A 72,089-nucleotide genomic window follows, 5' to 3' on the forward strand; every position below is an offset into this window, starting at 1 on the left:
GCAAAGGAAGCAGCAAAGCATGACTCCTGAGGTAGCATCACACAGCTATTTCAGGGACACCATGGAAGGAGGATCTGGGTGAGCTTTAGAAGGGAAGGATGGAGATCATGGGTGGAAAACTGATCAACAGCCTTACATGCCTTGCTAAAGAGTTTGAACCTTACCCTATAGATAGAAACTGGAATTGCACTGAAGGTTTTTAGAAAGAATTTGATTTATGATATTCTGAAGCTTTCCAGGATCAAGGAAAGAATAAAGACTTATCTACGTTGCTAAACAAGCTATCACTTTAAGATACTTCTTTTTAGAAGCAAATCAATTATTCCTCTTATAAAAAGAAATGCATAGTTAATTCTCCTTCCTCCTGTAAGTATTTCTTAATTATTACTTCTTTAACATAAACTGACATGTAAATGTCCCTTTCTTTAAATTATGACAGGTAGCACTCCCAAAGTCACTCCCACTTCAACTCTCTTCCTAAACATCCTTATCAGCAATCGAAATTGTACCAAAAGAAAATGTAGAACTTTATAATTTTCTACCCACCTTGCCCTTCACTTTAAAGATCTAGAAACCGAGGCCGAAAGGGGAAAACAATTTCCCCAAGTCACACAGCTTTGTCTAGAATTTAAGATTCCCTAAAACGGAGAATTTTATTGCATGTAAATTATGCTTAAATAAGCTTGACTTCCAAAAAACAAAACAAAACAAAACACTATGTAGGCTAAGTACTTTAATTTGTTTAACATTTTGACATTTTCATTTTGTTATTTCCTCTTTTTACACGTACCATTCTCACAAAAACCCAGGCAAACAGGGAAAGAAGATAATTTTCATGTAAGGATAACTGAAGCTCAGATGGATTAAAACTCTTGCCTTATGTAACACAGTCAACCCAAAACCCTGGTCTCTTAAATCTAGCTGAGGGCACTTTCAAGCGCATCTTCTGTCCCCTACCCACTCGCCATCCTTCCTATACAAGCTGGCAAAATATAGCAAAAAGTTCCATTTCTAAACACTGACAAACCACACAAACTCAACTAAACAGACCAGATACATCTACTTAAGTATCCTCTAATTATTTTTTTTTCATTTATAAAAATGAGGATAACAATATCCCCCCATGGGGATTTGTATGATGAGGGACAAATGAGATGATGTACACGCTAGTCCCAGCCAATGACTGTCACACAGCAGACCCTCAAGAAACATTAGCCCCATTCTGCACGTGCTATATCTTGGTATTAGTCTACACCCATGCTCCTCAATTGGGCTATCCCTATGGGTAAGAGATGGTATACCAGATGATATACAAGTACCTTTTTGGACAATGACCCTTCTGGGAGCTTCAATTTCACTCACATTTTGGAGGGAAACTAAATAATTTAAATGATCAGTAATTTCACCTTTGTTAAAAAAAATCTCAGACAAGCGAGGAAATAAAAAATAAAGCTGATCTACATTTTTAGGGTTTCAAAGAAATTCTGTTCTTATAGTCTGCTTTGGGCAGTGCCTGTACTTGTTCTATCATGCTGTGATTGGCATTTTGGTAGAAAGTTGTGAGAATCAAGCAAGAGAAAAATTTTAAAATACACTATATGTAACCACTTTGGAAAACTCTTTAGCAGTACCTACCAAATCTGAGAATAGGCCTATCCTAGGACCCAGCAATTCCATTCCTAGGTATATGCCTAGTAGAAATGTATTCATATGGGCACCAAAAAACATGCAATCAAATGTTTACAGCAATACTCTGCCATATCTCCAAACTCGAAACCAGTCAGAATGCCTGCAAGAGTAGAACTAATAAGTTGTGGTTATTCACAAGGAATGCATAGAAATGAGAGTCAATGATCTAAAACTCTATGCAACCCAGGGATGAATCTTACAAACATAACATTAAATAACAGTGGATAGAAACAAGAGTACACACAGTATGACTCAACTTATATAAAGATCAAAAACAAGCAAAAGTAATCTATACTAATGGAATTCAGGATAATGATTACTGCTGAGGAGGGGAAGTAATCGGAAGAGGGCACAGGGTGTTGTTGGGTATGATAATGTTCTGTTTCTTGATCTGTTGCTGATGATACGGGTTATTTAGTTTGGGAAAATTCCTTGAACTGCACACTTAAAATAAGTGCACTTTTCCACATGCACATTATAGTTTAATAAAAGATTTTTTTTAATTACAGGGAAATACAAAGGATCTATCATAAAATTTCACAGATTATTTTCCCATTATGTTTAGAGATTGTGGCTGAAGATATTCCTAGTTTTTATGGAGATGGATAAACAATCTTATTGTACTGGGAACTTCTAATATTAAAAATATAGATTTTTATTCCAGATTGGATTCTACAGTTCTACACTAAAAGTATAAATGTATTCAAAATGACTGAAATATTTGTAGAAACACTAAAACTTTTAATGCTAATTTAATAGTATTTTGGTGTTTGTTTAAAAAAGAGGAACTACATTATATGCTTACTTCAGTGATAAATAATTTTACAAAAACAGATGTATTTAATAAATCTATAAAGGTGTATTTCAAGAACTCTACTTTGTGTCTATTTGCTTATATGCCATCTTTTCCCCTCACACTAGAAAGTACTTAAAGGTAGGAGTTGCGTATCATTTATTTTGCTATTTCTAACACCTAGCATAGTTTATGGTACACAGTAGGTGCCTGATGCATGTTTCTAAATCAAACAATAACATGGTAATAGATGAGTTAAGATGCAGGGAAGATAAATATTTATTGTTCACTTTCCTTTTGTTATGTTAATCACACTCCCGGCCATCTTCCCTAATTGACATGCCATGAGGATACTCAAGCAGCCCTATAGAGAAGACCTCATGGTAAGAACTGAGGCCTTTTGCCAACAGCCAACACCAGCTGGACAGCTATGTGAGGGAGCCATAATGGAGGTGTATATCTACCACCCCCGTCAATATTTCAGGTGACTGCATCCTGGCCGACATCCTGGCTGAAACCACATGAGAAATCCTAAGTGGTTCTCGCTGAATTCTGAATTCCTGACCAACAAAAAAGTGAGATAGTAACCATTTTTGTTCTAAGACACTGTTTAAGGTAATTTGTTACACATCAGTAGACCATCAATACATCAATTTTTGTTGATTATGAATAAAGTGCCTATAAAAATTAGTCTTTTTGTGGACATATGTTTTCATCTCTCTCAGGCAAATATCTAAGAGTGAGATCTCTGGGTGGTATGGTTTATGTATGTGGCTGTACAATATTGCATTTCCACCAGCAGCATGAAAGATCCAGTGGCCCTGCGGCTTTTCAGCTCTTGGTATTCTCAGTTGCTGTTGTTTGGGTTTTTGTTTGTTTGTTAGTTTTAGCTGTTCTGATGAGTGTGTAGTGTGGGTGTATCTCATCATAGTTTAACATCCACTTCCCTAAGGACTAATGATGGTGAGCATCTTTTCCTGTGCTTATTTTCAGCCATTTTTCTTCTTTGGTTCAGCATCAGTACAAGTTTTTTGGCAATTTTTTAATGGATAGTTTTCTAATTATTGAGTTTTGAGATTTCTTGTTATAGGCCGAACACAATTCTTATCAGAAATATATTTACAAATATTTTCTCCCAGCCTCTAGGTGGTCTTTGTATTTCATTAAATGTCTTTTGAAGACAAGTTTTTAATTTTGATGCAGCAAAATTTATCATTTTTTCTTTTATGATTCATTCTTTTTGTGTCCTAAGAAAACTTTGTTGAAGCCAAGGAATTTCTCCCGTGTTTTCTTCCAGAAATTTTAGAGTTCTAGGTTTTAGTTTTAGGTCTATGATCATTTCCATATGAATTCTAAAATCAGATTGTAAATTCCAACAATAAGAAAATCTTAATAATATTCTTTCTTCTGGTCCATGAACATGGTATATCTCTTCATTGATTTAGTTCTTCTTAAGTTTATCTTAGTAATGTTTTATAGTATACAATATACAAGGCTCGTATATCTGTTAAAGTATTTCACATTTTTGATGGCATTATAAAAGTTTTTTCTTTCAACTTCCACTTATTTTAGTATTTAGAAATAGATTATTTTTATATATTGATGCTATATTCTGAGATATGCTAAACTCACTTATCATTTCAAGTTTCTTTTTTTCTTGCCTTATTACAATGCCTAGATCCACTAGTGCAATTGAAGTTGTGAGGGTAGTTATCATTGACTAGTTACCAAAGTTAGCAAACTACTAAATATAATGCTGCCTATAGGTTTTTCAAAAATGTCTATTATCAGGTTGAAGAAGTTCTACACACATAAATTTGACAACTTAAATGTCTTGAACCAATTCCTTGAAAATCATAAACTGTATAATCTCACCAAGGTGAAATACACAACCTGAAGAGTACTAAAACTATTAAAGAAATTAAACTCATAATTAAAAACCTTCCAAAAAAAGAAATCTCCAGATTATGATCACTTCAACACAGAATTTCACCAAACATTAAAGAGGAATTATGACAAACCGTAAACCATCTCTTTCTAAAAATAAAAGACAAAGGAACACTTTCCAGCTCATTTTATGACATGAGTATTTCTCTGGTACCAAAGATAAACACAGGCAGTATAAAAAGAAAAAAAAAAAGAAAACTACAGAACAATATCCCTCATGAACATAGACACAAAACCTCTCAAAAATATTACACAACCAACTAAAATCTAGCAATAAATTGAGTTTTCTTCTGGGAATGCAAGGTTAGTGATATATTCAAAAATCAATTCATATAGTTAGTATATTAACAACATAAAGAAATTAAACCATACAATCATATCAAATGATGCAGAAAAAGCATTTTATAAAATTTATATCCATTCATGATAACAACCCTCAGCAGACTAGAAGTAAAAGGGAAATTTCTCAACCTGATAAAAGGCATCTGCAAAAAACTACATATAATATTTGTTAAACTTTTAAAAATGAATTCATAACTCATATCACAACCAAAATAAATTCCAAATGAATCAGAGATTAAATGAAAAACAAATATCTAAACAAGTATTAGAACAAAGCATAGGCAAATACTTTATGATGCTAAATCCAGAAGCAATGAGATAAGATTGATAAATGTGACATTCTTTTAAAATAGAAATAGACAGTAACACAATAATAGTAGGGGACTTTAATACTCCACTTACACCAACGGATAGATCATCCAAACAGAAGATCAATAAGGAAACATTGGCCTTAAACGACACACTACAACAGATGGACCTAGTAGATACATACAGAGCATTCCATCCAAAAACTGAAGAATACACGTTCTTTTCAAAGGCACATGGAACATTCTCCAGGATTGATCACATATTAGGCCAAAAAACAAGTCTCCATAAATTTAAGAAGATGGAAATAATACCAAGCATCTTGTCTGACCACAACGGTATGAAACTAGAAATCAACTATAGGAAGAAAATCAGAAAAGCCACAAATACGTGGAGATTAAACAAAATGCTACTGAACAACGACTGGGTTAACGAAGAACTCAAAGAAGAAATCAAAAAATACCAAGAGACAAATGAAAATGAAAATACGACATGCCAGAATTTATGGGATACAGCAAAAGCAGTTCTAAGAGGGAAGATTAGCGATACAGGCCTATCTCAACAAACAAGAAAAATCTCAAATAAACAATCTAACAATGCACCTGAAGGAACTGGAAAAAGAAGAACAAACCAAGCCCAAAATCAGTAGAAGAAGGGAAATAATAAAAATCAGAGCAGAAATAAATGAAATAGAGACCAAAAAAACAATAGAAAAAATTAATAAAACCAAGAGCTGGTTCTTCGAAAAGATCAACAAAATTGACAATCCTTTAGCTAGACTCACCAAGAAAAAAAGAGAGAAGGCACAAATAAGTAAAATCAGAAATGAAAGAGGAGAGGTTACAACAGACACCTCAGAAATACAAAAGATTGTAAGAGAATACTATGAAAAGCTATATGCCAACCAATTCGACAATCTGGAAGAAATGGATAAATTCTTAGAATCATACAACCTTCCAAAACTGGATCAAGCAGATGTAGAGAATTTGAATAGACCAATCACCAGTAAGGAGATCGAAACAGTAATCACAAACCTCTCCAAAAATAAAAGTCCAGGACCAGACGGCTTCCCTGGTGAATTCTACCAAACATTCAAAGAAGACTTAATACCTATCCTTCTCAAACTCTTCCAAAAAATTGAGGAGGGTGGGAAGCTCCCTAACTCATTCTACCAAGCTGACATTACCCTGATACCAAAACCAGACAAGGACAACACAAGAAAAGAAAATTACAGGCCAATATCACTGATGAACATCGATGCAAAAAATCCTCAATAAAATACTAGCAAATCGCATACAACAATACGTTAAAAAGATTATACACCATGATCAAGTGGGATTTATTCCAGGTATGCAGGGATGGTTTAACATTCGCAAATCAATCAACGTAATATACCACATTAATAAAATGAAGAATAAAAATCACATGATCGTCTCAATAGATGCAGAGAAAGCATTTGACAAGATACAGCATCCATTTATGATAAAAACTCTGAATAAAATGGGTATAGAAGGAAAGTATCTCAACATAATAAAGACCATATATGAGAAACCCACAGCTAATATCATCCTCAATGGTGAAAAACTGAAAGCCATCCCTCTAAGAACAGGAACCAGACAAGGATGCCCACTGTCACCACTCCTATTTAACATAGTACTGGAAGTCCTAGCCAGAGCAATCAGGCAAGAAAAGAAATAAAGGGATCCAAATTGGAAAGGAAGAAGTGAAACTGTCACTATTTGCAGAGGACATGATTTTATATATAGAAAACCCCAAAGAATCCACCAGAAAACTTTTAGAAGTAATAAACGAATATGGTAAAGTTGCAGGATACAGAATCAACATACAAAAATCAGTTGCATTTCTGTACACTAACAACGAAGTAGCAGAAAGAGAAATTAAGAATACCATCCCATTTACAATTGCAACAAAAAGAATAATATACCTAGGAATAAACTTAACCAAAGAGGTGAAAGATCTGTACACTGAAAACTATAAAACTTTTCTGAAAGTAATTGAAGAAGACACAAAGAAATGGAAAGATATTCCGTGCTCTTGGATTGGAAGAATTAACATAGTTAAGATGTCCATACTTCCTAAAGCCATCTATAGATTCAATGCAATCCCTATCAAAGTTCCAACAACATTTTTCACAGAAATAGAACAAAGAATCCTAAAATTTATATGGAACAACAAAAGACCCCGAATAGCTAAAGGAATCCTGAGAAAAAAGAACAAAGCTGGAGGTATCACACTCCCTGATTTCAAAATATACTACAAAGCTGTAGTAACCAAAACAGCATGGTACTGGCACAAACACAGACACACAGATCAATGGAATAGAATCGAAAGCCCAGAAATAAACCCACACATCTATGGACAGCTAATCTTTGACAAAGGAGCCAAGAACATACAATGGGGAAAAGAAAGTCTCTTCAACAAATGGTGTTGGGAAAACTGGATAGCCACATGCAAAAAAATGAAAGTAGACGCTTACCTTACACCATACACAAAAATTAACTCCAAATGGATTAAAGACTTGAATGTAAGACCTGAAACTGTGAAACTTCTAGAAGAAAACATAGGCAGTACGCTCTTCGACATCAGTCTTAGCAACATCTTCTCAAACACCACGTCTGACCGGGCAAGAGAAACAATAGAAAAAATAAACAAATGGGACTACATCAAACTAAAAAGCTTCTGCACAGCAAAGGAAACCATCAACAAAACGAAAAGACAACCTAACAATTGGGAGAAGATATTTGCAAACCATACTTCTGATAAGGGGTTAATCTCCAAAATATATAAAGAACTCATGCATCTTACCAACAAAAAAACTACCAACCCAATTAAAAAATGGGCAAAGGACCTGAACAGACATTTCTCCAAAGAAGATATACAGATGGCCAACAGACACATGAAAATATGTTCAAAATCATTAACTATCAGGGAAATGCAAATCAAAACTACAATGAGATATCACCTCACGCCCGTCAGAATGGCTATAATTAACAAGACAGGAAACAGCATGTGTTGGAGAGGATGTGGAGAGAAGGGAACTCTCATACACTGCTGGTGGGAGTGCAAACTGGTGCAGCCACTATGGAAAACAGTATGGAGATTCCTCAAAAAATCAAGGATAGAACTACCATATGATCCAGCCATCCCACTGCTGGGTATTTATCCAAAGAACTTGAAAACACCAATTTGTAAAGGTACATGCACCCATGTGTTCATTGCAGCATTATTCACAATAGCCCAGACTTGGAAGCAACCTAAGTGCCCATCAAGGGACAAATGGATAAAGAAGCTGTGGTATATATACACAACGGAATACTACTCAGCCACAAGAAACGATGAAATCCAGCCATTTGTGACATCATGGATGGACATTGAGGGTATAATGCAAAGTGAAATAAGTCAGAGGGAGAAGGTCAAATACCACATGATTTCCTTCATTAAGTAGTAGATAATAACAACAATAAACAAACGCATAGGGACAGAGATTGGATTGGTGGTTCCCAGAGGGGAAGGGGGGAGGGAGGAGGGTGAAAGGGATAATTCGGTACATGTGTGTGGTGATGGGTTGTAATTAGTATTTTGGTGGTGAACATGATGTAATCTATGCAGAAATAGAAGTACAATGATGTACACCTGAAATTTTTACAATGTTATAAACCAATGTTACTGCAATAAACAAAAAATTAAAAAAAAAAAAGTCATTGCAAGACACATTATAAGCAAAGTCAAAAATAAATATTTAGGAGACAATATTTGCAATTTATATCTAAGAAAAATGTTCTTAAAATTCAGAAGAAATTGAGCAAATAAACATGACTAGCCACCTCTCAGAAAAAATATATTAATGACCCATAAACGTATGAAATATGCAGTGCTTCACTCATAATAAGAGAAATGAGAATGAAAGTGACATTGCAATGTCATTCCCTGCCTATTATAGTGGGAAAAATTCAAATAATTGACAATCCACTATGTTGGCAAAGCATATAGAGTTCTCTCATACATTGGAGGAGAATTTGGCAATACCCAATAAATCACATTTGCATTTGAACCAGCAAACCAACTTCCAGAATCCTTCTAGGAATCCTTCTAGGAATTTACCTAAAAGATATATGCCCCTCTTAATATACAATGCTTCAAGTGCACAAATTTAATTATTGATAGCAAAATATTGGAAACAGCAAACTGCCCAACCATAGAAGACTGAATAGTTTATGGTACATCTATATGAAACAGTACTATGCAGCCAGAAAAAGGATGAAAAACCCATCCCTATAAACTGATATGGAGTGGTTACTCAGATAAATTACTAAGTGAACAAAAGCAACGACATTTAAAATACCTTAACCAAAAAGTAAGCGAACAACTGAATAAAGCAAGAATTGTAAAATCTTGATTATTTTAGAATCTTTACTTCCATACTATTCTTGCTTCATTGAATATTTTTGACATTTTTCATGCTAAAATATCTAAAACCTAGGAAGTTAAAAAATCATATACAACAGTTTTATCCACTCTGGAAGTTTCCTTCTATTTATGTAACATTAGATCTATAGTTTCAAGCAAAGGAATCATAACTGTTTAGCTACCCACTTTTCCTTCCTTAAGGTTTCAAATGGGAAATAAACTATTGGAAGATGCATACTTTGATACTGAATCAGTGTTTAGTTATTCTCGGTCTAGGTGACAGAGACTCATTCAATTGAAAAAGCAGGTTTTACTATCTTTGCTCTCAGGGGAATCTCTAGAGACCACTAGGCATTAGTCCAGCTAGAGTACAGGACTGAGCGCATCCACCTAAGGAATGGCAGCCTCTGCTGACCCTGACAATGGGCTCTCTATTGGGCTGCTGTTGCTCAAGCATCAAAAGACATTCTGCTCTGCAGTTTTCCTTAGAAAAAAATTCAATGACCTCGCTTCTTTGGTAAAAGGTCTGATTTTAAAAGCCTGAATAGATAATGGGACTTACTGAATTTTATTCTCTTGATGGAAAAGAAAATATAAAGGCTCAGCACCAAACATTAGGGAAAATAATCTGTCAAGAAAAAAAACAACAGACGCCCACCCTCAAGTTAAGCAAAAGCTATGACTTTGGTTTATTTTTGTAAACATAAAGTGCGATACTTAGAATTTAGACATCGAGAAAAGTGGAAAAATATCTTGAAACTTACTACTTAAAGGGGCAAAGTCCTCTGAATTTTTGAAAACTTAGTTTACTTTTCTTTTAGTCCCATGCCCCAAGAAGGGGATATTCACATGTCTTCCTTGCATTAAAATCATGGACACAGCTGCTCTCAACTTGCTGCTGCCAGATTTCCTTCATTTTCCCTCAGTCTCTAAATATACTCTTTAGCATTAAAGAGTATCTTTCACTAGTCTTGCTTCATCCTACAAAAGCTGTGATTCTACTGGATTGAAGAGACTGTGGTGGGAGGTAATACCACAACTTCTTTTTAGTTTACCAGAAACAACTATCACCATACCTTTTATGCCTTTGCTTGCATTTCTTAGGTGGAGAGTGTCACAAACTGAAGTCTGTCCAACATAAGCCTGTCCTCCCCCCTTGTCTTCATCAGGGCCTCCCTTATTTATGTGCCCCCATCACACCCTGCACTTCTATTTAGTTGGCTGTTTGTGAATCTCTTGAGGACAGGTAATCCACCTTATTTTTTCATTATCTACACTACCTACAAGATACTTAATACATATTTTAAATGAATGACTAGAAATGGATACCTTAAATAAATGGCTGATAGAAAAACATTCTCCCACATCTATAGGGCTTGGTGTTTCTCTAACTGCTCCTGCCCTCGGATAGCTTTAGAGCACATCACACCTGGGACCCATTCCTGATTCTGCTCTGCTCCCCTTTTGCCATTCAGGGCAGGCCTGTGTCAGCAGGACTCATGCAAAAAGGTGGAAACAGAAGCAGACACATTTGCTCCTGAAATCTCCCCTTTAGCTTTGCCCGCAGCCCAGCCAGTCTTGTGTGATTGGCAGATTCCTTTAGTTGCATTCCTCAGCTCCTATTCTTTTCCACCTCACACAGAAAAGAAAGTTGTTTACTTTGAAATGGAGTTGAATATTATTGCCTGTGGGTGAAACTGTGAAGCAAACCAAACTTGAGGCAACATTCAAACCGTAATAAACATCCTAAAGAGCTATAAACTCTGTAAAAGAGCAATTTGGGGGCTAAGTCTAATCATGATAGTTAACATTTATTGAGCACTTAATGTGTGCCAGATATTTTGCAGTTTACACTTACCATCTAGTAATTTTTTAAGATAAGCATTATTACCTTTTACAGATGAGGAAGCAGTCACATAGATAGCATTCAAAATAGGTTTATCTGACCTTAAAATACATTCCCTTAAACATTTACAGCTGGAAGCCGAAAAGGTAGTCGTGGAAAAGAGACACTGGTTGCCCAAATACAGTAGAATTGTAGCATCCTTTTGATCCTAAGACACTCACAGGATGAACTGACTGGAGGATATGGATTTGCAGTTAAATGTTTCTACACCCATGGAATTGTTCGAAAGTTGAGGGGAGAGGAGCTATAGGCCCTGGAACCCAATACAGCGATGGTGTCTCTTGCAAAACCAACCCATGCAAGCAGCTGAAGGAAGCCCAATGCTGTTCTCTGTGGTATGTAGTTACTTCCTAGATTTATTACCAATTACACTGGCCATTTATTTCCACAAAATAATACCCTTTTGTGTTATCACAGTCATGATTATTTTATTAATTGTTAAGATTAACACTAAGTCCAAAAATTCTTTCACTTCTTTAATTTTACATACTTGAATAACTAGATACAAAACTAGAAATGTTCCGGTATCTTCCAGTAATTTGATTTTTTAGACCCAGTGCCATATGATAATTTTAACATATAATGGTCTATTCTTTAAAGTAAATCTTAAGTCCTAAAAAGAAAAACAAAACAACAACAAAACTGAAAGATATACACTATCTGTCTTTTTATATTTTTAACTGATTTAGATTAATATGAATGTCAGGCTTATGGACATCTATAATGCTTTTTCCACTATAATGCTCCAATTCTAGGTCAATTTTAAGAACTCTAAGCCTCTCATCCTCCTCCTAAGCTCTTCATTACTTTATGAGTCAATATCTTTTCTTTAAATTTTTCCTCCCTCTCCTCCCATTTGGCATCTTTCCTGACCATTCTTTAAGTTCTTTTAAAACCTCCTTTATATCAGCATAGAAAATCACATTTCCTCTCCTACATCTTTCAATATGTTGTCCTAAGTGTTATAAGAAAATGAAACACAAGCCCTGTCTTTACATTATCATGATTTACATTTGTTAATTAAGTGATATATCCCAGGGGCAGTGGGAATGGGGTTTTTGGGGAGGGTAGGGGGAAACATTTTGATCTGAAAGTACCAAGTGGAAATAAACATAATGATGGCAGTAAAACTACATTGCTGACTTGGGAGGAATTACAAGAGCCATTAAGTTCATGGAACGGTGTCTGGCACATAATGTCATCAATAAATATTTCATATTCATCACACACAGAGCAATGACAGAGCATTCAGTGGAGTTATTATAAATATTCAACAAGAGATATTTTTCTTCATTTTTGACTAATAATTAGCAAAATCTTTTCTTATAGGCCCCAAATTGATCCAAGAGAAATACAAATATGTATTCATTAATTTGTTTTGCAATCAGATAAGAGGATGAAAGGACATTAGATTGAGGTAAGCATGCAACCTACCCACATACATCCTAACTATGGATGTAAAAATTAATTACCATTGACCGCTAGTTTATCTGAGTATGTAAAATTAGAGTAAAATAAAATAAAAAGAGTTAAGTAAATTAGAAGTAATGAACATATAAAAAGGTATTAATTTATTATTTTATTCATGTGATACACTGGGGGATGAGTTTAGTACATTTCCAGAACTTACATGCATTTCTCATTAGTTTCACTTAAAAGCAGAAAATTCGCTACTAGGTCAATAAATCTTTAACATATATGAAAGTTAAACTTCAAATTTCTTTAGCTATAAAAACCATAAAATGCCCTGGAATGCATCAACTTCTTTAAAATAAAGAGCTCTATCATAAAATGTTAGTGACAAAAATGTGATTTAACAAAAATAAGTTCAGAAAACATATGTGATTCATGAACTTCAAAAGAATTCCAACTTACAAATAACTCCAACTAACAAGCAGTTTTTGTGTCCACTAGTTTCAATAATAGAATAAATCTATCGCTTTAAAATGCCACTTTAGAATTTTTTTCTTAAATTTACAAATGTGTTTATTTTCAGTTTTTTTAATAATAACCCTTCACTGGCCTTCTAGACATTCTTACCACTGCATTTTCATGTATTATATTAATAACATCTTGATGTATGTTTTGGTTTAACTAGGTATTGTTAAAGGTGACCTTTGATTTCATTGTTTAGCTGACTTTGGTGCTAATAAGATAAAAAATGAGGTGTCTAATGAACCTTGTGTATGCAAATCATGATAGATGGCTGATTTGGAATTCTACAGACGTGGCACTGCCAAGCCTGCTGAGGAGTCTTTGGAACCTAACTAATTTTAGAGAGAGGTTTTATTGATTACACAGAGACAGGGCACATTTTAATCATTTTTACAGCACTGTATTGCCCGAGGTACCAAAATCCATTAAACAAGGATTATAAACTTTGTTTTAAACTGGATCCTAAATTGTTTCTTGATGTATAGTCAACAATAGCTCTGTAAGATCAATCACGGTTACTAAGGCATATTAAAATCAAGTTGTTTAATTTTAATTGCTCATATGCCTGACCCTCTGAGGTGCAGCTGTTCATGAAGCTAAATTACTTGTCTCCCAGATAGGAGTTTCATTTTAGTTTACATTGCAATCATTTCTTTCCTAAGGCCACTAACACATTCTACTTCTACTTTTAATTTACTCTTCCTATTCTTAAAAATCTACTGGAAGTGATGACTAGATATGACATTTTTAGTCATTCTCTACATCTTTTACTCTTTCTAGGGAATAAGATGTTTCAATAAAATTATGTGAGTTGAGTGTTAAAATATATTGTGTAACTATATACAGACACATATGCAAATGTTTCACATGGATGTATTCTTAAAGAGTCTTAATAGTTTAACTAGACTACCTTACATCTGGGAGTAAAAATATTTAGTTCGTTTAATGGCATATAAAATATCTTGTTTTAAATGGGTACTTTATGTGTTTGATGTATTGCATAGATACAGTTAAATACATGTACCTCTTAAAAATTAATTAAAATGTAAAATATTATAAATCAACACCCTTATTTTATGGCATATGAGAGAATAGGGGAGAGGAAATAAACACGCGAGCATAACTTATCTGGGAATAGAGTGGCTTTAACAATCACAAGACTTGGATTTAAGATCTAGATTCCCACTGAGTAATTATGTGCCCAGCTAGTTAGTTAATTTCTTTAGGCCTCCATTTCTACATCTGTAAAATAAAAATAAAATAGAAATAAAATAAAGATAGGGAAATTTGAATCACATTATGGCAATACATCTGAAAATGTTTTATAAATTTAAATGTTCATTATTATTGTACATGTGTACACATACACTTATACTGACTTGTATATTTGATCTACTCAATTTGCCAAAGGTTCAACAAATATAAAAATAACTGTAAGGAGGAAAGAAGTGAGAAAAAAGAGTACAGTCTTGGGGAGATTAATCTAATTTTAAAATTATACCTTTTATGTTAAAATGAGCTTTATGTATTTTCAAATCTACAGGTTCAAAATAACTAGACCAACACTTAAAACTCCAGTCTTGCTGGGTTAACAGTGAGTTAAATACAAAAATTGCATTAGTACAAAATATATCCATTACATGTGTATATAGTCAAACTTTAATTAACTTAATTGTTCTTTAACTCTCTAGCTTCAACTCAATAAAAATGTTTAAAAATTAACTTCAATGTTTTGAATTTCAAATGAAGTTGAATACCACTGTTGGTGACATATCCTTAAACATAAATTGAGTAGGAAAATTACTAGCATTATCATATTTAGTAATATGTATATTACCTCATTTCTTGAATATCAAAGTGTGCTCACTTATGCATCAATTATAATTATAAGTCACTGATTATTCTGAACAAACTACTCAAGATACAGGAATGAAATGTCAATGTTACATTCAAGTTTTCCCTTTTTTCAGTCTCTAAATGCACTGTAAGTTAATATCAGTAAAACACTTGTCAATTTACTAAGGGAAAGAATTAAGTATAGCATAACATGGTGTATCAGTTAATGTTGGTTAACTGATAACCATCCATCCCAAAATGTTTCATCTATTGGCCAAATACAACAAACAGTTATTATTTCTCGTAGTGCTTAGGGTTGATTGAGTAATTCTTCTGATCAGAGCCAGCTAAGCTGAGCCAGGATGTCTAGGATCACCTTACTCACGTGTCTGGGGCCTCAACTGGAATTGCTGGGAACTCTCTCTGCCTAGTCTTTCATCCTCCAGTAGGCTAGCCCAGGCTTCTTCACAAGATGGCAGAAGTATGCCCAAGAATAAGAGTGGACAATTCCCAAAGTGTAAGAAGTTTTCAAACCTCTATTGTCTCATTTAGCAAGTCACATGGCCATGAGCAGTCAGTGTGGGGGGGGACTACCAAAGGATGTGGATACAGAGAGGCATGAACAAATTAAGGTCCAGTATGATGCAGTCTATCACACAAAGCATAATGTACTGTTCTTATAACTTTTTGTATATTCACATGTAATAAATACTTTGGTGTCTGCCCATAGCCCCTTTACCAGATCAGTACCTTTATTCCCCAGCTGCTGTGAGTGGTTTTGATTAGTTGGTTTAAACTGTTTATTTTTTTTAATTATTAGCAATCAAAAGAATTCTAACTAGTATGTTATTATTTCTGCTATCCTTCCTTTATTCAACAATAGATACACAACCAGAAGAATTCTGACTAGTACCCTATTATTTCTTCTTCCTTCATACAACAATAGATACATAATTGTAGCAAAGTCTATCTTAAGTATTTAGTTTATTATCAATTTTTAAAACTGTAAATAAGTATTTACTATCTCGTTTATTTCTCTTATTCTTTTTTTAATACAAGTTAAGCTTGTTCTTAAGCACTACAGTGGATCACATTTATCCACATTATGACAAATCAGGAAAGTAAAAACAAATTTCTTGCCAAGACCAAAAGGTGAAAACAAGTGGTACCAAGCAACTGAGGATATATTTTATTTGTAACATATTAAGTAAGAAAAAAATTAGAACATATTAAAAAGTAGAAATATGTTAGCACTGTCACAGAATTCAAGTAAGTTACAAATGAAACTCAGAAATTTTTAAGCATTATAAAGACTTTTTAAATATGCTTTTCCAAAACAATATTGTCATAAACATTTATGAAATTAAAGAAAATGTTATGGTACATGAATCTTTTTTAACTTCTCAGGTATAAATGCAAAGAATGTATATACTAATAATAAGATACATTGCTTCCTTATATTTTGCTATACAAAAACTATTTTCTTTCCCTTTGAGACTCTTACATTGCAGTATTAACTTCACAATATACACAGTTCACATAAGATATCATTCTTTTTCCTTTTATTTATTCAATTTTAGATCTTCATAGATCTATCTGTTTATATATCTCTGAATTTTTACCTTAAATTTGAGGCTTAATTTGTCTAACATTATTTTGAAAACTCTTATCACTTGAGACTATTTTCTCATTTCATTTTAAATTATTCAAGAATAACATTGATATAAAAAGAATTATACACCACAACCAAGTGGGACTTATCCCAGGTATGCAAGGCTGGTTCAACATTCAAAATTCAATTAATGTAATCCATCACATCAACAGGCTAAAGAAGAAAAAACACACAACTATATCAGTAGATGCAGAAAAAACCATCTGGCAAAATACAACGCTCATTCATAATAAAAACTCTCAGTAAACAAGAAATAGAAAGGAACTTCCTCAAGTTAATAAAAATTACCTATAAAAAACCTACAGCTGGGCTGGCACCAGTGGCCTAGTGGTTAAGTTCAGCATGCTCCACTTCCACTGCCTGTTTGGTTCCCGCATGTGGACCAACATCGCTCACTAGTGGCAATGCTGTGGTGGCAGCTCATACACAAAATAGAGGAAGATTGGCCACAGATGTTAGCTCAGGGAAAATCTTCTTCAGAAAAAAAGAAGATTGGCAACAGATGTTAGCTCAGGGCAAATTTTTCTCAGCAAAAAAACACAAAAAAACAAAAAACCTACAGCTAACATCATAATGGTGAGAAACTAGAAGTTTTTCTACTAAGATTAGGAATAAGGAAATGATGTCTCCACTCACCACTCTCTTTCAACATCATAGTGGAAGTCCTAGCTAATACAAGAAGGCAAGAAAAGGAAATAAAAGATATACGGATTAGGAAGGAAGAAATAAAATTGTCTTTGCTCACAGATGACACAATCATCTATATAGAAAATCTGAAATAATCGACAAAAAAATCCTAGAACTAATAAGCAATTATAGCAAGTTTCCAAGATTGAAGGTTAATATACAAAAATCAATCATGTTCCCATATACCAGTAAAGAATAAGTGGAATTTGAAACTAAAAACACAATACCATTTACATTAGCACCCAAAAAATGAAATACTTAGATATAAATCTAACAAAAATGTACAAGATATTTATGAGGAAAACTACAAAACTCTGATGAACAAAATCAAAGAAGTAAATAAATGGAGAGCTATTCTATGTTCATGAATAGGAAGGCTCAATATTGTCAAAAGATCAGTCCTTCACAACTTGATCTATAGATTCAATGCAATCCCAATCAACATCCCAGCAAGTTATTTTGTGGATAGCAAAAAACTGATTCTAAAATATATATATGAAGAGTTAAAAGACCCAGAAGAGCCAACACAATATTGAAGGAGAAGAATAAAGTTGGAAGACAGATGCTCCTTGACTTCAAGACTTACTATAAAGCTACAGTAATCAAGACAGAGTGGCATTAGTGAAAAAATAGAAAAAATGATCAATGGAACAGAATAGAGAACCTAGAAATAGACCCACTTAAATATAATTAACTTATCTTTGACAAAGGAGCAAAGATAATACAAGGGAGCAAAGACAGTCTTTTCAAACAGTGCTGGAACAACTGGACATCCACATACAAAAAATAAATCTAGACACGGATTGTTCTTACCCTCCACAAAATTAACTCAAAATTGATTACAGACCTAAACGTAAAACACAAAACTATAAAACTCCTATTAGGTAACACAGAAAATCTGGATGACTTTGGGTTTAGTGATGACTTTTACATAAAATACCAAAGGTACCATCCATGAAAGGAAGAATTGATAAATGGGACTTCATTAAAAATAAAAATTTTTGGTCTGTGAAAGACACTGTCAAGAGAATGAGAAGACAAGTCATAGACTGGGAGAAAATATTTGCAAAAGATGTATCTGATAAAGGACTGTTATCCAAAATATACAAGAAACTCTTAAAACTCAAGAATAAGGACACAAACAACCCAATTTAAAAATGCGTCAAAGGCTTTAACAGACACTTCATCAAAGAAAATATACAGATGACAAATAAGCATATACAAAGACACTCCACATCATATGTCATCATAAAAATGCTAATTAAAACAACAATGAGATTCTGCTACACACCTATTATAACAGCCAAAATTCTGGACACTGACAGCACCAAATGCTGGAGAGGATGTGGAACAACAAGAACTCTCATTCACTGCTGGTAGGAATGTAAAATGGTGCAGCCACTTTGGAAGACAGTTTGGAGCTTTCTTATAAAACTAAACATACTCTTACCATAAGGTCCAGCCACTGCCCTCCATAGTATTTACCCAAAGGAGTTGAAAACTTACTGTGCCACAACACCTGCACATGGATGTTTATAGCAGCTTTATTCATAATTGCTACAGCTTGGAAGCAACCAAGATGTCCCTCAGTGGTGAGGGGATAAATAAACTGTGGTACATCCAGGCAATGGAATATTATTCAGTACTATCAAGCCATGAAAAGACATGGAGGAACCTTAAATCCATATTACTAAGTGAAAGAAGGCAGTCTGTAAAGGCTACATATTGCATGACTCCAATTACAAAACATTCTGGAAAAGCCAAAACTATGGAGACAGTAAAAAGATCAGTGGTTGCCAGGAGTTAGGGGGGAGGGAGGGATAAATAGGTAGAACACAGAGGATTTTTAGGGCAGTGAAGTACTCTGTATGACACTATAATGGTGGATACCTGTCATTACACATTTGTCCAAAACCCATAGATTGTACAACACCAAGAGTGAATCCTAATGTAAACTATGGACTTTGAGTGATAATGATGTGTCAATGTAGGTTCATCTCGTAATAAATGTGCCACTCTGGTGCGGGATGTTGATAATGGGGGAGGCTGTGCATGTGTAGGGTATATGGGAAATCTCTGTACCTTCCACTCAATTTTGCTGTAAACCTAAACTTCTCTAAAAAATAAGGTCTACTTAAGAAAATAAAAATTTTAAAAAAAGAATAACATTATTTTTTCCTAGGACTTTTTGTTCTATTAAGCCATGTGGTGCCAGTGTGCTACAAATTAAAACTTTCAAAACTAATAACTTCAAGATAGTTTTATCGGGAAAACAAGTTCATTAGGAAATAAACACCTTAAATTTCCAAAGTTTTTTCTCATAAATGTCATTTTACTACATATAGAGGTGATTTCAAAGGTAAAGCAAATATATCTGTACTACAGCCTCCAAAGGAGTTTAAAACAAATTTATTACCAGAAATTAATGAAAACAAGGAGTTTAAAATTCATCTAGAACTACTCTAAGATCACTCTTCTGAAACCATGTCTCTACAGAGGTTAAAAAAATGTTTTCTCTCCTAAAATACAAATTCTCCAAATGAATAGTTTGTATGTGTCAGAGCTCCCAGTTACTAGCTAAGTCCAGCCTAATGTGGCTGCGTGGAGAGTCTCCAACCAACTGTTCTTTTGTCCTTCTGTAACTACCCTTAAAGGCACAAGAGACAAGGCCTAGGAAAAATAAACACCACTGTACTGTTTTTTAAGAAGAATATTGTTCTGCATCATACATGAAGCATTAATCACATCTGATTCACAGCCTGGGTTTCCTAGTCTGGAAAACTAATGCACACATTTAGCTAAGGTCTCAAGGGCCAGTCTTGCCAACCACGGACATAATTTAACAGCTAGAAAGATCCAGACCCAGACCCTGAACTCGAGCTCTCCACCTCTCTTCCAGCACACTTTTAAATACATGGTGCAGAAAAAAAAACAGAGCGGGCCCAACTGCAGCATGTAGTCCGAGTGGGGCAGGATGCGCTCAGACTGCCAGCCCGCCGGCCCGGCGACCTGCAGGGGGTTGGCATTGGTTGGAAGAGTTTGTGCAACCCTCTTTCTGCCCAGAGCTCCAGGACCAATGCATCTTGCCACCACCTTAAACCACTGTTGGAGAAATGAATCCTGTTCTGCTAAACGAGATTATGTGAGAATGCTTCAAAGAGAATAAAGTGCTGGACAAATATAAGAGCCAAAAAATTCTAGCTTTGGAATTTTTTTTTTTGCACGTGAATATTCATAGGAGCTTTATTTGTAATAGCCAAAAACTACAAACAATCCAGATGCCCATCAAGGGATGAATGGATAAATAGGTTTAGGTATATCCATACAATGGAACACCACTCAGCAACAAAAAGCAATGGACTATTGATGGTGCAACACCATGGCTGCATCTTGAAATAATTATGTTGAGTGAAAGAAGCTAGAAAAAAAGAGAGTGCATACTTTATGATTCCATTTATATAAAATTCTGGAAAATGTAAACTAATCTGTGGTGACAAAAAGCAGATTAGTGGGGAGGAAGTCAAGATGGCGGCGTAGGCAGGCTCTGAACTCACCTCCTCCCGCGGACACAGCCAATTTACAACTACTCGTGGAAAAATTACCCCTGAGACAGAACTGAAAACTGGATAAGAGGAACTCCTGCAACAACAGACAATCCTAACTGAGGTAGAAGAGGCAGAGACTCCCTTCTGGAAAGAAAAACACCGCCTTCACAAGCCGCCAGCTTCACGGCCGCCGGGAGCAGCTCACAGGTCCGCAGCCTCCCTGGAGGCGCGGGGCCCTGAGCCGGGGAGCGCCCCCGCTGTGGGCATTTTGTGGACCCAGCACAATCGAGACCAACGGCATAATATCTGACTGTGCCTGCTACTAAAGCATAGGGGAGGACCCCCAGAAAAGCTGGCTCACAAAGAAACTAAAACCGGCTCTTAAAGGGCCCACACGCAAACTCACCCATATCAGAAAGCAACCTAAAATCACAAGAAAGAAAGGTGCACAGTGCTTTGGTGAAAAAAGACTCATCTAATAGGCTCTGAGTGCATCTCGGTGAGAGGTGAGACTGGATCACCACATGCAAAAAAATGAAAGTAGACCCTTACCTTACACCATACACAAAAATTAATTCCAAATGGATTAAAGACTTGAATGTAAGACCTGAAACTATGAAATTTCTAGAAGGAAACATAGGCAGTACATTCTTCCACATTGGTCTTAGCAACATATTTTCAAGCACCATGTCTGACCAGGCAAGAGAAACAACAGAAAAACTAAACAAATGGGACTCCATCAAACTAATAAGCTTCTGCACAGCAAAGGAAACTATCAACGAAACGACAAGACAACCTAACAATTGGGAGAAGTTATTTGCAAACCATACATCTGATAAGGGGTTAATCTCCAAAATATATAAAGGACTCATGCATCTCAACAACAAAAAAAACTAACAACCCAATTAAAATATGGGCAAAAGACATTTCTCCAAAGAAGATATACAGATGGCCATCAGACACATGAAAAGATGTTCAAAATCATTAACTATCAGGGAAATGCAAATCAAAACTACAATGAGATATCACCTCATGCCCATCAGAATGGCTATAATTAACAAGACAGGAAACAACATATGTTGGAGAGGATGTGGAGAGAAGGGAACTCTCATACACTGCTGGTGGGAGTGCAAACTGGTGCAGCCCCTATGGAAAACAGTATGGAGATTCCTCAAAAAATCAAGGATAGAACTACCATATGATCCAGCTATTCCACTGCTGGGTATTTATCCAAAGAACTTGAAAACACCAATGCATAAAGATACATGCACCCCTGTGTTCATTGCAGCGTTATTCACAATAGCCAAGACTTGGAAGCAACCTAAGGGGACGAATGGGTAAAGAAGCTGTGGTATATATACACAATGGAATACTACTCAGCCATAAGAAACAATGAAATCCAGCCATTTGTGACAACATGGATGGACATTGAGGGTATAATGCAAAGTGAAATAAGTCAGAGGGAGAAGGTCAAATAAACACTTAGAGACAGAGATTGGATTGGTGGTTACCAGAGGGGAAGGGGGGAGGGAGGAGGCCGAAAGGGATAATTCAGCACATGTGTGTGGTGATGGGTTGTAATTAGTATTTGTGTGGCGAACATGATGTAATCTATGCAGAAATAGAAGTCTAATGATGTACACCTGAAATTTATACACTGTTATAAACCAATGTTATTGCAATAAACAAAAAATTAAATAAATAAATAAATAAATAAAGACATCGTGCAGCTTGGTGTGGTTGCAGAAAGCAAAATCCAACGGACTTCTGAGTAGCATTCCCTGCATTGCCTTTCGTGTACTCCCAGACTTCCTGGGTACTTTCTCCTCCTTCCCCTGCTTTCTCTCTGTCCTGCACAAATTCATTGCCCTCAAAAGACTTTGGCCTTTCTCCAGGTTCGGTGTTTTTTCTCTATTTCTACCTCCTAAGCAATCACCTACAATTTCACTTATCACCACTTTGGAGATGATCCTTAAATTTTTATTGGTAACCTAGACTTCTCATCTCAACTCTAGAACCATACATCAAATTACTTCCTCAGTGGTGACTAAGACATCCAAGAAGGCAGAGACTACATTTTAACTTACTGTGGTAGCTCCAACACCTAGCGCAGTTGCTGACACGTAGTAGGTAGTCATTCAGTAAATGGATATGAATGAATGAATGAAGGCATTTTATAAAGATGAATATTATGTCCATATTAGATGAAGAAGAGAGATAATAGTGTAGAGTCTGATTTAGTTTGAAGCCTCCGACAATTATTCAAAGTGAAGTGAGGAGGCTCTGCAGTGCAGCACTGAGTGCAGGAAAAGAATGAAAGGATCTAAAGAGCCTTTATTTAGAAGAGAGTCCTTACATGCCTATCTTCAGCTTATGCCGTTACTTTAATCTGAAAAGCCCAATCTCTTTCCCTTCTCCTGTCTAAATTATTCCAATTCTAGAAAGAGGCTTAAAGCCCACTTATTCCATGAAATTTAAGCTGCTTACCAGATCCCATATTATTTTATTCTCTGAACTCTTACTAATAGATATATATAACTACATATATAATGATATATATGTATATATACATATACATACACATACATACAGTGGAAATAGCATTAACTTTAGAGACCAGTAGGTCCATGTAAACTTAGCCCTATCCAACACTACTTCTGGGGCTGCAGGCAATTTTCTTAATGTTTTTGAGACTCACTGTCTTCATATCTTACAAGATTGTTGTCAGGAGTAAAATTAATAAGATAGTACATAAAATTCATTTTGCATAAAAGACAAAATCTTCATTTCCATTGTACTTAAAGTGATGTTCATACACGCTGGCACTTAATTTTTTTCTCTGAATACTTCAAGTTTGTCACTTAACCAGAGTGAGATATTTAAGGAAGGTCATATAGGTCTTTGTAGCCTCTAAGACACTATAAACTTGACATAGTCTTGATTATTATTTGAAATTTTTTCAGATAGCTCTATATTTATAAATATTTTTATTCTATAGTACTTTATTTGAAAAATGTTCAAAGTAATGATCCCGACATGTGGGTGTTTAAAGCTTTAGGGTGATGGAAATAATAATTAATTCAGATCTACCAAAAATCTTGATTTTTCTGGATGTATTTATTATGCTAGATGAAAATATTCAAATTCCACACAATAAAGACTAATTTTTGAGGTTTTAATGAATTCATTAGTTATGAAATCTGAGGGGTTTTTTTTCAGGTTTTTTGTTTTCAGCTAAACATGAATAAAATGTTGACACTTATCGCAGCATTCTTTGGTTCTTGCATGTGCTATAACTATCATTCTGCAGCTACATAACTCAACCCAAAACTTTTAAACATCAAGTCACATGCTTAAGTTGATGAAAGAGTAATTGAATTTTGATAAAAGGCAGAGATAGTAATCTAAATATATTTTTTCAAAGTTCCTATGAATTTAGTATCTCAATAAAGCATTCACCTATAACTACAAGAATTTTAAGTACTTCATGTAACACCGAAGGGCAGAAACTACTATAAAGCACATTTGTATTTTGCTACAAACTATAAATTCTCTTTAAAAACCTGAAAGTTTCTGGGTTTTCCTAGTCACCTGATGCTCATCCTCCTCTCCCTACTAGCCTATAATTCACTCAGGTGTATAGACTTAGACTTCCAGTGAGCTGAAACCACATGTTTCACTTCATTTTGTCAGATTGCTCTTTGCTCGACATCCACAAGGAAATTTATGCAGGCAGTCTCCATAAATGAAACAACTTCACAAACAGATGAGTAAGGTTAAAAATTGATCAATTACGGTCACCTCTTCTTACAAATACCGGGCTTTATTATGTTTTACTCTATGCTATTTAGATCATTTTTAAGTTAGAAAGTTTAAAAATACATTGCGTGAAGCAGAACATTCTGTGGATGCTATTTAGACTTTTGTAGAGAAACTATCCAAGTGAAAAATTGGCCCATCTTGTTACTGTCACATGATTTCCTATTAGCTACTCACCTACACTGCTTTAAGTTGAACATGTGGCACTCCTATACATTTCATGTCACATTTTCCTCAAAAGTTCAGTTTTTCCTAAGCATTAAATGGTTTTTGTTGAAAGTAAGGTCCTAAAAGAACTATGAATTTGAGAACTTTGGCCAACATGAAAACTATGGCAGAAGGACATATGCTCCTGATGACCTGGGGCAAGGCTCATGTACCCCACTTCCAGAACCCAAAGCTCAGTCATTGCTTAGCAGCCAATGACAAAGCTGAAATTCAAAATACTGGGAGAATGCACAGGGAAGATATTACATGATTCTGTACAGAATTAATCAACAATTTTTTTTTTTTTGAGGAAGATCGGCCCTGAGCTAACATCTGCCAATCCTCCTCTTTTTGCTGAAGAAGACTGGCCCTGGGCTAACATCCATGCCCATCTTCCTCCACTTTACATGGGACGTGGCCACAGCATAGCTTACCAAGCGGTGCATCAGTGCGCACCCATGATCCGAACCGGCCAACCCTGGGCTGCCGCAGCAGAGCGCGTGCACCTAACCACTTGCACCACCGGGCAGGCCCAATCAACAATATTTTTTAACTATACAACTGTCAGTAAAAATAGAAAATTGAAGATGCTATGTAAATATCATTAATGCATTTAATAGCAAAAAGTATTGGAAACATCAATTAGTGAAGAAGACAAAGAGTGTGAGTTTTAGCTGTATAGTGTAGCATTTTTAAAACAGTCATAAGCCTTTCCTGCTGGTATAAGGAGATAAAAATTTTCAAGAAAAATCGAGAAAGTTTAAATGTAACTAAACAGCATTTTCAGATTGTTTTATTAATCACCAAGCATTTATTAAGCACCTGTGACTTGCAAGATGCTGTGTTATGTGCCCAACAGTAAGTCACATAGACATGACCCCACCCTTAGACATGAAGTATACCAGGGAAATAAACATGGAAAATTTTGGTGACTGGTATTACAAAAGAAGAGATACTTAGCGTTTTAGAAGCAAATAACAGGGAGACATAAACTTGTTATCCTTTGCTAATTAAATCAGCTATAATACACGTTATTCTTAGTTAATTTTTACACATAACCTAGGAAGGAATGCATATGGGTCAGTGAGACGAGTGGCACGATGGATTGGCCAGGCAAAACACCAAATCACACCTGGTAATCAATACGCTAGAAGTTGTTGTTGGCAGTACATCAAGAGATTAGTGTAGTCAGAGGCAAAATCAGTCAGGAGAAGAAAGAACACACATTCAGTTTGTAAACGTCAATTATGAAGTCAGAGGACAGATTAAGTGAAAATGTCCAAGGGAAATTGGGAGGGTGTGGTGGTCCCTGGGTAAGGCTCAAAGAGAGGTTGAAAATACGGGTGTATATTTAAAAATCATCCACGAACAAATAGATGGTGAAGTCACCGGTGATTACAAGAAAAGAATAGAAAGAAAAGGGAAAGCTGAGGATAGTTCTTACATAAATACTAAAAAAGGAAAAGGAGTTGTACTTCCCCATAATATTTTCAGATAAGAGTCGCTTATACCTGATACGCTTCTACTGAATATATTGTAATTTTAGAATCCTACTACTCTATTCAGTTAATCGTTAAAGTGATTAAATATCAGTTTTGAGAAAGTATTTCTACTCATAATAATGCTATTACAAATTCTAAAAAATAAATTTTAATATATCACTGCCTAGTAGATACCTATGAACCAAATTTACAGCAAAAACATGCACACAAATATGTTCATGTATTTAGAGAAATAGCATGACAGCATTAGAAAATTTGCAAAACTTGGTCCATCTGGCTCCACAGCCCATGACTTTCTATATCAAACTATCAACGGACAAGTTAATTTGAGAAAATGAATATCAAAAGTGAAAGATAAGCTGCATAAAAAGAACAAAAGAAAGAAGATAACTGCCTTCATGACTGCCTACAGTTCCATTAATGACAAATTGAATCTAGCTTTACAATAAACCATGAAATGCATAGACGGTAGGGTTAACGCTGTTCTTTGGCGAGTCCTTTATGGGATTTGTAGATGTATCTGGACTGAGCATGTGGAAGTGATTCAACTCTGGCTCCACCACAAAACAATCAAGCTCAGACCATTTCAGAATGGTTTCTGCTACTTTTTGACCAATATTGCTTAGTATATATTTTATCAAAATTCCAGTCTTTTAGCTTGAATAAGAATTTTGTTCAATCACATTCACAAGGCTTCACATTCCACTTGCCCAAAAACCCAGGAGCCCAAGCCCTCAAAGATTACTGAGTATCACCCTCATCAGCCCTTTTCAAATTATCAGAGACCCATAAAAATCTGCATTATGGAGGAAAATCAACTTACTAGAAAACTCTTAAGGAAGAGAGTGTTTCATCATCTTCACATAGTCTACCTGCTATGTTTTCATGCTTTTTCTCATGAAAAGAAAGAATGAAATCAGCAAGTACAATGACAGGTAAAAAGTGCAAATTTGACAATTTTTTACAACTCCTACAACACTTTTTAATCCTATTTATCTGTCCTTTCTTAATCTTTTTAAGATTAAGAATCTGTTTAAGAATATTATATTTTCATTATTATTTCGATGCTGTATGATAAATACTTTAATTCATTATTTAGAAGTTCCTCTAAACAGATTGATGATTGCTTCAAAATGTCATGTTGTTTCCTTGCACTGAATGTTCATCATTACATTTGTGGTGTAGGAGTTTCTGCACTAGATACAAATACTATGTTAATATTAGCTCATATAAATTGCTACAAAATAAATTTTTTTTAAAGAATAGATAAAGGATATAAATCCATTTAGACAAAGTGTAACGCATTTGATCAACTCTGAGGCTGACAGTTTTGGCTTCTCCTAGTCAACACAAACTACTCCTATCTAAAGAGTAAAATTGCCAATTTTACTGTAAGAAACAATTAATTAATATGCTGGAAAAACACCTTTTAATTTCCACTTATATGGAAGATATACTGTCTGCATTTATAAAGTCAGGACAGGACTTGTTTTCTTTCCTAGCATATTTTGAGACAAAATTCTCTTTAAAAAACTAGCATAAGCGAGGTGACTATATTTCATATGAAGAAAACTTTTTAATATTCCTCTCCTCAATTATTATTATAATCTTAAATATTATTATGACATAATGATATTGGTATTTAAGGTACTCTTTTTCCTTCCTTAGGTTTTCAAACTGACTAAAGCCAGTATATTTTAACAAAACCATTGATTTTAATTTTTTTTTTTCTGGTAATAAGCCTACTTAGGGCTCCTCAATCACAGATTTTTTTAAATCATGTTTGACACTGATAAAACCTAAAAGTGGCCTGGACATTGCATTTTTCTACTTAATTTAGAACTTGACTTAATTATTTCAAACCAAGATCTAGCCTGAAGCACATTTTTAATGAATGAGCAAATTTATGGGGGAGAAGGGGAGTTATCCTGATTCTGATTGGTTCACTTTTATAACTTTAAACAGAGTGGCAAATAGTGTTGCTTTAATAAGCTTAAATGAAATTTTTTTAAATATTATTGAGTACTTTCATGGGGTGAGGGAATAAGTGAAAAGTTTTAAAAATAACTATCTCTCAGAATATAGTTTTAACAAATATCAGAATATAAAAAGGCAAAGAAATATATTTAATAATCAAAGTTGAAAAACACATAACTTTTTGGAGAGCTCATTTTAATTACAGTTCAGGTTTCCTTGACAGTCTTCTGAAAAAATATTAGTGGTGATTGTTTGTGGAAGAATCATAGTCTCCTGACTTTCTAGGCTCACAATCATCGCTTGTGGGCTTTATCTATTAATAGAGTCACTACGGTTACTCTCATTATGTCTTCCCAAGCTTTGATTCTGCCAGCAAATATCGATCTGCAAATGGGCTGCCCGAGGACAACGGCACCATTAATTGCTAAGTGATCTGAAAAACAATTAAAGACCCCCAGGCTCGTGTACAAATGGATAGTCAGAGCTGTCAGCCTAATCAGATACGCTTGTGCTCGCCTGTGGACCAGTTGGACTCCTCAGAGATGTCCTCCACATCTGTCACTTTCCCACTTCTCACAATAAGCGCGCGTCAAGGCTTATAGTTCTACAGTCTTGTTTTCTAAGAAATCTTTGTGCATATATGTGAGCAAAAATCATATTGGTTTGACACAGTCCTTCAAAGGGAGCTCGATTAGAAGCCAGGCTCAGAGAAAAACAAAAAATACATGAGTATAAGAAAGGTTCACTATTTGTGTGAGTTGAAAGAAAAAATACAGTAGCAAAATCCAAAAATTATTCAAAAGGCGTGCATGCATATTATTAACATCTATAATTTCTGATTTAAGTCAATGCACCACCATTTCAGAACACTGCACACCCATTATTTCCCATCTTATGCAAAAACACACCAATCACATCCAACTCTTAAAATTAAAAACTCAAAAAAATCTATGTAAGGATTTCAAGAATTGTAAAGAATTGTGACATGCCATCTTTGGAATTAACATACACAAATATTGACTTCTTAAATAATAACCATTATAATTATTTTTTCTCATTTTCTGTGACATGGATAAAAACATTTGATAATATGAACAGCAAAATGATCTCATATATGTACATGGTTTAAAATTTCTGTGTAATTTTGATTCTAAACTAGGTAGTTTTGGAATTCTCTCCTTGGACTTGACTAGTTCACTTGTTTAGAAAAATACTAGAAACTTATCAATTACTACTCATTTTTCATCATCTTCTATTGTTATTTATCTTGTCAGTACTTATTATATTTATCTTGCAAACTAAACTATAAAAGCACAGAGGACTTGTTTTATTAATAACAATAACAAATCATCACACAAAGGAGAACCAAAATCAGATGCATGTTTACTTATTTAACAAATATTTATTGCACACCTAAGCAAGGTCAGGCCCTCTGCTAGCCTGGAGACACCAACGGTGAACAAGAAAATACGGCTACAGCCACAGAACTGAGTCACCTGGATAAATACATATGAGTAAATGTCTGCAAGTAGTTTGCCTATATTTTGTTCCTGCTATTTCAACCTGTTCTTTTGACACAAAAGACAGAATATACGAGAAGGGAATGGGCCTGTAATTTGGGAAACCCGGATTTAGAAAATTTGGACTCTAGTCCCTGACACAAATTAGCAGTTTGAATTTAGGAGAGTAACTTAAACTTTGTGTCTTTGTTTCCTTATCTGTTTGTCATTGTTTTTCTTCATAGCCCTGCCCTTGCATAAGTTCATAGACACACAGACACTGGTGCTTGTCTTATTTGTCTTTCTTTTCCCTGTGGCTTAGTAGGATATAGTAGGAGTTCTATTCAAGTTCTCTCAACCTAACTACACTTATAGGTAAAATAAGAATTTCCACCAAACTACTAAGATTTCTTTAATATAGAGATATGATTATAGGCAGTATTGATTTTAGCCCAACTTTTATGGAAATAAAATCAGTAGCTAATAAGTCTGGAATTTGTTTTATATTTAGTCATTGGTCTATGTGTTTTACATGTATCTGTCTCATTTAGTACTTTCAACAGTGCTAGTACTAAGGAGCTCTTAGGAGGAGAGTGAAGATTCACCCAAACAATTCAAGACACACCTTCAGGTTATTAACTTCTTCCCATTAATGTAAAGTTCTCTCCATCACACAAGTTCACTACTAATTAAGCCACTACTTTTGTCTTTGTCCTTTTTTCTTTCTTATCTTTTTTATTAGAATTATCAAACACATAAAAACATAGAGAAGAGTATTATTTCCCCATGTGTATATGCAACCATGACCAACCTCGCTCCCTCTCTCCACTGAAATATTTTAAGGCAAATCCCAGACATCACAGCATTCCACTCTAAGTATCCTCAAAACATCATTATTACACATAAAGAAAATCAAAATAATTCCTTAATATCATTTAATACATATCTAACAAGTTTCAAATTTCCCCAATTGTCTCATAATTGTTTTTAATAATTGGTTTGTCAAGATTCAAACAAGATATGCATTTTTCTTTTTTCAGTATCATTATAATACCTAACATATCTGCCAGGTCTTCAAACTTTCCACTCTGCTACTTATTTTGTTAATAACTCATTATTTTCCCATTACCTCATTTCACACTTCTAACAACCCATTTATCCTAATACAAGATTGGCCAACTCTTCTCTGATAATTTGACTATATTGCTGTGCAGCTGGAATCAAATATATTTAGGCTGAGATATGTCCTGTCACTGTTAGAGGGAGTAACAATGTGCTATTTGATGATCATTCTTAACTATCACTAGAAGAATTATGGACACTTTTTGTGCGCAGTGGTCAATAATTTATTTTCCTAGATCAATCCCACCAATCTATCAACCTAAGCCTATTCATTGAAAGTCTGGTATTCTTGTTTCAATAAAAATATTTGTAGCAAACGCTTTAAGTGCTCAAGAATAGAGAAGAAAATATTCTTTTAATTGATCCAGCCAGATCAGAGATAACCACAATTGTCCTTTTGCTTTACTCTATTTCTTGCTTACATACTTGCAAAAGAAATAGAGAGAGAGGTGCAGATCAAAGATACTGAAAGACTTATAGAATAGGAGTTATGGGGGCAAACTCTAGACTCACACAGAACTAATTAAACCCCATTTCTGATAATTATTAGCTTTTTGATCAACAAAACTTAATCTTCTTGAGCATCAGTTTTCACACCCCAAAAAATGAAAATAATAATAATGTTTATATTGTTGGGTGATTCTTTTAAAAAGTTGTGTGGCAATTAAGAATACTAGTCCATTCATCATACTGCATAGATGTAAATCTAGTCTTAATTATCTACTAATTGGACAACTTATTTATGCCTTCCATGTGCATTCTAAAATGGAATTGATAAGAAGATATAAATGGATATTTCATTGAGACTTTGAGAAAGCCTGTGACATTTAAAAAAATATGTGAGGGGCTGGCCCGGTGGCGCAAGCGGTTAAGTGCACGCGCTCTGCTATGGCGGCCCTGGGTTCGCTGGTTCAGATCCCGGGCGCGCACCGACACACCGCTTGGCAAGCCACGCTGTGGCGGCGTCCCATATAAAGTGGAGGAAGATGGGCGGAGGTAAGCCCAGGGCCAGTCTTCCTCAACAAAAAAAAGAGGAGGACTGGCAGATGTTACCACAGGGCTGATCTTCCCCACAAAAATAAATAAATAAATAAATAATACATTTAAAAAATATGTGGGGAAAAAAACTCTCACTTAAGGGCATTTCTTGTTTGAAATCTCTGATCATACTACTGTCCAAATTTAACGTGTTTTAATAACCACGGTTTCAATTATATTTTAGGTTCAACAACGGAAAATATTCTCTCTATATATGGAAACTAACAACACAAAGAGCTCCTCTTGCTAACTCTGCTTTCTTTGTTTATATTTGATTATTTTTAGCCAATCTAGTGACCAATTTAACCTGCTAAGAGATAAGTCAATAACAATTATCTACTGTCTAAGGATGCCCCTGTCACCATGTGAAGGGAATATACATCACTGAGATCTTAACTAGTGGATATAAAAATAATTCTCTTCAGCCTTGCAGCTGTCTAGATGCAAATAAAATAGTTGAGATTTTGCACAACTTACACTCACTTTCAGACTTAAATGTGCCCTTTTTTGTCTCTCTGGAAAAGAGATAACCAAAAACCTACAATAAACAAACGCTGCTTTTGATTTTTATTAAAATGTAAGCACAGTCAAAAGACTCCCTTTGGGTCAGAAATAATTCTTTTCCTATCTACAAAATTAGTCTTTCTGTCTGATCTGTCTTGGTTATTAGAAAAAAGTTATATCAGAAATCGGAAACAAAAATAGACATTTATTTTTAGGGTTTTAATCTACATAATTGTTTCTGTATTAACTTGCTTTTGTATACATCCAAGTAGAGCCACAGAAAATATTTCTATAAATAACTGATTATTTCAAATAATTTTAGATGAGGTCTTAGAAGAATAAAAATAGTTTACTTTTAAAAAGAGACCCTTTCAAGAAAGCACTTTAAAAACATTCAAATATTTTGAAAATGCAACTTCACAAAGCAATTCAGATCCTAGGAAAGAGAATTCACGGAGCCCCTGGGGAGAAGGCCCAGATACGACACCTCTGGTTTCCACCTGGACAGTTCCATTAACACATTTGAAACACAGGAGCCTCCTAAGAGACTCCGCACGGCATTTTGTCTCACTGACTTCCTCCTTTCCATGTGACAGTCACCCTCTGAGATCCAGGCCTGGAATGTGTCCAAGCTGCAGCATAATATTAGTTATATTAACTGTGATATAATAAGGAATGTGCTTTAAATAAATTAAAATGTGTAATCTAATTAAACAAATGTAATAAATCCAAAAGATTTAGTAAAGGAATTAAAATTATAAAGCCTAATGGCTTGAAATTAAAGCAAGCAGTGTGTCAGGCAAGCGTGTATGTGTATGTGACTGAGCTGGGCGAGTGGCTCCAGCAGAAGGGAGAAAATGTCAGGCGTGGGGGAGGAAGTGAAGACAAAAGCCTGCTTCGTGGAATTAGCCAGATCAGTGGGAAACCTGCAGAGATATAAGCGAAAGCAGAGGACACATGGCTACGCCAACAACAGCAATATAGCCTCTAAAAGCCATACTCCTACTTCCCTGGTTTTTCTTTCTTGATTCAGTCCAAATTTTTTGCTATCACATACACACACACACACATACAAGGTCTTTGGAAAATTTTACAATACTTCTTTCCCTATCCACAGTAAAAAGACTAGGAAATGTTCACAGGAAAATAAATATGTTAACAATTAGAAAACTAATGTTTATTGTCAAATGTATTCACAGCTTTTAGTGAATAATGGTATGTGCAACTTAGGGCTTCCTAGTTCACTGGACGTAATATAAATTGTTATGTATTCTCAAAGCTTTCATTCTGCGACTAGCCAGGAGGGTAGCTTGTTTTGAAACTTTTCTTTATTTGAATGAAAAATCAAGACTTTTAAAACGTTGTCTAAAAGTAATACAGTTGTTCTGTCTTTGTCCCTGGCATACACAGCAAAATGATACATTGCAAAATAATGATTTGTTCTTTGAATGTCCCTATTCTGTTTTCCCTCAGAATTCTACCTTTCTCAAACATCTCTGATACTCAAAATAATCTCACTAAAATACAGAAAAATAGAGAAAAATATCTGCAGCATTAATGTTTGCCTAAAGAGTTCACACTTGTACATAATATGGATTTCTACTTGTCTTTATTATGTTTCTATTTATCCAATGCCACAGATGACTCAAACTACAGATCTACTCTCAAGGGCAATGGAAAATCAGTAAGAAGATAGGCAATTCTGTATTGTCATTGCAGATGGTAAAGCAGTAAGTGAAATTAGAGTATTTTAAGGTCCTAGTAATATCAGGAAAGAGATAATAATAATTTATAGTGGACAGTAGTAAGTCAAGAATGCTTGCTGTAACCTCTAGGGTAACCACTAAAAAGAACAGTAATATATGTATGACTGACAAGCTAATTTTGTCTGGGGAAGAGACAGAGGACAAGTATATAATAAAATACTTGCATTTGGTTAATTCAAAGAAGACAAGAAAGGATAGAAAAAGAATAATAGATAACATATGGGACAAGCAGAAAAAAATTAATTTATAACTTTAAACAGAAATATGTCAGCAATTATATTAATAGAAAATGGACTAAATACTCCAATTAAAAGAAAAAAACATCAGACAGTATTAACGAATACTATAAGCTACCTATAAGAGGCATATCTTAAATATAAAGCTACATAAAATTTAAAAGTAAAAGTAAAAACCCTAACGAAAAGAAAATGTTTATAGTGATACTAATATCAGACAAAATAGACTTTAAGGCAACACATATTATTGGAGATATAGATGGCATTTCAAAACGTTTATAAGGTGGTAAATCCACTTGAAAGGTATAAAAATTCTGATTTTTATTAATTTAATGATTTAGGTTCAAAATATATTCAGCAAAAGTTAACAGAACTAAAAGTAAAAATTGATTAAATCTCAATTATAGTGAGACAACATATTTTTCTCACTAACTGATCAAGTAAGCTGACAAAAAAATTGGTAAGCATATAAAAGAATGACAATGAACAAATCTGACCTAATTGATGGGTATAGAATGCCACACACCACAATAAGAGAATACATCTTCTTTTCAAATAAACATTATGAAAATCAACCCTATGTTGAGTCCTAAAGTAAGTCTAAACAAATTTCCAAAAATTAAATCAATTAGAGCAGGATCTCTGACCACAGCAGAAATACGATACAGGAGAATCCTCAACTTTTAAAAAACAGTGAAAGAAGAAATCATAATGAAAAGTACAAAGTATTTTTAACTAATTGATAATGAAAATACAACACGTCAAAGCCTGAGGGATAGAGCTAAACCTGTGCTTGGAGGAAAATTTGTAATCTTGAATGTGTATATCACACACAAAATGAAAATCAATGATCTATGTATCCATCTCCAGAAATTAGAAAACGAATAGCAAATTAAACTAAAAGGAAGAAGGAAGGAAATGATAAAGTCAAAACAGAAAAAAAATAGGGGGCTGGCCCGGTGGTGTGTTGGTTAAGTTTGCGTGGTCCGCTTCAGCGGCCCGGGGTTAACAGGTTCAGGTTCCAGGCACAGACTTACATGCCACTCATCAAGCCATGCTGTGACAGCATCCTACATACAAAATAGAGGAAGATTGGCACAGATGTTAGCTCAGGGCCAATCTTCCTCACACACACACACACACAAAAACAAGCAGAAAAAAATAAAATAAAACATAAATGTATAGTAGATAAAAGTTAATGAAACTCTAGAGGCCAGCCCAGTGGCGCAAGTGGTTAAATGCGCACACTCTGCTGCAGCAGTCCGGGGTTCGCCAGTTCGGATCCCGGTCGCACACTGAAGCACTGCTTGGCAAGCCATGCTGTGGTGGCGTCTCATATAAAGTGGAGGAGGATGGGCACGGATGTTAGCCCAGGGCCAGTCTTCATCAGCAAAAAAAGAGGAAGATTGGCAGATGATAGCACAGGGCTGATCTCCTTACCAAAAAAAAAAAAAAAAGTTAATAAAACTGTAAATTGATTCTTTAAAAAGTCAAAAAATAGTAATAGACATATAGCAAGATTGAGTGAGGAAAAAAAGGAGAGAAGGCAGAATATATCAATATTAGGAATGAAAAAGTGGACATAATTACAGAGCCTACAAACTTTAAAAACATAAGAAGAAAATATGTATACAACCACATACCAATAAATTTAAAAATTTACATCAACTGGAAAATTTTCCAGAAAAACAATTTACAAAAGAAGAAATTTAAAAATCTATTTCTGTAATTGTTACATCTCTATTTAAGTCATCTTTTTATAAAGAAATCTCCAGTCCCCAATTACTTTACTAGGAAATTCTCCCAAATATTTAAGTAAAATCCTACACAAAGTCTTCCAGAAAATGGAAAAAGGAGTAATTCTCAAATCATTTTATGGAGTCAGCATAACCTTGATAGAAAAACCTGATAAAGATATTGGAAGAAAGGTAATATACAGATCAATATCTTTCTTGAATAAGGATGAGAAAAAAAAAATCCTAAACAAAAACATTAACAAATCAAAGCCAGCCATATTAAATAAATTAAAACTTTATACTTACACTGAGAGTTTTCTGTGCCTGAAAAATCAATGGCCACTAGAGAAACATGAAGAATAATATTTGTTTAAAATTATGATTGAGGGGCCGGCCCCGTGGCTTAGCAGTTAAGTGCGCATGCTCCGCTACCGGTGGCCCGGGGTTCAGATCCCGGGCATGCACCGACGCACCGCTTCTCCGGCCATGCTGAGGCCGCGTGCCACATACAGCAACTAGAAGGATGTGCAGCTATGACATACAACTATCTACTGGGGCTCTGGAGAAAAAAAAGGAGGAGGATTGGCAATAGATGTTAGCTCAGAGCCGGTCTTCCTTGGCAAAAAAGAGGAGGATTAGCATGGATGTTAGCTCAGGGCTGATCTTCCTCACAAAAAAAACAAAAAAAATTATGATTGGTCCCAATTCAAAATATGTTTCAAGTATAATTTGATGGTTTACATTTATAAATTAACTAATAGAGACTCTCAAAATAAAACAAAATCTGAACAAATATTGTTAATATTCTGGCCACAACGTGTAGCATATTTCCTGATGTAGCTTTCCTCACAGTTATTGTGACACTAATAAATCAAAGAGAATATATATATAAAAAAAGAAAATTTCCCAAAATGTGTTCTGCCGAATTCTGGAGCAAGTTTTGAAGACTATAAATAGAATCCATTTTTTAAAAAATTAAAATAGCCTTTTTAAATAAAATTGAGTAACAACAAGCTAAGTAAAATTAGTTTCTTTTTATAAAAAACTGGAGTACACCTTGGAGCTTGATATGCTAATATGTGTTACAACACTCCAAGAGAAGAACATTCTAGAGTTTCCCAAATTTATTTGATCCTAGAACCACCTCCCTTTTTCTGTCATGAAGCAGCACTCTTTGGATAATTCTGCTTTAAGTAAACTTGAAGTAAATTTGACAATTAAAAGAATCTTTTGAGGTTGGTGTGCCAAGTATTATACAGAAGTGCAATATACAAATAGGAAACTAAAGCTCAGGAAAGTAAGATTTGCCTAAGGCCACTGGGCAGGCTAGTGGGAGAAAATCCACATATTTCACTTGCAATGTCTCAGGAAGTCCATATACACATCTAAGACGCTGTTTTCTTTATTTAGACCATGTCAGTTGTGTCATATCTTTACAAAAAATAATTTTAGTTATATTTGAGCTACTCTTGGGAATTATGTTTAAAAACTCATCCATCTTATCACAATATACATGCTGAATGTGAAAGGTAAGAAGTGACTGACAAACTTCTATCCCTATACTTAATTCTAATTTCTCACAACACCAGATCATTGGCCATGAGATTGAAGATGGCAAGGTCTGTGATCCCAGTTGTTCTTATCTATCTGAATCTTTCTAGATTCATTTCCTTTTACCCTTTGACTTTATAAATCTGCCTTGCCTATTTCCAACTGTGGCTCAATCCATCTGTCCATTGCCTTTGTTCCTTTTCTCAGGCTATGAAGAATACATTGCAGTGCAATCAATATCATTATGCAACTTTCTTGCTATGTTTTTAAAAATACATTTATACACCAATCCACTCATTGTCTCAATTCTTTAATCAACTACTAGAAGAGTGTTCCAAATCTGAATTTCTAAAGTCACCCAGCAGATATCCTTGTTTCATACTATGAAGAAATAGAAACCATCAGCAGCAAATATTTTCAAAGATCCGCTCCAGCTCAAAGTACACCAAAAATTCACTTCTATAGATTTCATTTGTTTTTTTCTCAAAGAAAACCATGACTCTCTTTTCCAATAATTAATTCTCTATGAATTGTCAACTGCCTACTCAACTCTTCTTAGAAGAGTCATCTGTATTTGCTGCCTCCTCTTTCTCACTTCCATTCATTCCTCCACTCACTATAATCTACCTTTCCTCTGATCACTCCACTCAAAATGCTCTTAGAAAAAAATACCCTATTGTCTCATAATTGTGAAGTCCAATGAACTTTTAAAAGTCTTCAATCTTCTTGACTTCATAGTCTGATTTTCTAAAACTGAGCAACCTCTCTTTAAAACTTCTTGCTCCTTTATCTTCAATTTCACCTCTTGTTCATAGTTCCACTGAATCTCTGATTATGCTTCATCTTCTTTATCAGCAAGTTGCTCCCCTTTGCTGCTTAAATACTGGTATCCCCCAGGGTTCTATTGCTTCCATGTTCTCTTCCCTCTATCTTCTTACGCAGGGTAATCTTATGATTCACATGAGTTCAACTATCAATTGCATAACCCTCAAGTCTACATCCTTAGTCCTGGCCAGTTTTCTGAGTATCAGAGACATTTTTCCAAATGGCTGCTTTATCAAAATATCCACTTTACCTCCAACTTAACCTATTCAAAACAGAATTCCTCATTTTCCCTCTTTCCTACCTGTCTTCCCATGTAATAATGAATCATCATTTACTCGGTCACCATAGCTAAAAACCTACAGTTCACAAATTCTCTCTTTTTAACTTCTAACATTAAATAAACCTTTTGAGTATTATTTTCTTTAACTACTTCTCTAAGGATTCCATCCTTTTTATTTCCATTATCCTAATGAAAAAAGCTCATCATCATGACTATTTCTAGAGTCAGATGATATCTTTAGCCCACCGTCTCTTACAACAAAAATAGCCTTCATCTTGCTACCAGAGTTATCTCTTTCAGTACATATTTCATTATATTCATCTTCCATTTAAAAAAATCTTAAAAGTTTCCCCACTATCTACAGTATAGAGATTAAAATCCTCACTATAGAATTCACGACCATTTGTAATGTCACCCCAAATACCTGTCTAGTCTCACTTCTGATTGCTATCTTCATTCATTCCATGTTCTCGTCTCTGCATCAGTCATCACCACACCTCCAGGACTATGTGCAAGAAACATTGCAATGTGATTTATTTATTTTTTTTTTACTATTCTTTGCTTTTAAAATTCTACTCTTTCTTTATTCCTACTTTCTTTCTTTAGGCCTAGCTAAAATGCATGTATAATCAAGACCCAGTTAAAAAGCAATAAACTTTTTCAAGGCAAATCCTGCTCATCTCTTCCCTCTTACTCAGGAGAATCACTTATTTTTCATTGAAAATTACATGGCCCTTAATGAGACTTTTCATACGTGCAGTAGTGAAAGTAAATTACGTATCTGAGAAGTCAGATATATCTTAATTTTAATCCTATACCTTCTTTTTAAAGCTATGAAACCTTGAAGAGGTCATTTTCCTCTCTGAAAATTACTTTCTCCATCTGTCGAAAAAGGGATAACAAAGAAATCTCAGGGATGTTGAAAATATTAAAGGAGGTGTAATGCCTAGAACATTGTTTAATTTCATTCACTTTAATAAAAACAACAACAATAATAATATAAAAGTAACGTCTATTAGGTACATGCTAATGTTTTATGCACTTTACATGTATTGATTCATTTAATTCTCACAATAGCCCTAGATGACTATTACTATAATTTTCCCATTTTATATACGAAGAATCCAATACTTTAAAAGATTAATTAACCTGACCAATGTCACAGATATAGTAAATAGGAGAGCCAGAATTTCAATCCATGCAGTCTGGTTCCAGAACTCCATCTGACTAATAAAGACAATCGAAACATCCTTTGGTGTTTGTGCTATTTCTCTAAGCCTTCTCCCTTTCTGCTTTGCAATTAGCTTCAATTCTGGTCCCATCCCTGCCCAGATTCTCCCAGATGTTTATTCCTGCCTTTGACTTCTAATTTTGGCATTTAGACTCAGTCACTCTAGTATTTGAATATCAGCTTTGCCCAACAGGTCTTGTGTTTGTTGATCCTTAGGCATTTCCAGGAAACCCCAAATATCTCCCCACCACTATTACCACTGATTTCTCACAAGACCAGTACCCCACTCCATTTCTAACAATTCCAACTATGACATATGGCCAGTATTTTGATAGGTCAGTGCCTCTCAAGTCAGAAGGCATTATGATAGTTGTTAAAAACAAAACAAACAACTCAATAGCAAAACAACAATCTAATTAAAAAATGGGCAGAGGATCTGAATAGGCATTTTTCCAAAGAAGACACACAGATGGCCAACAGGTACATGAAAAGATGCTCAACATCGCTAATCCTTAGGAAAATGCAAATCAAAACCAAAATGAGATATCAACTCACACCTATTAGAATGGCTATTATCAAAAAAAAAGAAAAGAAATAATAAGTGTTGGTGAGCATGTGGAAAAAAGTGAACCTTTGTGCACTGTTGGCGGGAATGTAAATTGGTGCAGCCACTATGAAAAACAGTCTGGAGGTTCCTCAAAAAATTAAAAATAGAACTGCCATATGATCCATCAATTCAACTTCTGGGTATTTATCTGAAGAAAACAAAAACACTAACTCAAAAAGATATCTGTAACCCCATGTTCACTGCAGCATTATTTACAATAGCCAAGATATGAAAACAACCTAAGCGCCCATCAACGGATGAAAGGATAAAGAAAATATGGTATACATATATAATGAAATATTATTCAGCCATAAAAAGGAATGAAATCTTGCCATTTGCAACAACATGGATGGACCTTGAGGGCATTTTGCTAAGTGAAATGAGTTGACAGAGAAAGACAAATACTGTATGATCTCACTTATATGCGGAACCTAAAAACAAGCAAACACGAAAACCAAGCTCATAGATACAGAGAACAGATTGGTGGTTGCCAGAGGCAGGGGGTAGGGGGTGGGCAAAATGGGTGAAGGGGGTCAAAAGGTACAAACTTCCAGTTATGAAATAAATAAGTCCTGGGGATGTATGGACAGCATGGCGACTTTAGTTAACAATATGTATTGCATATTTGAAAGTTGCTAAGAGAGTAAATCTTAAAGGTTCTCATCACAAAAAAATATATATATATCACTTTGTAACTACATGTGGTGATGGAGGTTAACCAGACACTGTGGTGATCATTTTACAATACAGATCTTCCTCAACTTACGGTGGGGTTACAACCCAATAAACCCATCATAAATTGAAAATATCATAGGCCAAAAATGCAGTTAATACACCTAACCTACCAAGCATCATAGCTTAGCCTAGCCTACCTTAAATGTGCTCAGAACACTTATATTAGCCTACAGTTAGGCAAAATCACTAACTAAAAGCCGATTTTATAATAAAGTGTCAAATATCTCAAGTAATTTATTGAATACTGTACTGAAAGTGAAAAACAAAATGGCTATATGCGTAGAGAATGGTCATAAGTGTATCGGTTGTTTACCCTCATGATCGTGTGACTGATTTGGAGCTCCGGCTCGCTGCCGCTGCCAGCATCACGAGAGAGGATTGTACTGTGTATCACTAGCCAGTGAAAAATCAAAATTCGAAGTATGGTTTCTACTGAATGCATATCGCTTTTGCACCATTGTAAAGTTGAAAAATCATAAGTGGTACTAAGTCAGAGACTGTATATACAAATATCGAAGCATTATGCTGTATACCTGAAACTAATATAATGTTGTATGTCAATTATACCTCAATTAAAAAAATAACGATTTTTTAAATGATGATTCTCATTTTTTTAAATAAACTAAAACTAAGAGAAATTTAATTTAATTTAGGTCTTCAAATTCCTAGTTAGTGTCTTAAATGAAAATAATTGATGGTTTGCGTAATAGAGTTTCATAACCGATTGCTTGCAAACATGATGTCCTTTTACAAAACACACAAAATTTCGTTCTTCCTCATCTTCTGAATACAACCCTTCCACGTACCACATCATTGTTTCTATACTTAGATGTGCATACCCAGCTCTTTCCCATCTTCTTATACCATCTTCTTAAAAATATTCAAACTATATAAGCAGACAACACTATACTACACTAATGGCCTTGAAGCATTTTCTTTCCTTCCTTTTTTCATTTCTAATTGTTTGATAAAATAAGTTTATCAGGCAAAATGAGCTAGAATTTTCTTAATATTAAATAATTCTGGTTCTAAGAAAGTTTCTGTCATAGCAAGAGCTATTAAATCATTAGAAATACAAATACATGAAGATTAAATGGACCTAGGGGACATAAAATTTCTTTCTACTTTATTTGGTATGACTGGGTTTCCAGCAGACATAATTAATCCAGTAATTCAGAGAGTAAAATTGAAGAGGTTGTAAATTAAAATATTTATTAAGCTTTAAGGACAGATAAAAAGCAATTGCTTTCTTGGATACGTGTAGAGGAAGAAATACTGAGATCTACAAAAGGAACCTAGGAGGTAGAAATACCAACATGCCTAGCAAGCTTTTCCTTTAGTTCCTTTATCCTGAGAGGAAATGTTCTGAAGATTACACACCCTGTGGCAAACCAAAGAAAGAAAGATGATCTGTTAATTTTTTTGTAGCAATATTGGGGATGTGTGTATTGCTTGACATTCTGCTTCACTGTCTGGGGACAAAAGAAAAAGTAAGACATTTTGTGGCTCACTGACCTAAAATTGATCGTAAGGATTGAATGATCACAGAGGCCAAGGATATATCTGGAGGTTAGCATAGCATACCTAGAGGTATAGTATAGCATTGGCACTTTATGGGTATCGACTCTATGGAGAAGAAAGTTATTTATTCTACTAAGCTATGTCATAGAATAAAATATTTTTGCAGCAAGATGTGGTATTAATTATAGTAAATATCCACAAAAGAGCTATAGGTTTTAGAGAAGTCAATCAGAATTTAATATGGTCTTCTTTGAAGAAAGAAATAGTATGGGACCAAAATAGTAAAGTCATATCAGAAGTGAAGTTTGAAATATAGGACTACTGGGTCCTCAGTAGTGAACTTTCACAGTAGCGTATTTTTCATCTCGTATTGTTACCACTGTGCAACAGTAAGACTGTCATCCTTTAGGGAAAATTAATAGCTGGACCTACGCTAGGGAGACGAAAAATGCTTAGAACTGGGCCAAAATATTCACATAAACTCTCTAGGTCTATATTTAATCAGTGTCATTCTTCAGCATAAGAAATTTTCATCTTTATTTACAGCTTCTACCACGGGGAGCAGAATGTTCATGATCTGTTTCACTTGGAATGCTTTCAAAATGCTTTTTTAAAACATGAGGTTTTCAACATATTTCTTGTAACAGGAAAGAGAATCTCCTCTCTGGTAATAAAGCGTCTTCTCAGAGGGCCTACTATAGTCCAACCATCAAAGAAGACCTTAAAATAAGTAAACATTTAAAATAAGAAAATGTATCCCTGTAAGGGGTATAAAAAAATGTCTATTTGGACTTTCTTCTATTCTCAGTCCCTTAGTGGACCAAGCAGATTCTTTTATCAGATGAGCTAATTGTTGTCTGAGAGCTCAAGGAACAGGACCTTGGGGAGATAGACAGGTAATTGGAACCACAGCGAATGAGTTGCAGGTTGGGAGATGGGGATCCAGGACAGTAGTATGAGCCTTAGGTGACTGAGAGCATCACGAAGGCAAGCCTTGGACAGCAGACATCTGGAATAGCTGCTGAATTGAGTTCCTTAAACCTAAAGAGGTTTTTTTGGCTGGTCGCAGAGAATTGTGATTGAAGTCAGAAAAGCATGTTCCTGCTGGCCTAGAAAAAAGAGCACATCCACGGTGTAAACTGCGGGCAGCCTCTAGGAGCTAAGAGTGGACCCTGGCTGACTGCCAGCAAGGAAATGGGGACCTCAATCCTACATTCACAAGGAACTGAATTCTTCCAACAGCAAGAATGAGCTTGGAAATGAAGTTTTTTCCAGAGCCTACAGGTAAGAACTCAGCTGGGTCGACATCTTGATTTCAGCTGTCTGAGAACCAAAGCAGATAACCCAGCCACTCCGTGTCCTGATTTTCAACTTACAGAACTGTGAGCTAATAAATTAAATGGGTGGTACACTAAGCTGCCACATCTGTGGTAATTTATTAGCAATAGAAACAAATCAATTGCGAAATGATGATGATGACATTAAGAAGCAACTATAAAGAATTGAAAACTCTCAGGCTGGTGTTATACCTCAGGAGTAAAGGCAATACCTTATTAGGAATTAAACCCTCTGCAGACATGATATTTCAATTTGGCAGTTTGGGAGCAGGTGACATAAATAAGGCAGAACATGGAAGCAAAGTGTAGTTGAGTTCCTGAAGTTGACTTTTTCTATGGCGTTATCGCAGACACTAAGAAAAAAATTCTAAAAACACTGGCTTGGTGCTTGTTCCCTGTGACTGAAGAGAAACATTCCATAGAACTGTTCTCACACTTTGCTGCGAGTTAGAATGGCCTGGGAATCTTTGAATACTCAATGTTTAGGCCCCTCCCATTTCAGTTAACTCAGAATCCCCGGTGGCTGGACTCAGGCACAAATACATTCTTTTAAACTGCCCTGGAGTTTCCATCCAATGAGCAGTCCAGTTTGAGAACTGTGCTATACAGCCTATAACCCCAAAAGTGAAGACTTTATATTTAAATCCATTTGGGAGAGGAAAACCAACTGAAAACTGGCATTGGATTTTCATTCAGAAAATACCAAAGTTAATTTCTGACAAGTACTTACTATCTACCTAGCTGTGTTAGGCGTTTTCCAACTTTTAACACAATTTATCCTAAGAAAAATTCTATGAGGTAGATATTATTCTTTTCAATGACCCTATTTTACATATGAGAAAACTGAGGGACAAACAAATGAATAACTTGCTCATAGTCACACAGGGAACAGCGCTGACCACTGACTGCCCCGTAGTTCCCGTGCTCCGTCTTCTCTCTGTAATACGTATATTTAAGGACTTTTATGCAGACTGTCATGTCTCCGCTATCAACTGCCCAAGAAAACCAAATAGCATTTTCTGCAGCAGTTCTCTTTCCTCTTAGTCATTTTGTCCCCAAATATGCAGAACAAAACAATTTAGGCTTTTCCCAAAAAGATTAAGTGCTAAATAAACCTCCCTGAGTCTTTAATTCTTATTTGATTCAAAGGTAGTTATTAAATAATACAATTCACTTAGGCATGTAATTAGAGGGGCTTCTTTTCTTTCCTAGATTAAGTCAAAATCTAATACAAGATATGCAAGATATTTCTCAAAAAAATGATGTAAGAAAGCTTAGGTGATTATCAAATGAAAGAGAATGCAAAGTTAACACAACTGATTATCAGATGGTAGATGAAGAATAGCCTTCATATGCCTCTACATTCGAGGAAATCTGTGATAGAGATCATCTTCTGCAAAAAACATTGTTCATTCTGTTACATAATGATTAGATAGAAACTCTTTTAAAGAGAGATTTATACCCATAAAATCTCTATTAGAAGTGTCCTAATTTCTGAATTTAATTAATTCATCCAACAGATATTTATGGGCACCTTCTAGGGATAATGCACAGTGTTAATTGTTGAGGATATTAACAAATTGAAAGAGATTATCCCTCAAAGAGATTAGAGCCTGTAGGAGAAAATAAAAAGAGAGATTATTTCTGACCCAGCAGGAATAAAGAAAGGTCTATGAGTATTTTTACTTATTTAAGTCACTTAACGCATATTGGAAAATCATCATTGTGCTTGTTCTTGAGTAAAATTCCACGAGAATCTATTTTGTTCTTTCATTAGTATTTACTTTTTGTTATTAATAATTTAAAGAAGTACTTTGTGACATTGCAGATTCATCCATAAGGCATGTGTTGCAAATACAGAGCATTATAGTGAGAAATAGCTATAAAGTTCTGTTCCCGTACAGTTCACATTTTTGGTGTCTGAGATTTTAATCGTCTACCACCCCAATTATAAACTCTGAATTTTATGAAATCGCTTGCCTTCAATATACATGTTATTTGATATAGTCCATCTTTCTTTCCAGCTCTGAGGTCTCATGTACCTTAAAGAGAATTGATGTCCTCTATTTTACTAATGAGGAAACAACAGCAAGTTTGACTTTCCAAAAAAAACCCAGTAAATGACATAATGAGATTAGTATCAAGGACCCTAACTTTTCTCTAACTGTGCCATCCTCAGTCCACCCCATCCCTTCTCTTCTCTGCCCCCTGAGTGCCCATGGAGATCACGAGACAGAGGCTCTGACATTGTTGACACATCATCCCTGCACTACTCATTTGCATTGAACAGGACGAGTCATGGTCAACAAAATGAGGTCTACTTTATTACCTATTATACCAAATAAGTAATTTTTATCTCACAAAAGTGATAAGTGAAAAGGCCAAAGTTACCTTTGGCCCCATGTGCTGGAAAGAACAGGTAATTCAGTCACAAGAGCATGCTGCCTGGGGCAGGAAGACACAGGCTGTGCAGGTGCTCAAGGAAAAGAAGGAACTGAAAGGACGAGCAAAGCCAAAAACATTCACAAAGGGGCTAAGTAAAAAGGTCAGATGGCCATCAGTTGGCAGAGCCTAGGATGGTACAAGAAAGACTTCCACGGACAGCAACTGATAAATACTGGGCACCTGGGTACGTAAACATTTAATCTGAAAATAAGTGGTTAAGAAAAGGCTAGGAATTTTCTGTGATTTTTAATAACGACTCTGAAGCAAGGAACAGTTATCCTAATTTGTAAGACAAGGATAACAAAGAGAGTCAGAAAAACTTGAATAGACAGAGATCACACCAGATTAGAGACTAATCCATTAGCCATTCTAATTAAGAGTTAAAACAAATGCTTTTCTAATATAAACTGGAAGTTGATATCAGAACACTACTAAATATCTTTTTACTTAATAAATATATTTATGTCAAAATATTCTATAAAAAGGATATCTTTAATATTTCAGAATATGCATTCAGTTACTCTTAGCATGCTCTTTTAAAAATCCCATCTTCTTAAAGTTCTACATTTAAAAACTCTCCATATATTGTTTTATTTATTTTAAAGAACATATTTACATTTATCTCCTGACTTGTTCCCAAAAAATTTAATGTTGATTACAGAATTATATATAAACTGAAAGGAGAAAATATACAAAATAATGTTAGATATAGGTAATTATTTCAGTTATAATAGTGGTGCACAGTGAAGATAAAATGAGTGAACAGCATCCTCATAGAATATGACTGTCCCAGGCTTAGGCTTCATTGAGGGTCATTACATTTTATATTTAAACAGCAAAACACTGCATTGACTAGCAGAGAAGTGGCGTTTAACTACTTGAAAATTAGCATTTTATTACATTCACTTGTTAATAGCATGGCCTTCCTCTCCTATAGGACAAAGCCCTGTGTCTGATTTATCACTTTATTCCTCAAGCTTGTCATATATTTAGCAAATGGGCATAATAAAACTCTTCAAGAGAAATGGAGCAATTGATACTATGAAGACAATAAGCATATGAAATGTATGGAGTCACATATTTCAAAGTCAGTATTTGCCAGTTTCAAATCATGTTAATACTCATTATCAGCAAAGCAGAATTTAGTCAGTGTGAACTTTGATGGGGTTCAAGGCAGGCCACCCCAAGATGAGCCACTCTGGTATGAGGATTATTTCAACCTGAAGATAATAAAGGCTCAGAAGACTCAGAAAGAAACTTTGACCTCCCCTGCCCGCTAACTGCCTAAAAGAATTTAAGATAGAAGACCTGTCGCCAGGACAGGCCATCACCATAGATAACTCTGGGTATGGATAGATTGGGAGGGTCCTTGCTAAACCCATTCTTATCAAAGCTCTGAAAACCAAGTAAAAGTAGAAGTTATCCTTTGTAAGAGACATTAACATTTATAAGGGAAACCTCCATTTATAAAGATATCTCCCCCTCTGTACCAGGAAGAAGGGGGAGCGACCTTATCTCTAGAAACTCTTATCAATGGGAAAGGTGAGGACTTAAATCTGTATACTCTTGTTTACTGTGCTTTCCTGGTAATCTCCCACAGCTGACTCTCCCCATCCCCAACATCTTCCTTTGTCCTTAGCTGAAGATAGTATTTAAGCTGAGGACATCCGCCATTTTGTCAAGTTACTCAGTTTCCCTGGGTCTCTCCCATGTATACATGTTATAAAGCTTTGTTTGCTTTTCTCCTGCTCTTCTGTCTCATGTCAATTTAATCTGTAGCCCAGCCAGAAACAACCCAGAGAGGTTAGAGGATATGTCTTCCTCCCCTACAACTTCAAAAAAAAAACCCCAGAATTTTAAGTTAAAAATTGAGACAAATTCCATTTAATTTGGTGAAATTCAATATTTAAAAAATAAAAATTAACTAACCTTACAAAGGTTGTGTATGTAGACTTTAATTCATAGAGTAAAAGAACAGATTTCCATGATTGAGAAAAGGTATACGTTAAACATATTAATAGAGACTTTTTCTTCTGGCCAAATGGAACTAGATTTACCCTCCCACCTGAAACAAATAAATAACAGGCAAAATACATGAAAAAACAACTTTCAAGGAAATGGACCTGAGGCAATAAGGACAATGATCCCTGAGAGAAAGGAAACAATGAGGTGGGCACTAAGATTGCCTGAATTTACTGCCTTAAGAAAGTTTCCACATTGCCATGCAAGGAGAGGGAACCCCAGGCAGAGATGGAAGTCCAGGGGAGTTATGAGACAGAGTGCCAGAGAAGAGAAAAGAGTGCAGAGGGAACCCCGGAGATGTATAGAGGGCCCTTCTCAAGTGCTTAGCTGAGTATCGCTCAGCACATGCATTTAAAGAAATTGCCTTAGGCTGAGAAGAGAACCATTGGAAAGACTAAGAGGGAACAGGGAACATTACTTGAAGATTGCACAAAGCTAGAAATATTTCCTGCTCTCACCAGCCAGAGTAGAAAACGTAATGAATATACTTAGGGAGGATTACTTAGAAGAGTTTTGTCCCAGTAGGGGGAAAAGTAGATTAAATGTTGTTCTGTACTGCCTGACAAAGCTTAAAGCAAGATCTGAATGGATAAAAGCTTTTATTCCAGAAATACAAGCTTAGTTTAACACTTTAGAAGCAATCAATGTAATTCATTATATTAATACACTAAAGGAAAAACCACATGATCACATCAAAAGATGCAGAAAAAGCATTTGACAAAAGCCAACATCTATTTCTGATAAAAACTCTAAACAAACTAAGAAAAGAAGGGAACTTCCCCAACTTGATATGTGGTATTTATAAAAAACCTACAGCTAACATCATACTTAATAGTGAGGACTGAGTGCCTTCCTCCTAAGACCTGGAACAAGGCAGGCGCCTCCACTACCACCACTTCTACTTGGCATTGCACTAAAGGTCCTGTTCAGTGCAATGAGGCAAGAAAATGAAATAAAAGGCAGACAGATTGGAAATAAAAATAAAATATTTTACTCTCAGATAACATGAATGTCTATATAGAAAATGCTACAGAATCTACAAAAATGCTACTAGAACTAATAAGTTAATTTGGAAAGTTATGGAATACTAGGTCAATCAAAAAATCCATTGCTATCTATATAATAGTAAAAAATAATCAGAAATTGAAAATTTTAAATTATCATTTACAAAGCATCAAAAATGATAAAATACTTAAAGATGAGGCCGGCCCGGTGGTGCAAGTGGTTAAGTGCGCATGCTCCGCTGTGGCGGCCCCGGGGTTCACCGGTTCGGACCCCAGGCGGGCACCGACGCACTGTTTGGCAAGCCATGCTGTGGTGGTGTCCCATATAAAGTGGAGAAAGATGGGCACGGATGTTAGCCCAGGACCAGTCTTCCTCAGAAAAAAAAAAAAAAAAAGGAGGATTGGCAGATGTTAGCACAGGGCTGATCTCCTCACCAAAAAAAAAAAAAAAAAATGATAAAGTACTTAGAGGGAATTCTGACAAAAGTTGTGTAAGATTTGTGCACCAAAAACTACAAAACTTTGCTGAGAAAAATTAAAGAAGACTAAAATAAATTGAAAGATATACTGTGTCTGTGGATCAAAAGACTCAATTTTGTTAAGATGTTATTCTCCTCAAAAGTGAACTATTGATTCAAAGCAATCCCAGTCATAATCTCTGCAGGCTTTTTTTGTAGGAATGACAAGCTGATTTTAAAATTTATATTGAAATGCAAAGAACCAAGAACAGCCAAAACAACATTGAAAAAGAACAGAAAATTTAGACGATCCATGCTACCTTACTTTGAGATGCACTACAAAGCTTCAGTAATCAAGACAGTAGTATTAAGATAAACGAAGAGACCAACTGAACTGGAAAGAGATTCCATCAATTATTAATAACATTAATAATTGATTTTTGGCAGAGGCCATTGAATGGAGAAAGGATAGTATTTTCAACAAATAGTGCTGAAAAAAACCCATATCCATAGGCAAAACATAAAATAAACTTTAATCCATATGCAAAAATATAAAATATGCAAAACCATAAAATAAACTTTAATCCATACCTCACAACATGTACAAAAATGAACTCAAAGTGGATCATGGACCTATATGTACACCTAAAAATCTAAACTTCCAGAAGAAAAGCAAAAGTATAATTCATTTAAAAAATCATATACTTCATCAAAATCCAGAACTTCTGTTCTTTGAAAGTATAGAGGAGGAAGAAATTTTCCTATACCCTTCTAGGTTCTTCTGGCTAGTCTAAGAATTAAGTTGACATGAGATAGAATAACACAAGAAACAAAGTTTCATAATATGTATACACGGGAGCAACTCAGGAAAGCTGAACAACTCCCCAAAATGACTGGAGCCACCACCTTAAATACTATCTTCAGCCAAAGACAAAGGAGGATGTTGGTGGTAGTGGTTGGAGACTTCAAAGGGGAGGAAGGCAATTCACGAAGATAGAAAAGCAAATGCTTGGTAAACAAATATTTTCCATGCCTTGCAGAGACAGTGGGACAGGGGGAGGACTTGGATCAAATGGGCCATGCTAGGTTCCTCCCTGTCTACTGCACCTAGTTCATAGTATACCATAATTATCTATGGTGATAGCTCCTTCCTGGAATAGGCCTTCTATCTTAAATTCCTTTAGGCAGTTGGGGGATGGTCAAAGTTTCTTCCTGAGTCTTTTGTTCCTAAAAATAATCAAGCCAAAGAGACACATTTTGGGATAACAAATTTTGCTCCCCTATAAAAGATACTGTTAAGAGAATGAAAGGACAAACTACAGACTGGAGAAAATATTTGCAAATCACATATCTAATAAAGGACTTGTACTGACAATATATAAGGAACTCTCAAAGACTCCACAATAAGAAAACAAACAACCCAATAAAAAAATGGGCAAAATATTTGGAAAGATATTTCACCAAAAATGATATACAAATAGCAAATAAGCACACGAAAAGATGCTCAACATCTTTACCCATTAGGTAAATTAGGTATCTCCTCAAGAGAAATGAAAATATATGTCAACTTTTATGTACCCTTATATTTAAGATGTGCCTTTTGTAAGTATTCATAGTTATTTCTTTAATATTATCTGATAATTTTTATCTTTCAATTGGAATAGTCATTCCATTTTGTTTTAACGTTATTGCTGATATATTTCTGTTTAAAGTTTCATGTTTAAAATTTTATTAGTAATGGTCAAAAACTGGAAGCAACTTAAATGTCCATGAAGAGGGTGAATGGATAAAAATTATTGTATTTTTACACAATAGAATACGACTCAGTACAGTAATAAAAAGACATATTTCCAACAGAATGGAAGAATCTCAAAATAATCATGCTGAATGAAAGCAGCTAGACAAAAAAGAGTATATGTTGTATAATTATATTTATATAAATTTCTAGAATACGTTAGTTAAATTATAGTGACAGAAAGCACATCAGTGGATGCCTAGGCAGGGCTGAGATAAGAGGGAGGGATTACAAATGGGTGGGAGAAAACTTTTGGGGATGATGCTACATTCATTTCTTTACTATGATATATACACAGGTGTATACATATTTCAAAATATTTAAAATTGTACATTTTATGTGCAGCTTATTGTATGGCAATCATAAGAAAATCATCAAAAATTTTTAAATGCTAAGTATCAGAATTATATTCTAGATTTCAATACTATGGAAAGTATAATTTTAAGTAGCATATTTCTAAATGTTTTAAATAAAAAAGTTTCCAGGTTTTTATTTAGAATACACCTCTATATTTTGACTAACTGGAAAGATTTTGTGCTAAGAAGTGATAATAGTAAATAAAACCCTGTCAATCAAGATTTAACCTAAAGCAAAGTTTTACAAGGAAACTTTCGAATTTTCAAAACATGGTGTCTATAATTGCAATTTTTTTAGCTGAAAGTCACTCAATATAATTGTAATCATATTGTGCAAACTTATTTTCATCCAAAGGGAGAAGATGATGATCAGCCTGTGAAAAGATGTTCATTTCCATTACCTGGTCCACACGTGGAAGACTTGTCTAGCAAGAGAAACATAAAAAATGTCCTGTTAACAGCCAAATATCACTCCCATCCTCACCTGACACACAGAGTTGTATCATTTATTTTATAAAGATACAATTGCTTGAGAATGTCTGTTATGTCTTTATCAGATGTTTCTTATTTGCTCAGATAGTACTGAGTGGAAAGTCATAGCATTCTGCTGATTATTATAAATAAAATATAGAAACAGAGGGGGGTCAGCTGTCATTGTCCACGCCCTCAAAACTGTTAAAGGAGTGAAAAATACCTTTTGTTTTACTCTTCTGAATCATCACCCCCATTCTTAGAAACCTCCTCTGTAATGTGGGTAGAGGTCAAGAAACTGAATGACTAATGCAAATGATGACAATGTACTTACTATTTCTAAGACATAGCAGATTACTTTGACTTTTAAGGTAGCAATTATCACTTAACCCTTCAGTAATCACTTTTCTATTGATGGTGCTCAGGGCAAGCTACCCCAGGAAGCACCACTCTGGTACTCGGATTATTTCCAGCTGAAGACAATAAGGACTCAGAGAACTCAGGAAGAATATTTGAGTTTCCCCTCCCAAACTGCCTAAAAAATTTAAAACAAAATATCTGTTTCAGGAAGGAGTTATTATCATGACGGCTATAAAGATAATGTAGGATAGAGGTTACAATAGAAAAGGCACCAACAAGCCCATCTTATCAGAAGTTCTGTCTCTCTGGCCACATTCTCTGGATGGCCCTGCGAGGAGTTGCCAGACAATCATTTACAAGGGAAGTCTCCATTTGTAAAGGTATCTCCCTCTCTGTATTGGGAAGAGGTGGGATGACCTCATTTCTAGAGACTTATCAATGTGGAAGGTGAGGCCTTAAAACTACATAATAAACCTTACTCTTGTTTACAGTGCTTTAGATCTCCTGTAACTGACACCCCCACCCCCAACACCCTCCTTGTCTTTGGTTGGACATGGTATTTAAGACGAGAATTTCTGCTATTGTGTTGAGAAATGCAGTGTCCCTGCTTTCTCCCATGTATACATGTTATTAAACTTGGTATTATTTTCTCCTGCTAACCTGTCTTGTTAATTATTTGGCCAGCCATAAGAACCTTAAGGAAAAGGGCAGAGGGAGATTCTCCCTCTTCCCCCGACACTATGAATAGTTTCATAAAGATGTGTTTCTATAGGTTCATTCCTACATAATGTTTTCTAACTTGATGTCATTTAAAACAAAAAAAACTCATGATAAAATTGTTTAATCAGTTCTCCTTTTAACTTTTAACATAGTCAATATCGTTTTTTCTTTCCCTTGTATTATATGCATTTCTATTTTCAGCAATGTATACAGATAGGTGGTTGAAGAAAAATCAAGGTCCTAAAATTTAAGCAATTTTCATCCAAAAATGTTACCAATTGAGCTGCAGTGAGTCTGAGGCCAAACACAGCACACTAACATTAAGGTCATTGACCTGAGACAAACTGTACCCAAAAGTTTCCTCCAAATGCTTAATAGCAATGGAGCATTCCTTACACTACTGGTATCGCAGTATCAGAATAGTTACCTACGGAGAGCTGATGAGATTGAGAAGAGAGTAACATGGAGTTCAGGAACTGAAGACTGTATGTGATTTTATTTTAGAGTACATTATTTTTACACTATTTGAGGGAAATTCACATGCAATATGTGACAATTTTTTCAGGCTCAGAGAACAAAAACACTTAGGATGGCTAGAGGAGTTAGGCAAACAACCCACTAAAAGTGTTCTCCCCAGGCAGATCAACCACAAACGGCTGAAAATGTTTGAGAAATGTCTGCAAGTCATGAAATATTCAGGGAGATTTAAAACAAAATTGAGGCACGCCTCCTAGTCTGTATGGTGTTTATAAAGTCAGTGGGAAACAAATTAACTTAGACACAGTTCCAGGTGAATAACTGTGGGGAGGAGGTGCTCCACGGAAGGCTGGAATAAAAGAAAACAGCAGGATATGAAGCCCCCTAAGGATGAAGAGGGAGAGAGAAGACCTGACTCAGCATGAAGCCCTTGATACCAATGGGAGCACCAGTTAAATGTCCAGTGTCACACTAGGCTGTGCTCAGCATCCTCAGCTAGGGGAGAGGGCCATGATGGAAGGAACCAAGGCAGGAGGACAGTGCTGCAAGAAGGGCCTCAGCCTTGAGACCTGTCCCTTATCAACCCCTCGCACAACAGAAATCATTATAGGACTATGGATGCCTGGGTCACTTGGGTCGTCGTGCTCAGTGCTGGCACAGCACAACTTAATCCTAAATATCCATTTTAGGAGTTACTACACTCATGCCTCAGGGAATCACTACCCCACATCTCTTGTGCTGTGTCCTCACAAAAAGGTAACTACACCCAAAAGCTTAGCATATTTGTATTGTTGCCAATATCAGGGACAGACAACAATTCAGTGTAGGGAGGATTTTGAGCAACAGAAGTGCTTAAGGCAAAAGCAAAAACAATTATCTTGTGAAGATAAAAAGATTATCACGACTGCAATAGATTCTTGGATGGTGAAGCGTAATTCCTGGTAGTGCCAGGGCTCTGTGCCCCTGTTTCTCTTTGAGTTCCCTCTTACAGTTCTGAAATCAGCAAGCACTTTCCAACACTGCACACAGAGGCTGTAGATCACAGTGCAGTGTTTGCATCACGTGCTGTTTGTTTGTTAGAAGCCATATTTGTTGAGGAGAAGGATAGAATATATTTAAGTCTGAGTTTGCAACTATTAATATTTAGACAATAGGCCGGCATGGCTTATCAGTTAAGTGCGCGCGCTCTGATACTGGCGGCCCGGGTTCGGATCCCAGGCGGGCACCGACGCACTGCTCATCCGGCCATGCTGAGGCCGCGTCCCACATACAGCAACTAGAAGGATGTGCAGCTACGACATACAACTATCTACTGGTGCTTTGGGGGAAAAATAAATAAATAAAATTATTAAAAAAAAAAATATTTAGACAATGGTGTCTGGGCCTCCGTTTGTGCACTTACCCTCAGATAGAAGCATTTATACACTACTAACACAACTCTGCAGTGAGAAAACCCTCTGAGATAAGGAGTAGAGGGGATTTCCTTGTTGGTTTAAGAATGAAGAGGGCCCAGGAGCAGGCACCAGGGAAAGCAGGGTGGGGAGGGCAAATGACATAGATACTGCTAGTATATAGAGCTGCAACAGCAACTCTAAAGGTATATGAGACCACAGAGTGGAGCTTGAAAGAGAAAATGACCTTATCTATACCAAGTGCCTAACAGGCATCTGGGGAAAATGTAAATGTGCATGGGAATTCTTAAAAATATTGTAGGAGGAGATCCTGAGAAAAGTCTAGAGTTGCTGCCGATTAAATAGGTGAGGAGAACTCAGCTTGACAAGATTTGAGTTGTTGCTGTAAATTAGACATGTTTCTAGTTACCCGCAGGTGAAGGTGAGGACATACCAAAGTACTTGGCCATGACCAGAATGAAAATGCGTGTTGTATGTTTCATAAAAGGAAACGTAAACACTCCGCATGAATGTTTTAACTGGGATTCGTGGTGTCCATGTGAATTAGACGGAGGGAAAAACAAAACTCCTTTCTGTAGGAAAGGGCACCAGCGTATACTGAAATGGAAGAAATTGCCCAAGCGTCCCAAGTCCTTTGTAATTGGAACCTAATGTTTCTCTTTGATTATGCTATGCTATCCACATGATTGATTGACTGCACTTTTATTTTGAATAAACTTTTCATAGTTTATTTTTTCTGAAAGCTACAATATGGTGACTCATACATATGAAAGAATTTTGAAATCCTAAGATGTAATAGATATGAAAATTATCATATTATTGCTGACACTTTAAATAAAAAGTTTAATAACAAGATACTATGACATTATGCTGATTTCCTGGCTGGCGAAGTTAAGATTTGTTTAGTTTTTATTTGGGGGCAATAAAAATATTAATAACTTATGAGACTGCAAAATTCATCTGGAAAAATATAGGACCATTATTCTGATTCACTACTGCTCCAAATCAAAGCAATCTGGCATCTACATAGAACAGATTATAACTGATGTAGATATACAGCATTTTGTCAAGATGCATCAATATTAATTTGAAAAAATTATATACTGAAAACAATAACCTGTATAGGGATTTATTTTAAGAATAAAATATGTTTACTAGAAAATACTCTTCTTTTTGAACACAGCATGATTATAGATAAATTAAGCAGAATAAAAGGGTGACATAGGATTGGGTGACATCTGAGGCATTTCAGCAGAAAATACTCATGTTTCCAGTATTATCCAATTGCTGACTATCTGAAGTTCCAACAACTATTTTGGTATCTAAATGAAACTATAAAATTGAAATCTGAAATATTGCCATGGTACAACAAAGCCTTGGTTTCTGTTAAATATCAGAATTAGGTTTCATTCAAAGACCAGATGGAAGTAGAAAACATTTCAATGGGGTTGGCTTCACTAAGCATATGAATATTTCATTGGAGACCCAATAGTGTATGCATGCTCTCTACCATTAAATTTGCTTTACACAGTGTAAAAGATATCCTTTCCCCAGTTCCAAACATTTGACTAGAAATACTTGGTTGACCCTTGGAGTTGTTTTGTTTTGTTTTGCTTTTTCCATCCCTGCACACCATGTACAGATTGTGCCCATAAAAGAGAAGAAAATTAAAAACCTACAAACCTCCATGCACAATTATAATCTTTGTGTTTGGTCTGAGAAAAAATTAACAGACGTGATGACTAATAATAAAAACAGCAAATCACACCTCAGAACAGTGGCTGACACAGGTAAGCTGACTGCCAGCCTAAGTGATAATAGAACTTTTCTCAGTGTAAGTTTGTTAATTTTTTTAAGATAGCGATGGTACTCAGGGCAAGCTACCCCAGGAGGCACCACTCTGGTATGCAGATTATTTCGAGCTGAAGACAATAAGGACTCAGAGAACTCAGGAGAAATATTTGAATTTCCCCTCCCAAACTGCCTAAAAAATTTAAAACAAAAGATCTGTTTCAGGAAGGAGTTATTATTATGACTGCTATAAAGATAATGTAAGATAGAGGTTACAATAGAAAAGGCACCAACAAGCCCATCTTATCAGAAGTTCTGTCTCTCTGGCCACATTCTCTGGATGGCCCTGCGAGGAGTTGCCAGACAATCATTTACAAGGGAAGTCTCCATTTGTAAAGGTATCTCCCTCTCTGTATTGGGAAGAGGGGAGATGACCTCATTTCTAGAAACTTATCAACGTGGAAGGTGAGGTCTTAAAACTACATAATAAACCTTACTCTTGTTTACAGTGCTTTAGTGATAATCTCCTGTAACTGACACCCCCACCCCCAACATCCTCCTTGTCTTTGGTTGAACATGGTATTTAAGATGAGAATTTCTGCTATTGTGTTGAGAAACGCAGTGTCCCTGCTTTCTCCCACGTATACATGTTATTAAACTTAGTATTATTTTCTCCTGTTAACCTGTCTTGTTAATTATTTGGCCAGCCATAAGAACCTTAAGGAAGAGGGCAGAGGGAGATTCCCCCTCTTCCCATGACAATAGCAAGCAGTGCCTAGTGTCAGTTCTTATAAACCATCTTGGCAGCAGTCGACTCTGCATGAGATTAAAGACAAGCTTAAGGGTGGGGAGGGAAGGAAGTAGTATGCCACTCCTCAGCAGCATATCAGTCCTGAGGGACGTATTCTCTGCCATCGGTGGGTCCAACATTGATTAGATCTTCAAACTTGGTGTAGTCAGTTGCGAGATGCAGGCTTTACTGAGGCAGAGTAAGAAAGTATATACTGAAATTTAGAAAGGTAAGAAAAATGAAATACAAAATATTTCAGGAACTGTTACAATTAAAATTAATATCCTCATATTCAGGCTTAATAAGTTCCACATAATATGCCAATCCTTAACATGCCCCCAAATACAAGCTCCCTAAAATCAGGGCTTTTTTTCTATCTTGCTTACTGCTGAGATGGAGAGGTAGAGATCTTTTTTTTTTAGAAATTCAGAAATAATCACATGATTTGACCTCAATGACATAAGTACATTTACATATAAATTTCAAGAGTAATTTAGAAATACACATACGTACCCAGACACACAGCTGATTCTCATTATTTGTGGATTCTGTATTTGCAAATTTGTCTACTCCTTAAAATTTATCTATAACCCCAAAATCAATACTCCCAACACTTGCATAGACATGTGTGGAGCTACAAAAAATGTGATTCACCTGACCTGTGTGTTCCCAGCTGAGATCAAACAAGGTGACACTCTGTGACCCTGTTTCAGATCTCATATGTAAACAAGTGTCTTTTTCTATTTAGTGCCATGTTTTTACTTTTTGTCGGTGAATTTTCTGTTTACAACAAGCCCCCAGCACAGTGCTGAAGTACTGTCTAGTGTTCCTAAGTGCAAGAAGGCTGTGATGTGCCTGACAGAGAAAATATGCATGTTGGATAAGCTTCATTGGGGCATGAATTTCAGTGGTTAACATGAATTGAATGTTAATGAACCAACAATACAGAACATTCAGAAAAAGGAAGAGGAAATTTGCCCAATTGTATGCAAGATCCTCCAGAAAGTGCTAAAGTAACATCTATAGTGTGTGATGAAGCCATGGAAAAGCAGTTAAATTTGTGGGTTCTTGAGATGATGACTGAATTAAAAAAAAAAAAAAAAGCATAGTGGACAATATTGTCAAAGACAAAGAAAATTACTGTCATGCACCCAAGAAAATGTTACACCCTTCTCAGCTAGGGCTGGCTGTCTCACACATTCCAAAAGGTGACGTGGTGTGAAAAATGTTCAACTTGCAGGCAAAGCAGGTTCTGCAGATCAGGAGGCTGCATAAGAACTTTTTAAATATCTGCTAAGTGATATGCAGGAAAAGGGTTATGTGGGAGAGTAGATTTTCTATGCTGAAGAGACCGGCTTATTTTACAAGAACTTTGGCAAATGAACCTGTGGAACACAAATGGCCTCCAAAGCCCCTGGATGTAAATCATTCCAAAAACAGGCAATTAATTATTTGTAAGAAATATATATTAAATAAGGTGTCTGTAAACAGAAATACACATAAAAATAAGATTATTTATTGTTTGGTTGTTGAAAATATTTTGACCAGAGGCTCACAGGAACCTAACGCTCTATTTCCCCTAGAAACAATGGTTTCATGTGGGCTAATTCAGTATCTGTGACAATTTTATAGAACACAACTACCATGAATAACAATAATTCACTGTGTGTGTATAGATATATAAATATATACATACATATATACAATTGATACTTTATATACTATATATATATACCTTATATATGTGCATGTGTGTGTATATACGTATATACATATATATATGTCTGACACCAGACTTTGACCAGTAGAATTGGATATTTAAACTATATAAATAATTTGATGACAACTTATTATGTCAAAGAAACAAAGGAAACTCATCTGTGTGTGCAGCTCATGTTTTGGTCAGAAATTCTTGGGTTCTGGCAATAGTTTTTGTCTTTCCAGAGATCAGAATCAGTTCCCCTTTTGTGTGCTCCTTGACTCCTGTGGAACATTCAGGGCTAACTGGGCAGGCCTGCCCCTTGAAGTGTGTTGATACAGCTGCTCAGAGAGACATTAGCAAGTTGATCTACTGTACTTTCTATATTTTCTGAGTTATTCTGTAAAAATCAATACTTTTGATGCTGCTATAGCTCTTTCAACACCCTTTGTATTGGACACTCAACATGATGTAGAAATTCCATTTGCAGTGTGGAAATAAATAAAGACTATCAAATAAGAACAATCAGAGGCTGCCTTCAGAGCTTGTTACAGCAAGGGAGTCAGCCACGACGGGGAATCAGGCCAGAGAAATTCTCTCTTACTCAGCCTTTTTGTTCTATTCATATTTTCAATTGATTGGATGAGGGCCACCCACATTAGGGAGGGTAATCTGTGTCACTCAATCTGCTGATTCAAATGTTAATCTCATCTAAAATCTCATCCTCATAGACACACCCAAAATAATGTTTGACCACATGTCTGGGAACCCCATGGCCCAGGCAAGTTCACACATAAAATTAACCATCACAGATGTCCATGTCTTAATCTTTGGAAACTGTGACTATGTTGCCTATACGGAAAAAGAGACTTTAAAGATATGATTAACTTAAGGATTTTGAGATGAGAAAATTACTCTCAATAATACAAGCATCCTTAAAAGAAAGAGGCAAGAGAGTCAGAGTCAGAAAAGATGTGACAACAAAAGCAGAGGTCAGAGCAATGCAACCGTGAGTCAAGGAATGTGGACAGTCTGCAGAAACAGGTAAAGAGAAGGAATGGATTCTCCCCTAGAACCTCTAGAAGGACCTGGCACCTTGATTTTAGTCCTGTAAGAACCATTTTGGGCTTCTGACTACCAGAACTGCAAAGTAATAAACTTGTGTTGCTTTAAGTCACTAGATTTGTGGTAATTTGTTACAGCAGCAATAGAAAACTAATAAAACTTGCGTTTGGCACAAACTCAAAGGCAGGCAGGGAAGTTGGAAAACTTTATAGTGAACAAAAAGCAAGGCTTCAGTTCTACTTTGATTGAAGGCTGTTGGCACAGGAAAGATGGAGGTAGGATGGCTCAAAGTGCGGCATCCTATGTGATTGGTTAGGGAGCATATTTGGCCCTCTGGTTGATCTTGAGTTGGAAAAGGGGGCAAAATAGGGAAGCTGGCAGTTATTGAGCAAGTCCTGATTGTTCTGGGCTGACCGTTGCAAAAGTTGTGGATGGCTTCTTAAACTAGTTGCCACAGAAATTGTTGGTCAAAATTCTATTGTCATATTTGATTATGAATAGAGGACTCTTCTGGAACCTCAGGAAATAGTCCCTCTGGTATGCAATGTATATTACAACTCCACTGTTGCTGGTGAGAAGTAAGTACCTATTGCTTTTCCACTGAAGGGAATGCCTCTTTTCTCTGGCTGCATCTCATATTTTCTCTTCTCTATTTTCTTTTTATCTTTCATCTTCACGTTTGACAATGATATCTCTAAGTGTGGTTAAATTTGTATTTATCCTGCTTAAGTTTCGCTAAGTTTCTTGGATATATGAGAAGATATCTTTCAAAAATTTTGGAAAGTTCATGCATTATGTGATCAAATGGCCTGGTTCTCTCTCACCTCTCCTTCTAGGACTCCAATTACACATATGTTGATCCTCTGATGTTGTCCTACAAGCCCTGATGCTCTGGTTTTTTCCCCTCTATTCATTTGCCTTCAAGTTCTTATGAATGGATTCATTAGAGAAAAGAAAATCCAAATGGACAAGTAACATATAAAAAAGTGCTCAACCTCATTAAACATCAGAGAAATGCAAATTGAAAGCAAAATTAGATGTCACTATATACTACCAGAACGGCTAAAATTTAAAAGGACATGAAATACCAACTGTTAGTTTTGGTAAATAACAACTAAAATATCTTGATCTTGTATAACGACAAGATTTCTCTTTGAGAACTGGATCCCACTCTCGCATGCTATTCCAGCAATTGTCACTATTGCATCACGAATTTTTTCCCTCTCTACTGGATCATGCTAATCATAATGCAAACCAAAAATAAAATTCTTCTCTGAACGCTAAATCCCTTTCTCATAATTACCTCTCTTCTGTACTTGCATTTACAGCTCCCATGGTGACCTCATTCAGTATCATGGCTTTAAATATATCTATATCTTGATGACTCACAAACTTATACGTTAATTCTGATATATCTCCTAAACTCCAAACTCACACATCTATCTCCATCTCTACTTGGATGTCTTCTAGACATCTTAAACTTCTGATATCCCCACAATCCTGAAAACACTGCTTTTGTTAGTAAATGGCAACTTTATCTATCCAATTGCTTAGTCCAAACACCTTGGAATCATCCCTGACTCCTCTCTCATACCTCACAGGTAATCTTTCCCTAAAAACGTAAGTTTTACCTTGAAAATACATCTAAAATTAAGATCACTTCTTATCATCTCTACCATTTCTATCCCACTCCAAGCCATAACCATTGATTCTATTTTATACCTTAGACTCCTATAATCTGTTCTCAACACAGCAAGCAAAGTAATTTTTTAAAAACTTAAGGTTCTGTCACTCTTTCGCTCAAACTCTCCAATGACTTCCCATTGCTTTCAGAATAAAAGCCAGAGTTCTTAAAATTTCCCATAAATCTCTAATGTTCTATTCCTCACCTCTCTGACTTCATCTCATTATTCTCCTTCAAGTCCTTTTTGATTATTAAGAATTTTGTTATATAAACCAAAACCTCAGAAAACATATTATCCTGAAGTAATATCAGACAAGGAAAAAAGCATTCTAGTAAAAATAGTGAAGAAATTGAATTATATCATTTTTTACTACTCTTTAAAAATAAGAAATAAGGTTGTTACCAGCCTATATTTAATCTTGATGGTAAAGATTAAAACATTATAAAATGAATTAGCCCTTCATTAGTTATTATAACTCTAAACATCTCTGTGATGTGACTTAAATATAAAATCAGGTCTGAGACTGAAGTCTTGCATCCTTAAATGAACACTGAAATCTCTTTTTGCAATATTCTCAAGTCCTTAATCATATGCTACTTTATAAGGAGTATAAATAATATTCACAAGGAATCAATATTATGTGTTCACTAATATTTGTGGGCAGAATATATAAATTGTTTTCCTGGAATGATTTCCCCATTAAAATAAAAGCATTCTAGTAATAGTATTTATAATATTTCCTCTTAAATCAACTTGTGTAAAATGCTTGCCATCTCTCAGTGTCTCTTATACGGGATGTTAACAATAGACTATTGATTACGCTATTTAAATAAAAAGCTGTGTGTGAAATAATAAGAAATACGTATATTGGTCTCTTCCTCCAGTTTCTGACACAGAAATACTAAAATCCTTGCGAGTGATAGGAGTACAAAGAACATCCTTTGTCCTAATATTTGGACTTTGACCTTGGTTCCTGACAAAAGAGCTTCTAAGACTCTTGGAATCTCCAGAGTGATGTGTCTTTTTGTTTGCTAATATGACTAGCGACTGAGGCCTCTGGATAGCGTGAGAATGGGGGCTGGCACCAGAAAGACCAAGCCATGGTTAGAAGCTTGAAATTCTCAGCCCCCGTCCCCATCCTCTGGGGAGAGGAGAGAGGCTGGAGATTGAGTTAATAATCAATCACGCCTACATGATGAAGCCTCCATAAAAATCCCTAATTTATGAGGTTCAGAGAGCTTGCAGGTTGGTGAACACACCCACGTGTCTGGAGGGTAGCGCACTCCAATTCCACAGGGACAGAAGTTCCTGTGCTCAGGACCCTTCCAGACCTTGCCCTATGTACCTCTTCAGCTGGCTGTTCATCTGTATCTTTTATTTTATCTTTAGTAATAAACTGGTAAACAAGAATAAGTGTTTCCCTGAGTTCTGTGAGCCATTATAGCAAATTATCAAACCTGAGGAAGAGGTTATGGGAACCCCTGATTTGTAGCCAAGTTGGACAGAAATGTGGGTAACCTGGGGACCCACTACTTAAGATTGGCATCTGGGGTGGGAGTAGTCTTGTAGGAGTGAGCCCTAAACCTGTGGGATCTGCACCAGCTCCAGGTAGTTAGTGTCAGAAATTGCTTGGTGTAGAAAACCACACATTTGATGTCAGAAGGATGTGAGTAGTAGAGAAATAGTTTTCCTTGCAGTGTGATTATAAGATTTTAATATTGAAATTAAGATCTTTTTTATTTATTCAACCACTTAATTATTGAGCAACTAGTGTGAGCCACACACCACACTCTACTCTGCACATAGCGCAGTGTGCAAAATAGACATGGGAACTGTCCTCACAGAGCTTACAGCACAGAGGTTACCTTTTTGTAACATTCACATTGCTGATCCCTCCAATAGAAAGTCTGAAATATAGAAATTTTATACAAAGAGAATTTCAACTAAGACATACCACATCTTATCCATCTAAGTGTGCTCCATGGTTAGCACAGTACCTAGCATGTGTTAGACTCTCAATGAGTGAAAGATGAAGGAATTACATTTCCTAAAAGGAGATATCTTGTCTTATTTGATCTGTATCTCAACCACCCAGCAACATATTTTTAAATTGAGACTCCTGTAACAGATCAAATACATACTGCCACTACCCAAAACCCACCACCAATTAACTTTAGCATTTCTACTTAAACTTTTATTTTATTGTATTACTTTACCACATTTAGCAAATAATACTACTATTATTTGTAACAGTGAAAGGGGGAAAATAATACTTCTTCAACACTTGCTTTAAGCCAGGTGTAAAAACTCCATGCACATCACGTCATTCAATCCTCATAACAACACTGTGAGGTAACAACTATTGTTCGAATTTTACAGAAGGGGGACTGATGATGGTAGGTAGTAAACCCAGATTCTCTGGCTCTAGAGCTTGTACTTTTAAGCACTAAGTCTAATCCCTAATGTTCATTAGGTGCACACTCTGGGTGAGACATATACCACTTTCCTCCAGTAAGACTAGTCTCCTCATCTGGGTGGATCATAGGTCCCAGTTTGCCCAGATAATCCCAGGTATGCCTGTTACCTGGCTTAATTATTAACAGTGCCCTCTTTCACTCTCAAAGGTGTCAGTGTGCGTGATAAATCAAATGGTCACCTCACCTCTCATTTCATCTACATCCCAGTTGTCAGTTCCCGTAAGAGTTTTGCCCAGGTAGAGCAACTTCTCCAGAGAATGTCATTTAGAAGACCCCATTTATCTCTTCACCGTCATTTTCTTCACCTTTTTCAGAGAAGAGCTTGACTCAAGTTTTCAAAGACATCTTTGATTAACAAAACAAGCACGATGGCATTTTTCTTACTTTAAAATCTCTCAGTGATCTAAAATAAGACTCTTGATTTATTAAGCAACATTTTAAAACTGTTTTCCTTAGTACGTTATATATTTTTACACAACGTGATCTTACAGACATGAATCTAAGGATAGAATGCCTCACTGCTCACTTTGTTCATTTATTTACGGGCATTATCTTTTTTTCAGGAAGGATTTAAGTCAGTTAAAATAAGAGACATACACAAAGAGGGTTAGAAAAGTAAAATGTGGATCAAAGAGAAAGAAAAATGTGAATGTGGTAAGAGAAAATGTCAAAATATTTTCTGTAGTTAGATTAGTTTACTATGGCTGCTGTGGCAAATTACCGACTTAAAATAACACAAATTTATTGCCATACGGTTCTATAGATCCAAAGTTTGGCACAGATCTCATTGGGCTAAGATCAAGCTTTGGGCAGAGTCCATTACCTTCTGCAGGTTCTGAGGGAGAACCTGTTTCTTCGGTTATCTACCTCCTAGAGGTCACTTGCTTTCCATGGTTCATGGTCCCCTTCCTCCATCTTCAAGCCAGCAATGTCAAGCCAAGTCCTTCTCATGCTGTCATGTTTCTGGTTCTTTCTTCCTATTCCCTCTTTCACTTTTAAATACCCTTGTGATTACATTGGGCCCATCTGGAAAATCCAGGATAATCTCACTATCTTAAAATCAGCTGATCTGCAAACTTAATTCCATCTGTAGCCTTAATTTCCCTTAGCCAGATAACTTAATGTATTCATAGGTTTCAGTGATCAGGACGTAGACCTGTTTAGGGGATGAGTTCTGCCTACCACAGTAGTTGATCTTCAGATTTCACTTTTAACTTCCTGGTAATCAAGGCCAAAAAAAAAAAGTGTGAGTCCGGGGGGAGGCTAGGAAGATAAACCTTATATTCAAAAATGATAAAATATGCCAGTTCCCAAAGAGGAGAAAAGTTTCCCCTAACAATATTTATCAGAAAGATCTTTAATATGAGACAGTGAATATTGTAGTGAACTATGACATCACAGGACTGTTTTTTTCCTACAAATGGAAAATCATATTTCATATGCTTTTTTGGGGAGAGGAAATGGAGCTTGCAAAAGCATATCACTGACCACTATTTAAAGATTTCTTTTTCTCATTTTTAAAAAATCCTTCATCCTAAGAACTTGCCTCATTCAGGAAATACTTACTGAATTTCTTAGAGCTCTTGTGACAGGCATCTTGAAACAATCAACAGAAAATATTATTAATAAAAATTTTTCAGCCACAGAAAATTTAAGCAGATGCAATGATTCTTGATCTTGCCCTCTTTTATATTCTGAAAAAATGGCCAACCAACTAAGATTTAAGACAATGCAAATTATATGTCCAAAATATTACTGAAATACGAAGACTTCATGAAATGACCTATTTTTTGCCCAAAGAGAGACCGACAGATATTATGCAAAATAAAATTATTTTAAAATCATAAGATTTATTTCTTCAATGTGTGCTACTTGTTACTAGTGCTGGGCTACAGAGAAAAGTGAAGTAAACAAGAAGTCATATAAAAAGAGTTAGATCAATGTGGAAAATGACTGTTGTCTTTAAAAAGCCTATAAAGAATGTAAATAATCAAGAGGCATTAACAAAATAGAGTTTGTTATGTACTTGGATCAATAAAGTTACATTTTTATAATTACAAATTACATTATGTTTTACTACGTATCTAGAAAGATAAATCTTGTCACTCTGTTGAGAGGCTGTGTCGAGGGATTATTTTTTTTTCAAAACAAAAAAATAAAACTTTTTTGTTCCAAAATTTTAAAAAGGCAATCAAACCTCTGGGGTGGGGGAAAGGGTTTGTTGTTTGTTTTTAAATTCAAACAACCAACATTAAGAACTACTTATTTTAAACCTAACTTTGGAAATTAAAGATGTTGCCTACCAGGAATTAGTTGTTTTATAAAATATGTCAACTATTTTTATTTGAAATATTTCAGTAAAAGGTTTGAACTTCCAGTTTCCAGTTCAGCATGTAAGGAGCTCAGAAGTCATCACTCCTAACAACAAGTAAAAAGCTGAACAAATCGAAAAAATTAACAAGTCTTCTTGGATCTTTCAGAAAGTGAGGTCACTGGGCAAACTGCTGCCCCCAAAATTGGAGAAACAGACAGGCGAAACTTGCTGGAGCAGAAACCTCCACAGGAACCAGTGTTGGGCTCCTTTTACCCAGTATACCACATCTGGTTATCAAGAAAAAATTGCAAGGCATCCTAAAAGGCAAAAAACACAGTTTAAAGAGACAGAGCAAGCATCAGAACCAGACTCACATCTGGCATGGATGTTGGAATTATCATACCAGGAATTCAAAGCAACTATGATGATATGCTAAGGTCTCCAATGGATAAAATAGATAGCATTCAAGAAAAGATGGATCATGAAAGCAGAGAGAGAGAAATTCTAAGAAATAATTTTTTAAAATGCTAGAGATCAAAAACACTGTAATAAAATTGAAGAATACCTTTGAGGGGCTCATTAGTAGACTGGACACAGCTGAGGAAAGAATCTCTGAGCTTGAGGATATGTCAATAGAAACTTACAAAAGAGAAAAGCAAAGAGAACAAAGACAAAAAAAAGCAGAACAGAATATCCAAGAACTGTGGGACAACTACAAAAGTGTACCATATATCTAATGGAAATTCCAGGAGAGAGAAGAAGAGTGAAAAGAACAGGAGAAATATTTAAAGCAATCATCACTAAGAAGTTTCCAAAATTAAACACCAAATCACAGACCCAGGAATCTCAGAGAACACCAAGGAGGATAAATGCAAAAGAAACAAAACAAAAAATAAAAACCTACACCTAGGCGTATCATAATCAAACTGCAGAAAATCAAAGATAAAGAAAAAATCTCAAAAGAAGCCAGAGGAAAAAAACATCTTATCTGTCGAGGAGCAAAGATAACGCTGACATCGGACTTCTTCTGAGAAACCATGCAAGACAGGAGAGTGGAGTGAAATATTTAAAGCATTAAGATAGAAACAAAACACTAACCTAGAATTCTATACCCTACAAAATTATCTTTCAAAAGTGAAGGAGAAATAGACTTTCTCAGACAAACAAAAATTGAGGGAGTTTGTTGCCAGTAGACCTGCCTAACAAGAAATGTTAAAAGAAGTTCTTTGTACAGAAACTTGGATCTACATAAAGGAAGAAGAAAGAGCACTGGAGAAGGAATAAGTGAAAATAAAATTAAAACTTTTATTTTTCTTACTCTTAATTGATCTAACATTTGTTCATAATAATAGAACACTGTATTCAATTATAGATGCATATATATTCTTAAGTATAAGTGAAACGAGTGACAGCAATAATATAAGGGACAGGAGGGAAGAATTTGAATTATTTCATTATAAGGCACTCATACTACTCTGTGAGGTGGTATAGTGTTATTTGAAAGTGGACTTGGATTAGTTGTAAATGTATATGGCAAATTCTAGGGCAATCAGTAAAAAAAATTTTGTAAGTATAACTGATATGCTACGAAAAGAGAGAAAATAAGATCATATAAAATTCTCAATTAAAACCATGAATGGCAGAAAAAGAGTGAAAAACAAAAATAGGAACAAGGGCAATGAATAGAAAGCAGTAACAAATATGGTAGACATTACTCCAACTACATCAATATTCATTTTAAACATCAATGGTCTCAATATACCAATTAAAAGACAGAGATTGCCATAGTGGAACAACAAACAAGACCCAAATATATATTGTCTACAAGAAACCTACTCTAAACATGAAGATACATAAAGATTAAGAGTAAACCAATGAAGAAAGATATACCATGCTAGTACTAATCAAAAGAAAGCAGGAGTAGCTATCTTAATTTCACATAGAACAGACTTCAATGCAAGGAAAGTTGTCAGGGATAAACAAAGGCATTACATAATGATAAAGGAGTCAATTCTCCAAGAAGACATAATAATTATTAATGTGTTTGCACCTAACAAGAGTGTCAAAATATGTGAGGTGAAAACTGATCAACTGCAAGGAGAAATAGATAAGTCCACTACCATAGTTGGAGAATTCAACACCTCTTGATCAGAAACAGATAAATCCAGCAGGCAGAAAATCAGTAAGGACATAAACTGAACAGCACCATCAATCAACTGAATATAATTGACATCTATTCACTATTTCATCCAACAACAGCAGAATACACATTCTTCTCAAGCTCACATGAAATACACCATATTCTGGGCCATAAAACACACCTTAACAAATTTAAAAGAAATCATATAATGTCTGTGTTCAGACCGCAATGGAATTAAACTAGAAATCAATAACAGAAAGATAGCTAGAAAATCCCAAAATATTTGAAGGTAGAACAACACATTTTTAAATAACACATGAGTCAAAGAAGAAATCTCAAGAGAAATTAAAATATTCTGAACTAAATGAAAATACAATTTATCAAAATTTGTGAGATGCAGAGAAATCAGGGCTTAGAGGAAAATTTAAAGCATTGAATGTATATATTAGGAAAAAAGATTTAAAATCAGGAATCTAATCTTTCACTTTAGGAAACTAAAAACAGAAGAGCCAATTAAATCCAAAGTAAGCAAAAGAAAAGAAATCAAAAAATTAGAACAGAAATCAATGAAATAAAAAACAGGACATCAATAGATACAATCAACAAAAACAAGAGCTAGTTCTTTGAAAAGATCAATAAAACCGATAAGCCTCTAGCCAGGCTAACTATGAAGAGAGAAGATATAAATTACAAATATCAGAAATGAAATAAAGTAAATATCACTAAAGGTCCCATGGACACTAAAAAGGATAATAAAGGCATATTATGAACAACTCTGGCTCAAAAATTTTATAATGTAGATAAAAAGGACCAATTCCTTGAAAGAAACAATCTGTCAATACTCACATAAGAAGAAATAGACAATAGGAGAAGAGAAGACACAGGCTAGGAGAAAATATTTGAATAAGATATATCTGACAAAGAATGGTTATTCAAAATATACAAAGAACTCAAAATTCAACAATAAGAAAAACGACCAAATTAAAAACTGGCCCAAAGACTTGAATGGACAGCTCACCAAAGAAGATACACAGGTGGCAAAAAAGCATATGAATAGATGTTTAACATTATATGTCATTAGGGAATTGCAAATTAAAACAATGATATAGCACTACACGACTATTAGAATAGCCAAAATCCGAACACTGACAACATCAAATGCTGATGGGGATGTGGAGCAACAGGAACTCTCATTCATTGCTGGTAGGAATGCAGAATGGTGCAGCCACTTTGGTAAACAGTTTTGTGGTTTTTTACAAAGCTAAACATACTCATATCATATGATCCAGCAATTGTGCTACCTGATATTTACCCAGAGTAGTTGGAAACCTGTACAAACATGTTTACAGCAGCTTTACACATAATTGCCAAAACTTGGAAGCAAACAAGACGTCCCCCAGTAGGTGAATGGATATACTGTGGTTCATCCAGTCAATGGAATTTTATTCAGCACTAAAACGAAATGAGGTATCAAGCCATGAAAAGACACAGAGGAAACTTAAATGCATATATTACTAAGTGAAACAAGCCCATCTGAAAAGGCTACATACCATACAACTCCAACTATGTGACATTCTGGAAAAGGCAAAACTATAGAGACAGTAAAAGGACCAGTGGTTGCCAGGCATTAGAGAAGAGGGAGGAATGAATAGGCGGAGCACAGATGGCTTTTAGGGCAGTGAAATTACTCTGTATGACACTATAATGATGGACACATGTCATTATACATTTGTCAAAATCCATAGAATGTACAACACCAAGAGCAAACTCCAATGTAAACTGTAGACTTTGAGTGATAATGAGGCGTCAATGTACTTCTTTGATTATAACAAATGTACCATTCTGGTGTGAGATTTTGATAGTGGAGGAGGCTGTGTGTATGTAGGGGCAAAGGATAATAGAAAATCTCTGTACCTTCCACTCAATTTTGCTGTGAACCTAAAACTACTCTAAAACTTAATGTCTATTTAAAAACTTTAAATAAAAATAAATTCTAAAAATAGTTTCAGTGCTTGCTACAAATGTAAGT

Source organism: Diceros bicornis, chromosome 11 (genome assembly GCF_020826845.1).
Source record: "Diceros bicornis minor isolate mBicDic1 chromosome 11, mDicBic1.mat.cur, whole genome shotgun sequence".
Taxonomy (NCBI): domain Eukaryota; kingdom Metazoa; phylum Chordata; class Mammalia; order Perissodactyla; family Rhinocerotidae; genus Diceros; species Diceros bicornis.